Source organism: Salarias fasciatus, chromosome 14 (genome assembly GCF_902148845.1).
Source record: "Salarias fasciatus chromosome 14, fSalaFa1.1, whole genome shotgun sequence".
NCBI lineage: Eukaryota > Metazoa > Chordata > Actinopteri > Blenniiformes > Blenniidae > Salarias > Salarias fasciatus.
Window position 1 is genome coordinate 30,973,151 of NC_043758.1, and position 64,945 is coordinate 31,038,095.

At 43.8% G+C, this 64,945-nt stretch overlaps 2 protein-coding genes and 1 long non-coding RNA gene across 4 annotated transcripts; all 3 read left to right on the forward strand.

The window, feature by feature from the left end:
- Positions 1–1,103: 1,103 nt before the first annotated feature.
- On the forward strand, positions 1,104–18,134 carry LOC115400788 (A disintegrin and metalloproteinase with thrombospondin motifs 8). Its single transcript, XM_030108812.1, has 9 exons — positions 1,104–1,961; positions 4,763–5,002; positions 8,846–8,978; positions 9,065–9,232; positions 9,937–10,229; positions 12,266–12,452; positions 12,712–12,884; positions 14,048–14,223; positions 14,358–18,134. The coding sequence occupies exons 1-9, from the start codon at positions 1,251–1,253 to the stop codon at positions 15,100–15,102; spliced, it is 2,826 nt and encodes a 941-aa protein (XP_029964672.1). The 5' UTR covers positions 1,104–1,250; the 3' UTR covers positions 15,103–18,134.
- A 2,773-nt stretch (positions 18,135–20,907) lies between these two features.
- Positions 20,908–35,912, forward strand: zbtb44 (zinc finger and BTB domain containing 44). 2 transcript variants are annotated; one of them, XM_030108383.1, is made up of 6 exons: positions 20,908–21,183; positions 26,326–27,434; positions 28,190–28,274; positions 28,837–28,988; positions 30,641–30,941; positions 34,552–35,912. In XM_030108383.1, exons 2-6 carry the CDS (start codon positions 26,363–26,365, stop codon positions 34,961–34,963), a joined length of 2,022 nt encoding a protein of 673 aa, XP_029964243.1. In that variant the 5' UTR covers positions 20,908–21,183; positions 26,326–26,362; the 3' UTR covers positions 34,964–35,912. The 2 variants fall into 2 exon arrangements, with proteins under 2 accessions (XP_029964243.1, XP_029964244.1); XM_030108384.1 differs by having other exon boundaries at positions 30,641–30,724; positions 34,552–34,717.
- Positions 23,187–40,538, forward strand: LOC115400495 (uncharacterized). The gene is made up of 2 exons (XR_003932809.1): positions 23,187–23,239; positions 39,404–40,538. It is a non-coding gene; the product is annotated as an uncharacterized LOC115400495 (long non-coding RNA).
- Positions 40,539–64,945: the final 24,407 nt, after the last annotated feature.

The following is a 64,945-nucleotide window of genomic DNA, read 5'->3' on the forward strand; positions in this document are numbered from 1 at the left end:
TGTCACAAAAAGTATTTAAAATTGGAACATGTTTTGATTTTAAATTGGGTGATTACTTGCTCATTTAATTTTCCCATTTATCTCATCCTTGCTGTAAATGGATAAGACAGCAATTCATGTCAATAAAATCCGATTAAACGCTGGTCAATAGCGCCACCTGCCTTCAACTGGGAGAACCACCAGCACCAATGCGCTTTATTATCTTTTGGACTCTGGCGCCACCTGCAGGAAAATGTGGTGAAATGCGCCTCAAGGATTTTTTTTCTTGACTTAATTCCCTATAAAGTGAGTCACGGCGGAAGAGTAGAACAGAAAAGAACTGAATAAAATAGAAAGAATGTATTCATACCAGAGGGAAAAGCTTTTGCTCCAAACGGAATAGATGGAAAATAAAGTCGAATATCAAACAAAGACAGGATGGACATTAATTAAATAAAGTAAATTATTAATAATAAGGAGATCGCGAGCTCAGCTGTGTGGGACCGGAGACCATTTGAAAGACTAGGACCACCCACAGGACCCCGAACAAAAGGATTCTTTATCCTGTATGGAACGATTCCATGGAAGAATACATCAGATCTGCAAGTTCAAAAATGTTGAATACTTTATTTAAAATCATTATTCCCCCTAAATGTTTCCTATGCGTAAAGACGCACAGGTGCAGATTGTGTTTTAAGCTCCACTCATGTGTTTATGCGTCTCTCAGAGACAGTTTCAGTCCCTAAAGCGCGCACGCGGCCTCTCCTGTCCAGCGGTGGTCTTTTGTGCCGGAGGATAAAGCAGATCGGGGCCTCCTGCCACTCACACACTGCTCCCAAATAACTTCCAGCTATGCGTAGTGTAGATGTCCTGCCGCGGCCGTGCCGCGCGCTGTGGTTAATAATAGGCGCGCGGTTGTCAAGCTCGTTTGAGGAGAAGGGGGGAGTGTCAGCCCGCTCTCATTGGATCTGTTTTATCCGCGAGTTTCTCATGAAGTGCGAGTGGGAGGAGAATTTCCAGCAACGGAGGATATCAAAAATAAACCCCCCTCGTGTCCAGGGAAGAGCAGAAAGTATAAATACCCCCGATGTGTCCAGACTGCAGCCGTGCTGGTGAGTGGCACAACAAGACGGACGACAATCACCAACAGACACACTCTGACTCAACTTCACAGCACTGGGGGAGAATAAAAAAACTGTTAATCTGAGAAGAAATCCTTCCCTTACGAGAGATACCAGAGACACCGAGAGCTTTATTCCTGAGCGCAGAAGATGTGTGTCACTGTGCGCTTTGCCTTGTCGCTGCTGTGCGCCGTCAACGCGGCACTTGCGTCTCCGTTTGAATCAGAGGATGTGGTACCCGTGCGGATAAACGCCAGAGTCCGCGGACGCTTCTGGAAGAGAAGCGAGGAGCAGCCGCGCTTCGTCCTCAGTGCGTTTGGCAGGGACTTGACCCTCCACCTGGTTCCGGACACCAGCTTCATCGCGCCGTCCTTCACCGTGGAGCGCCTTTTACGCAGCCCCTCAGGTGCTCGACCTGCCCTCCAGAAACCACTCAACCGGACGCAGGAGAGCGCGGAGCAGCTGAGGAGCTGCTTCTACTCCGGCAGCGTGGATCAGGATCAGAACTCGGTTGTGGCTGTCAGTTTGTGCTCGGGCATCTTTGGCTCCTTCATCACGGAGGGGAAAGAGTATTTAATCGAGCCCAAACTCGGCGGCGGCGGTGATCCGGGGCCAGATTCCACCGAGCAGCTACATGTCATCAAGAGAAGGACGCACACCGACAGCCACACCGTCCCTCTCCGGTTTGACGGTGCGGAGGAGGAGACGGCGGAGGAGCACGACGGGGAAAGTTTTACGCACGGCCGCAGTGACGCACGGACGGAACCGCGCCGGAGACGCTTTGTTTCCGCGCCTCGGTTCATAGAGACCCTGGTGGTAGCAGACTCCTCCATGACCCACTTCTACGGAGATGAAATAAAGGTCAGACAGCATGAACTCACACTTTCCTGCACACGCACACACTTTGACAGAAACTTAAATAAACCGTCTCGGTTGAATTTCACAGTTTTTAGAGCGTCCAAAAACGTCCCATCGAGGCAGTCCAGGTTCACAGCTTTCCTCAGAGAATTGATAAGAATCCATAGCTTACAAAAGACAGTGACTGGATTTGTGCGTTCTTCCCTCTCTTCCTGCTTCATAAAACATGTTTTGGGAAAAGAGGGACGTTTGGAGGAAATCGGCTGTTTTCCACAAGCTGAGAAAGAGGTCAGGCAACAGAAATGCAAGCAATGCTGAGACACATTCCTCAGGACTTGGTCACGATCTGGCAGCAAAAGCTCCAACATCATTCGGGAAGATTCACTGCTCTTACATTATCCACCCCCTTCTGTTTTTACCCACTTTTACATTTTCTAATGTATGAAACGGAACCGGTCCCACTGCACGGAACATAGAACAAACATAAAGCATTGTCAATTGGAAATCATTTCAGGAGTCTGTCCTCATATCATCCACAACCTGCCCCGTGCCAGAGAGGAGATTTAGTGAAACTAAAAGTAGGACGATGTGTGAGTGAGTGTGTCCCAGTCTGCACCGTCCAGACTCCGTCCGGCCTGTTTGTGCTTAACGTGCTGCCCAGCTGCCAAGGCCCTGAGCAGTTCCCCCGCCAGAGTCCGGATCAGGTGGGCCCGCGCCAGACTGATAAACGGCTCCCATGGTGGATTGATTCCTATCAGAAATCACACATGACCTGGTTTGATTCTGCAGTTTGTGACGTGAGGGTCAGCATCCTGACATATATGTGTGTGTGTGTGTGAGTGTGTGTGTGTGTGTGTGTAAGGAAGCATGTGGAAAAACTTTCTATGTGGGAATAATTTCATCATCATCATCATCATCACTTCTGCCTCTCACTAGGATGCTCACTCTGCATAAGCTTATGTTTTCATTAGGGAGTGGAGAAAACTACTGTACAGTCAAACTGAGAACTTCCCACCATGAAAGTGGGAAGTGTTGTGGAGAATCTAATGTGATTTCCAGGATGATGAAGGGGAGGATGGGGGGTGTTTTCCACTGAGAGCTGGGATGGTGGGTGGCGGTTGGATGAAAATGAGATGATGAAGCAGAAAGTGACAGCAAAAGTAAAAAACAAAAAGAGAGAGAGAGAAAAGAAAACACACACAAAGACTCTGAACTAATGCATAAGTAAAATCGAAACCAGAGAAAACAAACACAATACCACTGGATCAAGGTTGAGTACAGATCTTCAGGGCCTATGGCAGAGTTTCAAGCAAAAATGATTCATTGTTGCATTTTTGTTTCAGAAAAGTTTCACGTTTACACAGTGATGTTTTGAAGACGATATCCGTTTACACAGAAACACTGAAAATGGCATTCTTAGCATACCAGGCCACTGTGGTGACTATTGTTATGGTATAACCTCTAAGTCATGCCAGTCTAGAGTTCATCATCATTGTTGGCTACTCATACATGTGCAGAAGAACTTTATACTCAACTTTATTTATAAAGCACTTGGCCATGGTGCTCATGCATGGAGCTGTGTTTCTGCCATCTGAAGCAAAAATGCATCATGGATGTGTTTTCACTTTAAGCGTTTTTGTATAAATGAGGCTGAAATTGGCTTAAAAATGTCAGTGTGTTGCCACAAGTCTTTTTTATGTGTGTTTGGTATCCGTAGGTCTGCAGTAAATACTTGCATATTTCACAACACTGAGGTCCAGCAGCCATTGTTTTGCTTTAATATGCGGACACTTTTTTATTCCTTCCTTCCAGCTGGGTGTTTTTAAAGAGTGTATTTGTTTTCCACATCTCCACACTCCTTGGTTCTGGCTTGTTGGTTTGCGGGTTGCAGAAATGAGTTTACGAACTTCATAAATTCCAACAAAAAAAATAAAAATAAATTCCACAAAAAATCATCTGTCATATTTCGAAACCGTCCACAGAAGTGGTTACCCGCCTACACGTTCAGACGTTTTCAGTTTTCCCTTTCATGCAAACTCCAGGGAAACTTGCACTTTAGGTTGCTTTATTGGAAACAAAAGGATGCTTTTGCTTGTCAAAGTTTATTCCTGCATGAAATAGCTGAAACCAAAAAATGTATGAATACAACGACAAAGAATGCATGAGCTAAGCATCTTCTTGAGTACTCAGACTTTTTTGGAAACACTTTATGCTTATTGATGAAAATGAGTAAAGAAGGGTAAAATCCCACATCCTTGTTTCATTGTGGGGTTTGCAAACTCAAGTGCCAACAGCGCTGAGTTGGTCCAACTAATACTTGTCATTTTAAAGCTCCTGAAGTGGAGTCAGCACCGACATGACTAATCAGGTCTGCTCCACTCTTCCCCTTTAAAGGCAGCTCAGTGTTTATGGGGCCTGGAGGAGACTTCCAGGCAACTTCACGGAGGTTCTTTTCCCACAGCAGCTTCAGACGCACTGAGCAAAAATACAAATGCCCCACACGTAACACCGGTATGAAACACCGACGTCATGAAGCCCCCCTGCTTTGAAAGCCCACTGCTGTTCCTTTTTTAGCTGAAGTTGTCATTCTTTTCCCTCTTAAGGGCCGATTTTATTTGTGGCCCCTTCAGGTTCAACTGAATCTTTTACTGTAAATTGTTTGCTGGACCAGGACAAGATGAGTTTGAGGGACCCTACTTCGCTGTGATTGTACAATGTCCCCAAAAACACCATATGGTTTTGTGTTTTCACTTGAAATCTATCTGTGAAAACAGCACCCTGAATGTTTTCTTTGTCACTTGCAGCACTACATCCTCACCCTCCTGTCCATGGCGGCCCAGCTTTACAAACACCCCAGCATTAAGAACTCAGTGAACATGGTGGTGGTGAAGATGCTGGTGGTGGAGGACGAGGACCTTGGTCCAGAAGTCTCCAGCAATGGGGGCATGACCCTGAGGAACTTCTGCTCCTGGCAGCAGCACCTTAACCCGCCAAGCCAGAGGCATCCAGAGCACTACGACACTGCCATGCTGTTCACCAGAGAGGTGAGACCTTCACAGAGCTTCCTGACCGCTGCAGTACAGCATGCTATCATCTGCATATAGGGAAAATATCTGCCACAAACTTCACCCAAAGCAGTTTAAGGAGACAAAAACAAATTGACATGAAGACTATTGATGCTAATCCCATTGAAATTGCATTTCCTGTTTTGATAAGAAACATGAACTTCTCTTTTAATTTGGCTAACCATGTTTCAGTACTGTTAAATGAAATGGAAAACCATCCAATATCAGCACAGTGTAAGATAAAGGATACCTAAAATGTTGGTAACAATTCTTGTTTTATATGTACTTAGCCATTAAATCACATTGATAACTACTCACTTTACCATAGCAGACCATCAGCACTCAATCTGATTAGGGTCTAAGACCCTGTTTTTACATGACTCTTTCAAGTGTAAAACAGTTTTACCTTTTCAATTAGGAAAAGTTCCAGTGTCTGTTTTCACGGAAATGACAGAAACGTGAAATCAATGTACTTTGCGTGCCAGACCATGAGTTGGCGCTGTCATCAACTCACACATATGCAGAAAATCTATTTACTTCAGCCGTGGTGCACATGCGCGATAGCAGCACTGCCTACAGGGAGACGGAATCCGAGCGTTTTCTGCAAGTTCCACCCGTTTACAAAAAATTGTGTTTTCAGTGACTCCGAGCACCACTGTCATGTAAATAGACAACCAAGACATAATGAAAATTTTGCATTTTCACTTAAGTCATTGTATAAATGGGCCCTAAAAATATGCAAAGGTTGCCTTCAAGAAAACTCACAGGACTAAATTATATGATGCCAGAAAAGAAAATTCTTTTTGCTCTTTGCGTAAATTGAGGATACTGAAAATCGACCACAGAAATTGAAGAGTTGGAGTCTTTCCAAGCTGGCAGAACAAACCTGCTGTACTTCATAGAAGGTTTAGCAGGAAATAAATCCTTAACATTTGAACGTTGATTGGCCCGTTCGACTTTATTTCTTCTATCTGGTATGCACACAACTGACAAGGTGATAGCAGACGATACACTGGGCATGGAGCTTCTCTGTTATTAAAGTTTTACAGCTGAGTGTGTCGAGTAGTGGGTTGATTTGATGAAACCTATCGGTTGACGTTAGCCTGTCAGTTTAAGCCGGGACAGAGCAGAAGTAGAGATGAGTAGAACATGTGGGTTTGGATTTGTTTAAGCGTCTTTCAATCAGGGGAAACAATCATTCACGCATGCCCGGTTTGTGTTTGTTTTCCATTTCCGCGGAGACGTGCTTTGAAACGTAGAGGACGGAAGGCTCCTCGTGGATGAGCTAACTTTAGTGCCGCCACAAATCAGCCCTGACATGACGAAGCCACTTCACATGGCCGGGGCAGGAGTGTGCAGCCGGAGGTCGGGGGTTGAAGAGGAGTGCAACGCAGCCGACGGTCACAGGAGAAGTCTGCCGCTGCCGCTGTTGTGAAACCCAAAACTCACACTCTGATGCCTGTAGTGGAAACATTTCTCCCGTGCGTTTGTGCGGTCGCACACTAAGCCTTTTGTAGGTCTGTAAATGTAATACCGCGGGCTGTGAATCAGCCCATACATCTCGCTTCGCATCCGCACTGTTGCTGTTGTGGAATAAGGTGCACACACACACACACACACACACACACACACACACACACACACACACACACACACACACATACACACACACACACACACACACACACTGGGCTTCCAGTCCAGATGTCTTTCCAATCATTTTGGACTTGATGTCTTTTTTTTTTTTTTGAGGCTTTGGATGTTCTCGTGTCCATCTTCCACATCTGAATGTCGGATACAGATTTTTATTTGGATTATGATCTGAGCAACTTAGTGGAACAGGGATTTCCAACCAGAGGGGGGCAGGTTAAAAGTGTTTCAGTATTGTGAGGATATGGGCGTATTGAATGTGAACATCATGTCTCCAATTTTCACAGTTAATCTAGCAAAGTAAAGAAGAAATCAAACAAAAATCGGTCAATTCAATTCAGCTTTCAATTCAAAAAGAAAAAAAGTGTGTATCAAGACATTTGCATTGAACATGGTTGTATTGAGCAATTGACAAAACAAAATTAAACATGAATGCATCATTAAGGATGAAAAACTAGTGAATGAATGTTGGAAACTGTAAGCTGAAGCTTCTCCAGTCCACCAAACACCCCGAGACGGAGGGTAAAAATACAAGGTTTAGAATAGTGGTTTCATCAAGAAAAGGTTCAGGAATCACTTCAGTGGAGGATGTTTGTTTTTGCCATTCTAGTTCTTTAAAACTGTTGTGTGCTGTCTGTAGCTGTTACTTGGACTACACAGGGCATCACAAACCATTAATTTTGCGATGTTGAATATCCTTTCAGGGCCAGTGTAGTTGAGATGCAGCTCAGAAGGCCACTGGAGCTGCACCATATATTTCAAATCCATCATGATCACGATATCCACGTACATGCACAATATGCTGACTGAACTGTGTTGTGTCCATGCTCTGTGCATTCATGCTCTGCTAATTCTAAATGGTACAATTGTATATAGCAAAGAAAACAAAAATTTAGATTAAAAATGTAATAGATTGAAAGAATGTGTAAAACTAAATTGAATTGGATTGAATTGCCTTTATTAGTCCCAGAAGGGGAAATTTCATTTCCCCCTTTTCTGCTAAAAAGCTGGAAAATTCCGGAAAAATGACCAAAAATCCACAAATTCAACAAACTGCTTCTCATATCTTCAGCTCTGCAGCCTGTTTTTGACATAATAACATCTTTATCTCTTTAAAAATTCCAGCCTTGGTCTATTTTAACGAGACATTCACCGTACTTTTTTATTATTGCTAGAAATTTCAGATTGAGGAAGGTATCACTTACAACTCCACAGAGTGTCCACAACAGTAACTTAATCTGATGTGAATGAAATAGTTTGGATCCAGTACAAATATGTGTTTTAGTTCACGTTCAGGGGGAAAATTTCCACAGCACAGTAGCAGCAGATAGTCGATGGTATGCGGCTCCTCTTCTCCGAGCATGTGCTCATTTTCAGTGGTATGTCACTGCTTTTGCTAATGTTGCCGACAGCACACGCGGATTCCCATTGGTTCAGTGTGTGCTGCTGCTACCTTGCTTCAAATACTACAAAAAATACATTTTGATTGATTGCTGTTACCTTGTTGGCAGTGTTAATGGACAACTAGTTGGGTAATCTCTGCATGTGTTTTCATGCAGCATCTCTCAGTGTGAGCTGACTGTTCAAGTTGTTCAGGAAAACATGGAAAGATTAGATAGCATGAAGCAAAGAACTATTTCTATACATCCGGTTGGTGAAACATGCAAAACTTGGTTTGATAGTTAAGTTATAAAGTAAACTATTTGGTGGAGAATTGTTATTGATCTACTCAGTGTAAAGTAAAGTAACACCACAATTGAACCATCCGTACTTCAGGTAAAATAACAAAAGTCTGATTAACTTGGGATTTGTTTCAACAGGTAGCACCAAAGCAGAGGCATAAAAATCTAGGAAAAATGACCCAAAGGACTACAATTAGCCAACTGCTTCTGCTCTGAAATGCTGCTGTTTGGATACTTATGCAAGTGAAAAAACAACAAAAAATAAACAAATCCAGAAACACTGTCTAGTCACAGCTGGTGTAAATTATTTGCAAGAGAAAGATTGCAGTTATTAGAAGGAGAAAGAGGTTAACATCATCTGCGTAATAGTTTGTTTTCATTACAAATCAATTTATTTTATGCTCAACCTTATTGTTGGATGCTTTCTTAATATCCTGGAGGAGCACAGTCCCAGGTTTCATAGCTTCCTGTTTGCTTGTTTGTGTGTCAGGACATCTGCGGACAGAAGAGCTGCGACACTCTGGGCGTGGCCGACGTCGGGACGATGTGTGATCCCAAGAGGAGCTGCTCGGTCATCGAGGACAACGGCCTGCAAGCTGCCTTCACAGCTGCACATGAGCTGGGTGAGGCCTCGCTCGCCGCCTCCGGTCGTTCCGGCGAGTTCCGCGATGGGCGGGCAGACGTCTGAACATTGCGTTCTCCGCACCAGGTCACGTGTTGAGCATGCCCCACGACGACTCCAAGACGTGCGAGAGGCTGTTCGGCGATCTGGGAGGAAACCACTTGATGGCTCCTCTGTTCGTCAACCTCAACAAGACGGCGCCGTGGTCCCCCTGCAGCGCGCTCTACATCACCGAGTTCTTTGACAACGGGCACGGTAGGGAGTGTTTCAGCTCAGAGACCTTCTGCCAACATGGACGGCTGCCATGACACTTCTCTTAGCTCTGTTTCTCCGGTTGATTTACCGATGAATAAAACACTGTGTTCCCCTCATCTTCCGGTAAATTAAGTCTTTCCTGCTTAAACATGTTGCTTCCCTGAAATTACCTGGTTGTTGGGTTACCGTATCTCGATCCAGATTCCCTCATCCTCTCTCCTCACCTTCGTTCCTCCTTCTCCCCACGTTGCATTGTTGCATCTTGTAGTATTTGTATCACTGTTGGACCTACCAGTGAACCTTCTTTTCCACTGAGTCATACGATGGACTTCTTCCTGTTCTCCGCCTCCTCAGCCAAAAGCAACAGCTGGCGTCAGCAAAATATGGTCTTTATCAGTTGGAAAATGTCTCCAACGAAAACTCATGTGGCTGAGAATGTTCATTCCCAAGTGCTGATGTAACTGACAACTGCAAACAAACGCTTATTGAATGCAACAAGGATCATCGGAGGGAGGGATGAACGTATTCGTATTTGGAAAGTTAACCAATTCATGTTCATAGTCAGGACACAACTTGCCTCGAATAGTTTCCTCCTGTTGTCACGCCGCACAAAGAGCAGCACAGTTGTGATTGTCACGCCACAAAAGTTCGCAAATCTCCATAACTGGCAGATAAATGGTTGACTTTGTGCCGTTCCGCCGCAGGGGACTGCCTACTGGACGTCCCGGACAGCTCCATGCCCCTCCCGAGAGAGCTGCCGGGCTCCAAGTACAGCCTGGACCAGCAGTGCCAGCAGATCTTTGGAGAGGAGTTCATACACTGCCCCAACACCTCCGAGAGCGACGTCTGCAGCCAGCTGTGGTGCCAGGAGGACGGCACGTTGCAGTGCTCCACCAAGAACGGCAGCTTGCCCTGGGCTGACGGCACCCCCTGCGGCCCCAACGGCACCTGCCTCCACGGAGCGTGCATGCCCACCCAGGAAGTGATGAAGCCACTGGTAAGACGGCTCTCTCAGGCAGTTTCCATATGCTGGCTTGTGAGGTGAAGCGTCCCCGTGCTCTCAGGGTCCTGTGCATTTGCACCTTGTTGCATCTTGCATGCAGCTAATTGTCTTGTATGCTCAGAAAGACTCAGATGAGTCACTTCCTCTGAGGTGCACAGAGACGCTGACGGTCGTAAAACGTTTGCAGCAGATTTACAGTGAAATTGCTAAAACGTGGAAGTGATTCAGGCACCACTGTTCTGCAGAAGCCATGACTGAATGAATGATCTGAGACAGATTCTTTCTCATCACAGATGTCACAGTTCAATGACTTTTGGACTGCATGTTAATATTCAACCAGAAGACTGTCACCAAAACAATTCTAAAAAGGATGTTTTAACTGTGACAACAAAGGCAACACCTTTGAAAATACACAGTCATATTGTATTATAAATAATGACACTTCAATGATTTGTCCTTATTTGCGAGATGTTTATTTCAGTGGCCTTTCTTCTCAGTCAACATTTTGATTTCATTCCCATAATTTTGTTCTAGTTTTGAACTACATTCTGAGCAATTTCACTTTTTTTTCCCCTCACTGTTTTCTTTCCTAGTCGCTAAAATTTGAACTTTTCCGTCAGTTCTTTTTAATTATTCTGGTGATCAATAACATAATACGTGGCAATCTCGATTTCTGAATATAATAAATCTATAAGCATCACAATGCAATAAAATATATAAAATTAGAACAATTAAATAAAACTAACATTCATAATTGAGAGAGTGCTGCATAGTGTGTGTCCATCATCTAAAATATCAGTTTTTAATGAGCAAACTGCATAAAATCAGTGGTGTTATTTGTGTTTATTAAAGAGACGCACTCATACCACGAGTAATAACCTTTAGTGACTTGTTGAGACTGAGTCAAAGTATTTATAAATGCCGGTAATCCCGATTTATACTCCATACGTAAACGATCCATCAAGACTGTGCAATGCCCTGAACGGCCTCCATCGATGCTATGTGCACCTCCAACAGCCTTACAGCCATGCTATTATCGGTGCTGATGTCTGCCGAATATTATCCGTTATCTGCTTCTTGCATCTTCAATGCATTTTTTTTTCCATCCATTGTTAAACAAGGACACAGAGTGAACATGCAAACTCTGCACAGAATGCTCCCTGAACGTGATTCTGTCTCAAACTAACCACGCCGCCGCCGTGTAGCCAAAATGAAAACATGCTTGACCTATTTTCTGGTGTTAGAGAAGTCTTCAGAAAACACGGCGTCGATTGAAACCACCTGACTCAAAGCTCTGCAGTGCATAAGATGTTACTTTAGCTTTTACGAGCAACTCAAAACAAAGCTCTGATGAAAAAAATCACTGGTTTCAGTTTTGACTGCTGGAATGTGGACATTTGTTTTCTACTGTTATTTTAAATGTTCAGTCCATAAGCAAAAATATATGAATGAAAGTGAAGAATTCTACGTAGCTTAGACAATTCTGTTATTTCCAGTGAGCTTCCTTTTTTTTCTTCTTTAAAAAAAAACATTCATACATGTCAGTGCTGGACTTCAGCTCGCTCGTCCTGATATCTTCTCCTTGTGTTCTGAACACACATCTGTTTATGAATCCAGACGTGCTGGCAGCAGAGAAGTTAGCTGGTCCAAACTCATAAAACCTCTGGAGAGGACGCCCACGCCGACAAACACACACACACACACACGCACACACACACACATGCACGCGCACACATACACACAGAGTTTTTGCCGTACCGACTTGCAGCATGGCAGGTTCCAGTAGTGGTGAGTGACACATGTGGCAGGAATGTGGGTAGAGGCAGACAGCAGGCGCGTGCCGAACTTCAACACAGATTTAGCCTTGAGCCGCGGCACGCCAGCACGCTGTGCGGCCGCGCAGCCAGAAGCCCAGACTGCGGTTTAGGCTGCGCAACTGAGATTGTCTTTGGCTCCCAGCGCCAACCAACTCCACTGATTGCCCCGTGTGTGTGTGTGTGTGTGTGTGTGTGTGTGTTTCCTGAGTGCAGACGGTTGTGGACGGCGGCTGGAGCTCGTGGGGACCGTGGCAGCAGTGCTCCCGGACCTGCGGGGGCGGGGTGGAGTTCTCGTACCGGGAGTGCTCCGACCCCGTGCCCCAGAATGGAGGGAAGTACTGCGAGGGCCAGAGGGTTCAGTACCAGTCCTGCAACATCCAGCCATGCGACAACAGCCAAGGTCAGGAAGAATTTACATGAAAACACTGCATCTCAGAACTGTGCTTTAGTAGGAATGGAGTTTGAACAGTAGATGTCATGAAATGTACGAAACTGTGTTAGACTATTGAACCCAATGATTTGTACTAATTTGGTTAATGGTTTACTTTGTGCTGCTTCAGGAGCACAAATCTATTCTTTATAATTAATTGTAGCAGTTGAATAAAGAATAAATTGTTTTGGGGGTTTCATCTTTTTATGATTCCATCTTTCACTTTCAGAAAAGAGCTTCAGAGAGGAACAGTGTGAGAAGTACAACAGCCTCAACTACCTGGACTATAATGGCAACATGAAGCAGTGGATACCAAAGTATGCTGGAGTTTCTCCCAGAGACAGATGCAAGCTGTTCTGCAGGGCCCGGGGAAGCAGTGAATTCAAGGTGTTTGAATCCAAGGTACAGTTCAATAGTGAAATGTATTTTGTGTCACTCACTGGCTAAATTTTAGTGACAAGCCCAAGTTCAAATTTGAGGTGGATAACAAAGATGATGACCACTGGGACTGCACAATATATCGAAAATGTATTGTTATCTAACATCAACAGGATGCGCACTACAAAAAATGACTGAACCTAGTCATGTTGGAGAAAAATGGCATTATTCATTTTTAGATCACACAAAGTTTGCAATTAATTAGTTTAATACTTTAATTGACTGATAAAACTAATTATCTGTCTAACCCTTCCCTCCCATGAAGACATTATTATCATCTCTTTGAATATCGATCTAGATTTCCCATTGAGATCATTTTCACACCTTCATTTAATGTGACTTGCTTTCACACTGAACTTCTGAAAACAGACCCAACACTTTGACAATCTCGTGCAATTACCAGAGCTGGTCGTTTGGGGGCGCTGTCACTCAAAACCAACACTGACTAAAGACACATTAAAGCCTGATGAAGAAGAAACCCAGTTAATTGATCGGTCAGGACCAAAAGTAGGAGTCCGACCCCATGAGCCGACTAGCAGATAGCCACAAGCAACCATGATGTATCGTCTTCTGACCTTCTATCAATGCGTGTCTGCGCTGTCTCATCACTCCATGTCTGCCCACAAGACATTTCCCAATTCTTTCTTCACACGTCTGCTTCTTCTGACTCACGCTGTTGGCTTTATTCTTGCTGATACCCATCACTGTGCTCAGTATCACGTCATCTCACTACAACCACTGAAAAGTCCATTTGCAAGGAAACGGAGAGCAGCGTTCACTTGTTTGGTCCAGATCGGAGTTCAGGGGAGCTTTCACACATGGCCAAAGGAAGCAAACCTTCCCAGAAACTCCCTGAAATGAACTCTGGTCCAGATCAATACTAGTGAACCACCAATACTCACAAAGATTGGATGAAAATCATATCCAACACCTTTTAGTGTCTATGTGTTTTCCTGACTTTTCAAGCCTGTTCTTGGCTGGAAGAGTTTGGATCGCAATCCTCGTCTTGCGTTGATCCTTGTGAAATTGAAGTTAATCTGAGGTTGGCTTTGTCATCAGACACTATTGTCACTGTATTGGACGCCTTTGATAGTTTGTGGACCAACATCTGTTTGATTTCCCTGCAGGTGACCGACGGGACGACCTGCGGTCCCGATACCACGTCGGTGTGTGTTCAAGGTCAGTGTGTGAAGGCGGGCTGTGACCAGGTGATCGGGTCCAACAAAAGGGTGGATAAGTGTGGAGTTTGCGGAGGAAGTGGACTCACCTGCAGAAAGATTACAGGGTCCTACAACAAAGCAACGTGAGTACGCTGAAGAAATGGCTTTGCACCTAAAAATGAAAGCATCCCTACTATTACATTATCACAGAAAAGCTCATTTATCATACTTTTTCTGAACTTCAGAGTCTGATTCTTGTCTCTGTTTTCTCCATCAGCTATGGATACAGTGACATCGTCACAGTTCCCATTGGTGCAACAAATATCGACATTAAACAGCGGAGCCACAAAGGAATCAAACACGATGGAAACTACCTGGCAGTAAAGAGGGAAGCTGGAGGGTACATCCTCAACGGGAACTTCTCCGTGTCCACGGTGGAGCAGGACATTCCTGTGCTGGGTGCAGTGCTCAAGTACAGCGGCTCCTCCACCACTCTGGAGAGGATTCAGAGCTTCCGGCAGCTGAAGGAGGCCGTCACAATCCAACTGCTCGCCACTGCCGGCGACGCTAACCCTCCGAAGGTGAAGTATTCCTTTTTCATCCCTAGAGACGTTACCTTTAACAAGTCGAAGGAAAGGAACAGCTTGTCGTCCTCCATGCACATGATCCATCCGTTCGGGATGCCTGAGTGGGTGCTGGGAGAGTGGTCCGAGTGCTCCAAGAGCTGCGGCTCCGGATGGTCCAGGAGGAACGTGGAGTGCAGGGACAGCGAGGGCTTCCTCTCCAGCCTGTGCGACCATGACTTGAAGCCCACGGACATCCGGCCATGTGGGGATCTGCCGTGCCCCATGTGGCAGATGGGTCCGTGGTCTTCCTGCTCACGAACTTGTGGCCAGGGGGAGCGCCGCCGCAGCGTCGTCTGCATAGACTACACTGGGAAGACTGTGGAGGCAGAGAAGTGCGATCCCAACAAAATCCCAGAGCCAGTTTCAGGAGAGTGCTTCAACCACGACTGCTTATGAAGAACCAGATTACCATGAACTTTGCGTGCACTCACCAACTGATGGATGACAGAACTTCATACACCAGGAACAGGTCCCGGTGCCCCATGGCTGAAGCGACAGAGCCACGGCAAACTGGTACAAACTAGAAAGAGACACACAGTGACTACAGAGACGCTCAAAACAGGAGACGCAGGAGGAATGCAAAGGTCCACGACAGGGTCAAGACCAAGAGACGACTTCAACAAGATACAAGATCAAGACTCCAACCAAGATGAACGAAAATCCTGCTTCAAGACATTAAGCAACTACTAAGACAGTTGAACCTCAGAGCAAAGTAAACCAATTTAAAGGGACATAAAACAAAAAAGTGTCTCAAATTAACTGCATAATAGCATAGAATTAATTAAATTAAAAACTTCAATAGCTGCAGGACACCAACTTGATTTTCTTTTGTTGAAAATTTGGAAGTTATGATTCTGAAAAATTCTGAGATTCTGCAGAAAATACTGTTTTCTGCAGTTGGTAGTCTTCTTGTGGGCCTTTGGGGATCTTCCCTCTGCAGGAGGAGTCATACATGTCAACACATGGGGCCCATTGTTTCAGTCCATCCATGTTTCCACCTTGTTACATTGAGGGCTATAACCTGAAAAATGTCTTGTCATCTTTTGTCAACATTAGACAACCACTAGAACAATTTGAAGCGATGGAAATCTACCTCAAGCTGTGCAGTGATTTGAAAGTGAATTCACCACTATGTTTTCCTCTTATTTTTTCTCTTCATGAGCTGAATTACAGTCACTTTAATCTGGCTTTCTCAATGGGAGTTTTTAAAAACCAACATCGAAGATTAAACACAGATTGTTATACACTAAAGGCAATTGGTATCTACCCCGTTTGAAATTAAATTAAATCTATACATTGAGTGCAAATCAGTAGATTGATCCTTGCACTCTCACTGAAATGGTGTCATAGTAGTAATAGTATAAAGATTAGTGAAGGTTTGGACTAGAGCTGATGGGAGACTCCAAGGTGACTGAGTAAATGTTAGTTCTTTGGCCAAATGGCCAAAAAGAAACTTAGACTTTGAATTTTCTCCCTTGGTTTAGTTTTTCTTTTTCGGAAGATTGCTTCAAAAATCAAAAGGTTACGCTCGTTGCTGACCATAAATTAACTATACATGTCTTGACCTTCTTCTGTGTCAGACCTATAATGGATTAACAATCCTGACAGGGAGCGAATGATCCTTCATCTATTTTATATCAAACTTCATCCAGTTCGGGGTCACACTGGAGCCAGTCAATTGCAAGGCAAAGAGAGTCACACACCTAGGGGCAAGTTTCGGTCACCGGTCAACCTCAAATGGATTATTTAGGACTGTGGCAGAAAACCGGAGCACACAGGTAAAATATCCAAGCTCCTTTCAGAAAACCCTGGTCAGTAGATGAACCCAGACCTCCTGCTTGTGAAGTGAGAGTGCAAACCACTGCTCCACCGTGTGGCCTGTTAGCATTTCCTTTAGTTTTTCATTTGTTTTTATTCGTTTTTTAAATTCTAATCAAAAAGCCAAACTATTTGACCATCATGCCGATTATGAAGGAAGTAAATGGGGGAAAACATCCAGTGTTGAAAACTTTTTGAGTACAGTCACTGTACGTGTGATGCTATGTACAGAAGCTAAATGAAGGTGTGGTGTGTGTTTTCTCCAGAATGAGAAGCTTTCCAGTCCCTCTTCAATAGATAATAACTTTATGGACAGTCCACGGTTTGATTCCCTGAGTTACCCGTCAGTCTTTGCAGAACTCGAACCTGCTGTCTGACTCCAGCACCTCCACAGAACTCCCTCCAAACCCATTAAATCCCCTGTTTCTGAGATAAATCCATGAGTATTACAGCGCTCACATTCAAATGTCTCTGGAAAATGTGCTTATATGATCTGAGATGAATGTTTTTATGATTAAAATGAACATTGTGGACCTGTGGTCAAACCACGCACTGACAGTTCATTAATAATAATAATAATGCATTGGTTTTATATAGACTTGAAGAGGAGACACTTGTAGCCATCATCAAGTCGGATCCTGATCTGGATGCAGAAAATTAATAACTAATCCCCCATATACGCGGCAACAATTTCAAGTGAAAGCGCAATACTTTTGTTGCATTTTGTGTGTCTGTTTACATGACAACGGTGCTCAGAGTCACTGAAAATGCAGCTTTTTGAAATCGACTCCCAAGATTCAACTTCTCGAGTGTCCAGATTCTCCTGGACTTGGTAGTTTTATAGTTGACAGTCATCCGGACATCATTTTCCTGGTGTTGCTGTGTAACCGTGAAACTTTTCAGAAACAAAAACACCAACAGGAAGTGTCTTCACTTGAAAAGTTGTTGTTTAAACGGTTAAAATTGTGAGTTTACACACTGTGTAAAGATAGTTAGTGGTCATTACTGACCAGAAAACCCCCTGACAGAGAATCTTCCTCTGCCCCGTAGTTAAATTTCAGCCTTTCCTTGCCTTTGGTGTATTGCAATGCAGTAGACACTATTAGCAATGCTCACAGTCTATGATGCAAAAAATGTTTATTTGGATGTGTTAATACTAAGTTAAGTGATGAGCATACTACTATCTATCTTATGTATGAAAAATAACTAAGTTTATCCAGACTTTTTGTTGTTGTCGTTGTTGTTCTGGCACCATATGGTCACAGTTGTTTTCAGACTCTTGTATGTATATTTGATTTCTTCATTCCTGTTGTTAATTTACAGTATGTTATAAAAGATGGCGTAGTAGGCCTATATCCCTTCAGTGAAGGTCCATACTTTTTTATTATTACAGCTTCCTTTTAAGCTATTTATTTTTGTAAAGTTTTTACTTTAAATGTGTAATTAACTTGGCAGATGCTGCTGTCGTTTGACATTTTCTTTTGTCTATAAAGTGGTCAAATAAACACGTCAATACCTGGTGCTCCATTACTGTGTATCCGCCGTGACAGCCCAAGAGAAACATGTCTAATCCTAATCCAAATAAGCTGGGACAATGTTTTTTTTTTAAATGTAAATAAAACAACATTACAAAAACATTCTCCTTTGACCTCTTCATTGAATTAGATGTTTTTTTAATATCACTAATATAAAAACAGTTTCTATCAATTCTGTTATGCATTGAATTCCAGAGAGATTTGTGCTTATTGAAAAATTGTTGTTCATTGAATTTTTGCAGTTTTCTACACTTTGTGATGGAATTCCAGACACTGAAACAGGTGAAGTAGAAGAAAATCGCCATTTCCATGAACCCGTCTTATTTCTGAAACTCAAGCCAATAGACAAGCCGCATGTCAGGTCCACTATTCATTCAATGGAATTGTTTGGGGTTCAGACTCTTGCTCAAGGACACTTCGGCATGTGGAATCGAATTTCACAATATTCCAAATGAGAGACAACCTCTCTGCCATCCAAGCCACAGTCACCCCAAATGTGTCTGTCAGAGAAAGAAATCGTGGTTTCTCATGTGAACTATTTTTACTGGAATGTGTTTACAAATTTGTGAACTCATGATTTTTGTTTATTTTTGAAATCGACTCTCAATCTAATGGACATTGACGTTCCTGGGGGGGGGGGGGGATTTACTTGATTTCACAATATTATTTACTTTGTCTCCATCCCGCTCTCCGATCCAAGACCATTTTTCTCTGGGGTTTAAACACCGACCTCAAAGACCTTTGTGTACAAGTTGGTTTGGTAAACAACGATGAGCGTGCCATGTTTAAAAAGGATCACAAAGACCAAATAATATGAGACCTGCAGAGGTTTCAGAGCACATACAGTATTTGGCCCATTGAATGACACTGAAACTGCGCTGAAGGTCAGACGGATGGAATTCCTTGAGGTTTGGCAGCTTATAAAAACAGGGTGAGGCACTTTTCATTGGTGGTTTTATAAAGTCAACCCTTTTCACCATGATCATTAAAACTCACACTGGAATGTTGTGGAATAAAGAAACATGAAAACATTCCCTGAATTGGTGGTTAGGAAACAAAATCAAATAAATATTTAATGTCTCTTTGAGCCTACATGCACAACTGGCTGAGTCAGACGAATGTAAGAAAATCACCAAAAATACCAACATGGCCGTCTCAGTGCTTGAGATTAACCATAACAAGATTAAAAATTACACAAAACAACACTAAATACCCCTAAAAACAGCTTCCAAGACGGAGAAATAACCCATACAGATGCTCTGAAACTCCTTCCATCCATCCATCTTCTTTACTGCTTCATCCTGTTCAGGGTCACGAGGTGCTGGAAACAATCCCAGCTCTCAACAGGTAAGGAAAGGATAACCCTGGACAGCTCACAAGTCCACCACAGGACAAGCACACAGAGACCGTTCAGTCCAGTTTTACTGCTATAGAACCAAATGCAACAGTCATTTCAAGACACTTACTGAGAAAAACAAACAATTCCACAACAGCAAACAGAATGAAAAAACAGTTTTAACAGGAAGAAACCTGCAGAAAGACACTCAGTAACTGAGTCTAATTACAGTAACTGTTCTTTTGTCCTGGGCATATCCACATTTCCTCTTTTTTTCTTAACGAAGACATGAAAATGTTCCATTTCCATTATTTTTCAGAAAGACTGTGGAGCATGTTTTAAATTGACTTGTTCCTTGTTGTCTGTGATGTACTCCTTAAAAGACAGCTTTGTGAATGAAGGGAGTAGATATCAGAGCTGCTTCTAATGTCCACAGAAAATTGCCAAAGCACCAGTGTTGCTTTCAGAGAAACTGGACAAAACAAAACTATAAATAGGGATATCTGTCCATAATGACACAAATATGACATGAAGTGCATCATTTCACAGGCTGGGAGCTGTGTGTCGGTGTCAGTCTCTGCGGGTTCTTAGCTTATTTTATGATGGAAATTTCAATGTAATTTTCATACCATTGTGAAAGACAGATTTAGGGATATCAGATCAGAAGCTAACAATTTGAGACATTAAAATCTATCAGATCAACAAAAGTGATCAGATATGCTCAACCAGTGTGTTTGTACACGTTCTCTAGGCTTTTCTGACACAATATGCAATCAGAGAGCGCAGCGGGCAAGTGAGATAGCAATACATTTCACCAAAAAACATGTTTTACACTCAAATAAACAGAGAATGATTGTTCAGATTCACTGTTTATGTCTCTTTCAGTATTGACAAAGTTTTTGACTGAGTTCTGACTTTCGTTTTGTTTATCTGGGGGTTGGTTTTCACACATTCACACGCTGCTTTTGATGTTTAACATTTTAATTCTGTTGTCCAAGCAAATAAAATTGCTTGAACACTAAAATATATTTACTTTGTCTTCTTTCAGTTATCTTCAGGCTGTGTTAGATTTTTCAACATAGCTTTTCAGTTGTTTTGCTCTCTTTATCAATCCTACTGCTGGAACACCATGGATTGCAGCGAAGCTAAATGAGTCTGGCCATGCTGAATGGAATGTGACATAGATTTTAGTTGACAGTCTTTTAAGAAAATGTATATAATGTGCAAATAAAAAAGACATTGTCTGAAAAAGTTTACTTCCATGTAGTGATAGCTTCATGTGTCTGCAGAGCAGCAGGTTGCAGACCTGACATGGAGATGGCTTTTAGACTGAGAGGAAGGAGGAATCAAGACTTCACATTTTTTTCTTTCCACATGAACTTTCACAGAGCAGTGAAACGCTGTGATAGACAGAGCAGTAAACCCCGGGATAAACAGCTGAGCCGAGGCTGGATGGAGAGGCTGCCGCCACACTTCCTGCTTCTTACAGTAAGGTACAGTGGGAGATGCGCGTTGCATTGTGGGGGTACCCGGAGCGCGGAGAGGACAGCGGGGAGCACAAAGGAATAAAAACAGATGAAAACAGCCCCTCTGCAGCTTCCCACGGCGGCCTGTCGGGATGCCGCTTCATGTGAGCGCTCATTAAAGCGACCGTCGAGCCGGCAGGCAGCCCGCACGGAGCGGGGGATGTGAGCGGAGAGGAGCGGCAGGACGCACCGCGGAGTCTACCGTCAGCTGAGCGGCTCTCATCCCGAGGCCCGGCCTGAAGTGCAGGCCTCACCCCGCAAGGTGAGCCACCCCCTCCTCGCAGCCTCCGGGCGCGGCACCCTCCTCCCGGCCGCCGCTCCGCCGGGGTTCACCGGGGCTGTGGGCTCGCCTGTCCCCCGCTGACCCGCCGGAGCGACGCGGCGGCCCGCTGTGGTGTTAGCATGGGGGGCTAGCAGCAGCGGCTAGCCGCCAGCAGCTGCGTCAAAGCGCGCCGCTCCTGCCGAAGATTCAGAACAAATTACGTGAGTTCGCTATTTTTGACATTCAAAAAGTTGAGCTGACGGATCAGAGGCTAAAGTTTTGACTGATATGCGAAGCGGAGCGTTTCACAACAAGACAATGAGGCTGGGGCTGCGCAGAGGGGGGGCTTGTTTTGACGTTTCAGGGACGGGGGGCAAAAATGTCCAATAAAAAAAAATCACAGATGGTCAGCATACTGAAACCCCAGTGAGTTTCTTTGTCTGGTAGCAGTCCCCAAGTGTGTTGTGATAACGTTCCGTGTTTTATTTTGATGCTTGAGGCAGACTGGAGGCGTCTGCTACACTTGACGCGCTTTCAGGTTGTTTTGATGGGGTCAGCTCGGGTTCCGCTTTGGTTTTAAACCGGTTTCATGAAGCGGGTGCTCCTCTGCACGCAGTTCCACGCACACCGCCTCAGTGCGGGGAACGTGCACCGCATCTGTCAGCTGTCCGCGGGGCTCAGTCCACAGACTCACCCCGCACACCATGTAAACAAAGCAGCGAGAGGCCACGCCCCTCCACAGACAGGCCACGCCCCCTCCGCTGCCTCCTGTTGTTTGTGGGACAATATGTAGAATTTACATGGCAACATTGATCAAAGCCTCTCAAAATGCAACTTTTTGTAATCAACTCCCAAGGTAGAATTTCTCAAACATTCTTGACACCAACATCATGTAAATGAGAGAAAATGACACTCTGGACATGCTGGGGTTCTGTCTCCTTGTGAGCAGCAGAAGTACTGCTACTTCACATAGAGTCCAGGTGTGGTGAATAGTTCTTCTGCAGAGGAGTAAGTAGATGGTCAACAACAAACATGGTGGCCTTGTGTTTTCATTTCGGAAAAGTGTTTTGTTTACATGGTAATGTTTCTGAAGTATGACTGATACACCGCTCTGTGCATTCAAGACTGTGGGAGATGTGGGCAGTGTTGATGCAGAGTCTGTATGGAGATGGTTCATGGTCATGCAATTTGCATATATTTTTTACCTTGTACAGTAAAAATTAGATGTAATGGCAGTTAATCGGTATTCATATTGATATTGTACCAGCATACGGCTAAAGGTCAGTATTCATACTTGCACTCGTCCTTTAGAAAAGTGAAATACACCTGCAGCTATCAATTATTTTAGTAATCAAGTATTCTATCGAATATTCTGGAGACTAATGGAGTAATCAAATTATATATTAATTGGTTTTTATTAAATTACTTCAGCTTAATTTAACAGTAATTCATGAGAGAGAGAAATACTGAAAGTCAGTTCAATGAACGACAGTCTTCAAATCTTTTCATAGACATTTTTATTGGTAGACTTATTTTTCTGATCTTTTCTTCTTTGACATCCTCAAAGCAGAAAAACCTTGGGCTCTAACTGAGTGCGGTCACATGGTGTTGATAATTCGGAATTGTGTTATTCCGAATTAAATAATTTGGAATTACATTTATGAGCTTTTTGTTCACGTGGGGAAAAATGAAGGATTAAATTCTCTTTATTGCCGGGCGGCTGCGAAGTGTTCTGATTGGACAGGGGGCGGACGCCGTGCTTACGTCTACCGAAAGTAAACAAAGTATGTTGCCGGTGATTTTTCTCTTCTTTCTTTCTCGATTAACTTTGATGCTATAGCTTTGAAAACGTCTGCTTTGTTATGCACCCATCCATCCGCTCTTTGGGGTCCCACAGGGTCCCACAGTCCGGGTTGGGAACCAGTGCTTCAGCTGGTTCATACTGTAGCTCCAGCTACAGTATGATCACTTCATATACAGAGCGACTGTAATGACAACAGTTGTGTGTGTGTGTGTGTGTGTGTGTGTGTGTGTGTGTGTGTGTGTGCGTGCGTGCGTGCGTGTGGGGCATAGTCGCAATGGTATTGTGAATGAAGCACAAATGCACAAATTACCTGCAGCATTTTATTTTTATCAACACTGAGTTGATGCACCTTTTTGGATGTGATTCCTCACCAGGTGGTCACTGCAATCGTTTGTAAGCAACTATTGAGTTACTTGTGCGTTCTTTGCATGTTGTCGTTACATAAGCGATCCCTGACCTAAATGGAATTGTTTTGTGAGCATGACTTTAACATACCTGTCGGGTTAGCCCGGCAGGCTCCATGTGGATGTTTTTTTCAGACCAGGTGCTGTCGCATGGCTGTGATGGAAAGCTGATTCTGTGTTTCAGTAAACTCATTGTACTTTGTTTTGGTTTCGGTTTAATATCATCTTCTGACACTTGTGACAGTTTTCTTTGCGGGTTAATTTGTTCTTCCTGCTGCTCACCGTTTCCCTCTGCATTTTCCATTCTGCACTTTGCATTTGTTTTACGGCATCAAAAGCAGAAGTGAACATGCTGTGGATGTATCGTTCACATTGTAGTAAATTAAAGGAAGCCATGAGGCAAAACTCTGCCTCAAGGCTTCATTTAATTGCGGTTTTAGTCTTGGAATTATTTGAATTACTGAAGGTATTGTTTCAGCCCTATATCATAGTTTCATCAAGACTGGGTCAGTACAAGGTCATTCTAACGTCTGATTTGGAAACAGCATTTTTTTATAACGAATTTGACGATAAAAATTGCTGTTAGTTGGTTAATCTGTTGACTGTCAAGCTGTGCAGGAGATCGAAGCAGAGTGAACCAGATCAGCACACAATCCTGCTGTCTACTGTTCTGACATATTGCTCTGAGTTTTTTGTGGCCTGCTGTGAAGTACTAATAACGATTTACCAGCAAATGCAGGGGTACATTGACTAGAATTGGGTAAATTCTGCTAATTCCAACCTTTAGCACTGGACAGAACTCTTCTCACTTCCACAACAACACTGTTTGCCTGGCTGAATGTGTCTGGAGAATCATTGAGGTGGTATTTTTACTGGCTTGGAGCTCACTTAGACCTAATAAAACACATTAACAAAATCAAAACAGCAACAGGAATTCCTTCGATGTACAAACGAATACTTAGTCGCTCTACAAAAATAACTAAAGAGGTTTATGTCTTTGATTCTTTCATTAGGTTTTCCATTTGTTTTCGAAATCTCTGTTTTGTAAAGCTCCAACCTTCTGATCTTCAGTGCTCCTAGAGGTGATGGTGTTGTAACTTTCTGCTGTGCGGTTCGACTGTACTCACACTTGCGCAATCCTGACCTGACTTCATGCACTGTGGCGATCGCGGTTTGTGGACAAGAGCTTAATAGAGACCATGGAGCTGAATAGCTTGTCTGACAGGAGATGTTACGGCCATGTGAACACCCCACGGTGAAATTAAAGCCCTTCGCTGTTTGCCCTTTCTGCTGGTTCAGACAAAGCCCTCTCCTGTTGCACCGCCGCAGCCGATGCCTATAATTCACCGAGCCTTTACTGGGCCAGCATCGCCCAAGAGTATTTTCCTTTGGTCTACGTGTGTGTGTGTGTGTGTGTGTGTTTGACGGGGAGTGCGCTCTCCCTGCGAGAGCCCCCTTCACTCCAGCTTTTGTTTGATGGAAAATCTCATGCCTCACAGAATCCACATGTCTCGCAGACAGCTGCTCAGCGTCCTGTAGTGCACTGGCCTCCGCTTGGGTCTGGCTCGCATCGCTGCGCATCTGCTTTGATTGTCGTTACATAACTCTGCGTTTTGTCCTCCTTGCTCCCTGCCCAGCCCTTAACCACCACCACCACCACAACCTCCACCACACATCAACTCACCTTGCCCAGCCCCTCTCCCACACACTCCTCCACACCTCACTTGTGGTTTTTCATCCTTTCTTTACGTTGGACTTTGATCCTCAGCACCGTCTCTGGTGTTTGCATGGTAAAGTACTCAGCAGACATTCCAAAGTTACCCTAAACAAGCAGTAATAATGGACTCTACTTAAGTGCAAGAACCACAAAGCGGGCATGAAATCCTGAGATGAATGATCTGATCTTTGACTTGATGCTTTTATACCAGGAGCTGATGGATTTTTCATGTCAGTTTGACCCCTGATTTTGAAATTCAGGGCTTTTCATCCTGCAGAATCTAGCGCCAAAGTGGAACCATCTGGTGTTATCATACCAGGATTATTGTTTGTACTCTAGTTGTGTTACACTTGTCAGGTTTTGGTCTGATCACAGCGAATTCAACTTTCTTGAACTGTTGAAGGCATGTCACTTTTTTCAGTTCTCAAACTGGCTGAAATCTTCAGATCAAAGGTTAAATTAGGGATATGATCTAAAGGTCTGGGAATCTTACCAGTGAGCACTTATCAAAAGTTGCTTTACAAACTCTGCACATCAAACAAACTTAGCAAACTTCCCATATCTCTTGTGTATGTATTTTTTTTTTTAAATAACCGATGGTAAGACCTCCCAGTGTGTGTTTTTTTAAAACCATTAGATTTTCTTGATGCCCGTTGGTTCCTGTCATTCGTGCCATGTGCCCTCAGGCAAAAAAATGAAACCCAAGTTTCCTAATAGCCTGTGTGCACTTTGATTGGGCGTATCGTAGGTGGAACATGTATAATTTACCGCAGTCACAGTGTTTGTGCTGTTAACAGCCTGATGACAAATTACCTCCGAGAAGAAAACAAAATAAAAGCTGCGTGTGACCCGAACGAGCAGCAGAGGTACCACGCTGTCGGTATGAGAACCCAGACACATCTCTGAAGCTGGACATTAATCACGTCTCTGTTGCAAGGAGCTTTTTCTCTGTGTGAGTCACTTGAAGCCAACAGAAAAGAAGAGGGAATCCCTTGAGTGCTCCGTTGTTATACTTAAACCAGCTCATTCGCAATCTGATAATTTCCAATTGCACTCCTTACATTTACTTAATTTATCAGATAGTCACTCATCACGACACAAAAGAAAGAAAGTACGCAGAGCTGAGAAGTGACTTCAGGTATAATTTAAGCAATGCAGGTGACAGAAGAACTGGAATTCATTCCCTTCCCCCCCCCCCCTCCTTCATCTTCCCATAGGGTCCTTTTCCTGTCGCAGTCAGAAAGGGACTCCAAGATGGGGGTGAAAACCTTCACCCACAGCTCCACCTCCCACAGCCAGGAGATGCTGGACAAGCTCAACGCGCTGCGCAACGAAGGTCACTTATGTGACGTGACCATCCGGGTCCAGGACAAGCTCTTCCTGGCCCACAAGGTGGTCCTCGCCTGCTGCAGCGAGTTTTTCCGCTCCAAACTAGTAGGACGGCCCGAGGAGGAGGACAAGTTTGTGTTGGACCTCCACCACGTGACCGTGAGCGGCTTCGCCCCGCTGTTGGAATACGCCTACACCTCCACCCTCTCCATCAGCACGGAAAACATCATCGACGTGCTGGCGGCCGCAAGCTACATGCAGATGTTCGCGGTGGCGAGCACGTGCTCGGAGTTCATGAAGTCCAGCATCCTGTGGAGCCCGAACAGCAACAGCAGCAACACTAACAGCGGCATGGCAGCGGACAAACCGCACGAAGCGGCGCCCGAGAGCGCCTCGTCTAACTGCGCCCTGACGCCGCTGGACGGCAGCGTGTCGCCCGTGTCCTCCGACTGCAGCGTGATGGAGAGAAACGTGCCCGTGTGCCGCGAGTCCCGGCGGAAACGCAAGAGCTTTGTGACGATGGCGTCGCCCGAGAGCCCGCTCAAGTGCACTACGCAGATGGTCACCACCTCCCCTCAGATCCCCAACCCGTCGCCGTCCTTCTCCGACAGCACGGCGCAGCCCGTGGAGTCCTCTCTGGCCTTTCCCTGGACTTTCCCCTTCGGCATCGACCGCCGCTTCCACTCGGACAAGTCGAAGCTCCCAGAGAGCCCGCGCTGCCTGGAGCAGGGCGCCCCGGGCACCTCGGAGGTGGTGGTCGGCCGGCGGCTCAGCGACTTCCTGACGTGCGAGAGCTCGAAGGCGGTGTCGTCGCCGGTGGCGGCGGAGGAGGAGGACGTCAGGGTGAAGGTGGAGCGTCTCAGCGACGAGGAGGTGCAGGAGGCGTCGTCGCAGCCAGTCAGTGCCTCTCAGAGCTCCATGAGCGACCAGCAGACGGTGCCGGGCAGCGAGCCGGTTCAGGAGGAGCTGCTGATCAGCCCGCAGTCCTCCTCCATAGGTGAGTTATCCTCCGGACTTTTTACAGTAACTTAACCAGACTCATTCGGATTACCGCTATTTTTTGCACTTTGAGGCCTAAAATCGTATCCTGACTGTTACCCCGGTTACCTTTTATCCCGAAAATAGAAATTCACCTGAATCAATTAACCTCTCTTGTTTCCATCACAATGGACGATATACTGTTGTCTGATCAAGATTACGAGTTTCATTGCTCACACACCAGCAATGCTACATGGTGAAAGTGTTACTGACACCGATTGACAGTGAGCTCGGTCCCTGGAGCCACAGTGTGCAGTATGCACAGGGCAGTGTGTAAATAAATGCCATGCGTAGCCCCGTTTACCGTTTAGTTTCTTCAGGAGACGTGGAGTCTGACCTGCGTCCCTCCGCTCCGAGCTTCCTCCCCACCCTCAGGACTTTTGTTTGTATTGGTCTCAGTGGAAAGTTTTATTGTCCGGTGGCCCAAACACTGTTTGAAAAGCTTTTTTTTTTTTTTTTTCGCTTCTGCCCAGCCGTAAATAAAATGGAAACATTCGTCATTTTTTCCTCCGATCTGCCGCAGTAACGCAGTGCATTGTTATCCAGCAGCATCAAACCGGGGATTAGCCTTCAAAGAACTAAAGTATATGAGTGTAACCGCATCCAGGATGTCTTGCTTCAGGCTGTGTTTTTTTTTTTTTTTTACGTTCCCGTTCATGGACAGCCACGAGGAGTCTTTTTTTTTTTTTTTTAATTTTCCTTTCCTCTTTCCAGGCTCGATGGATGAGGGAGTGTCAGAAGGCTTGCCGTCAATGCAGGGCACCTCTAATGCTGGAGGACACGCAGAAGACGATGAGAGGTATAACGATTTGTCTCAACACGCAGCGAACGAGTCAGAGGCAGTAAAGAATATATAGACACGACATCCGGACCACACCTGTTCACTTAAAAAGAAAAAAAAAAAGGAGAGAGAAAATGTAGACGTCATAGCTGAGTGATGCCTTGTTTATGTGTGTGTGGGGGCCTCGGGCCACCGCACCAGCCAGAGATTATATGGTAAACTGCTTGTGGCCTCTGACGGGAAATCTGCCCTAAAACAGCCTGACGCGGTGCCAGCCATCCCGAAACAACCCCACGTAACCCCGACAGGTTTATCAGGAGACGACTGAGCGGAGGTGTCCCGCCTTTTAAAGAGATCAATGTGGGTTACTGGAGTGTAAACATTTCAAACATGAATCTCAAAGCAGCGTCGCGATGATGCACAGTCGCTCGTAAATTCACCTGTCGTCTCCAGTGTGGAAAGATCTCTGATGTTTATATGGTTTTTGGAGGAATGGAAAGTCTTGGTTTTGACTTGTTAGGAGGTGTTTAATGTTTGCCGCCGTCACAGTGAACCTTGATTTGTGCTGTTTGTTCCTCAGGCTGGAAGGGATTCAGTATCCCTACCACCTCTACATCAGCCCGTCGGCCCGGCCCGGCACTAACGGCCCCGACCGGCCCTTTCAGTGTCCCACCTGCGGAGTCAGATTCACACGCATTCAAAACCTCAAGCAGCACATGCTGATACACTCCGGTAGGTGGAATACACACTTCACTCTGGGATGCAGCTTTTATTATTCACGGTAGGATGATTCAGCCTTATGGAGAAATTCAGCAACAAAAACAAAGAAGTAGACTAATAAAGGATACAGTTTCACTCCATTTGAATTACTGTAATGATGATAACCAGGTTAATTTGTGAAGGTGAAACGATGAAGTGCTTTGGTGTCCAGTTACACGACAATGGTGCTCGTAGACGCTGAAATCCTGAACCTGAAACATGGACTTAAGCTGGAAACTAAAACCATGAAACAAAATTAAACGTTAGGGAAGCAGGATGACGTAAAAAAAATAAATAAATAAGTTGTAATAACTTATTGAAACTTTTGTGTTTTTCTTTCGCCCCTGGCTTCTTGTGTACTAAGACCCCGTTTACACGACTTTTTCAAGTGAAAACAGAAAACTTATTTCAGGTTTTGGGTGTCCGTTTACATGACAACGATGCCCGAAACCGCTGAAATGCAGCTTGTTGAAAATCGCTTCCAAGGTGGAACATTGTGAAAAGGCTCTGTCTCTGGAAACAGAGGAAAACAGCACTTTCTGCACGTTTTGTCGTGCGTCCGTACGAATGCTTGTACTCTATTGTTAGTATTTGTAGAGTTTTGTTTTCTGCGAACGTAGAAGTTAACGCTCCAGTCGTCCTGATGGATGACATGCCGAGGTCCTAAATCTAAAGCCCTGAATCACAGTGGAGTCAAAAAAAAATGAGGAGTGGAGCAGTCTTCAAGCCAAGCAGGTGTTTACTGCAGAAACCACAAATCCTCAGCAGTGAGAATACTGCCAGGAGCAGACTGACCTTATCCCAAAACGTCTCTTTTTAATCCTCGACCCTCCGTTTTTGATGATTGTGAGTACAGTTTGGCACGTCGACGGCATATTTTTGATCGCATGATCTCATGCAGTGAACACAGACGGACTCGACAGATCTGATTGTGCGATCACAGTCAACATGTGAAAGCTCTGATTATTCTGGCTGGATTAGGTATACAGGGTAGCATCTGCGATCCATCGTCTCCCAGCTAATTGCAGATCAGTCGACACTTCAAAAGCTCACACTGAGCCTGATTCTTATCCCCCTGACCTGACCTCCAGTATCATAAATCTTCAGCCCAACCTAATTACTGTCACCATCAACAGAGCCAACTGGTAGCAACAACACATCTCCATCTTTTTCAGTGCTGCTGAAACGGACATCGTTTGAATGTGAACCTTCTCTGAAATGGAAATGCAAGTTTTCACTTGAAACGTTGTGCAAACCGGGCCTTAAATTGGAGTTTTTAAATGCGCAGGAATAATCCGATTTGTTGTGTTGCTGCCAGTAGAGTGTCAAACTCACTTTTTCCAGTCTGCACTGGAATATTGTGTTCAGTACGAACATTAAAACACATCACATGAAATGACTAAAGTGAAGATTAGATGACATTTTAAGGCTAAATTACGCAGAAGTACAGGTAATTCCAAAGAGTTCACGTCCTTTTTCTTGCAAATTTTGTATATTTTGAATAATATTTGTTTAAAAAAAAACAAACCTGCCTCTGCTGAAATCTTGCAGACGGGTGATTTTCTGTGTGGTGTTCAGTTCTCAGCGTGTAGATCAGCAGCATTGGTTCTGTGTTCTCCCTTCAGGCATTAAACCTTTCCAGTGTGACCGCTGTGGGAAAAAGTTCACACGGGCCTACTCGCTAAAGATGCATCGGCTGAAGCACGAAGGTAAACGCTGTTTCCGGTGCCAGATTTGTAGCGCCACATTCACGTCCTTCGGTGAATATAAGCACCACATGAGGGTCTCCCGACACATAATCCGCAAGCCGCGGATTTATGAGTGCAAAACGTGCGGCGCCATGTTCACCAACTCTGGCAATTTAATTGTACACCTGAGGAGTCTGAACCATGAGGCATCCGAACTAGCAAACTACTTCCAGAGCAGGTGAGGAGTCCGGGGGCGCCGACCCCCAATCATTTACTCAGATCTCGCCTGGATCAGAAAATCATAACCTCCGTATAGATTCTAATACTTCCAGCTTTTTCAGTTGTGTGGAATTGTTTTTGAGATGATTGTAAATGATTGAAATGCTCAGATTATGTGTACCTTAAGTATTTGACTGTATTCTCTGGCCAGTCCTTCTTTCTCTTTCTGTCTTTCTGTCCTTCGTCTTTCTTGATAATTAACATCAGCATGTGTTTCTGTTAAATGTGAAGGGAGGTAGCTTCTCTGAGAATGAAGATTGGAGGCACGGGGAAATATTGAGCATGGATGGGCCTAAAATGAACCAAATCCACCGATTGACCTCTCTAAAGTTCCATAAATGAAAATTGTTTTGGATGCTGGAGGTCGAGTTACCCGGTGTTTTCCAACAGGTGACATTTAAAGATGGATTATTCATGGACTGTCCTTAAGCTGATCCGAATTCACTTACCCTCTTTTAACAATAATTTAGTGACGTCTCAAGTGAAAACGCATCTTTTTTTTTTTTTTTTTTTTTTTTTTTAGATTCACATTTAGATGGCAACATTTTGAAAAGGATGTAGTTAACGTCCCATGAGGTGGCGCTGTTGTTTGTTTTTCTAATTAAGCCACACAAGCATGCATGCAGAAAACAATAAGCTACAGACATAAACAATGGGAGCACAGACCTGGCTGCATTACTGTTGGCGTGACTCCAGAGACGGCTCCAAGCGCTTCCAGAAAGTGTCGTATTCTCCCGTCTATATGAAGACAGTCGGAACCGTTTTCAAAAAGTGGCACTTTCGGTGGCTCAGAGCATCATTGTCGTGTAAATGGACACCCAAACCGCAACAAAGGTTTTGTGTTTTCACTTGAAAGATGTTGCCCTCGGACGTGTTGGGAGCCAGAACAGCTCCGACAGAGTGGAGGCTGAATACAAAACTGTCAAACCAAAAAAAACCCCCCAAAAATCAGTGAAATCTGGCAATTTAACACGCTGGCGTTCATGTTCCATTATCAGTATTTAACAGTCCTTTTTCGTTCCACGTATTTGGTTAAACCCAATTTCAGAAAATATGAGTCATGTGAAAAGACAGTGAAGTGTGTGCTCGTTAAACAAAAGGGATTCAACCCTGCAGCCACCGGGAAGACGTTAATCCATCCATCTTTTAGCGCCGTCTGTGTTTGACGTTGAGTAGAAACCTGGAAAATCACCAAGAACAAACCTCCAAATGACCATTAAGTAGCGAAAACAAAGAATGGTGTTTATTAGGATGGGGTTTTGTTTAGGATTGAGTCGGCCATGCTTGTTCCCTGTGCTTCCAGTCAGACTGGCTCTTTGCTCCAGCATCATAACAGTGTGTCCAACTCTTCTTTTCACACATTATAAATATCTGTTTTTGGCTGTTTACCGCCTACATTTCAGGAGATGTTAGGTAGAAGTTTAGCCTAATACTGGTGTTAGAATCCATGCTGACACCCACTTTGGTGATTGTGCGATGTGTGTTTTTCTGTGTGAAAGCCTGTTTTCAACCAGAGCGAGCGAGCTGTTTGTTTCCCTCAGCAGCCAGCACACAGTGTCTTCATAAAGTCAAAGTGTGCTTTTATTTCCCAGACTTTTCCACTTCTTAATCAACTCAAGTCCTCGCAGGTCAGCACAGCTCAAACGGGCCATTGACTTCTCAGGCATTTTATAGTAGAGGGTCCCCGCCTGAGATCATAACAGTGTGGAAAATTCTCTGGCAGCTCCGGCGCTCTCTTAACTCGCATCCCCAGTCTTCACATAAAAGGATATGTTAACTACACTGTGGGTCCTTTCACTTCGAAGTTGCTTACTTCAGATTGAAGTACGCAGGGGAGTTAAACTCCAGGTCTAGTGCTGACTTCTGATTCCTGCTGTTTAATAGTCTATTCAGGTAAAGTTACAGGACAGCAGACTGAGAAATGGAGTCCATGACCCGAGTCTCGCTGCCTTCTTGGACTCCACTTCGAGTCCACATCGAAGAATTGCAGCATACATGTGCTGTCTATTACTCCTGATGAAAACTGGCACTAGTTACTGTATATTCATTCATATTTTTTGGTCACTATCCTCAGAATTTCTGTGAGACTTCATCAAAAATAGAATCCACTATCCAAGGCCCCCGTAGAAAAAGTGCCAGAGATTTTTGAATAGAGTCCTTTTTTCATTTGTTGAATAAACACACTTGATTATACTGATGAAGCTATAGGCCACAAGTCTGTCTGGAGAGGATGTGAGTCACTCAGATTATAATGAGATAAAAACACAAAATGCATTTTAAGGTCACAGAGAGAGTGGAAAATGATCTTATAGGAACTAAGCTTCTAAAACATAACAATGGAGTGTGACATTTCCACTGCAACTGCAGAGAACTTTTATTTCAGACACAAAATCAGTAACGTTAGCATTAACAGTTAAATTAGCGTTCATCAAGTATTACCTTGTTATGAAAATCAGCATTTGTGAAATTGAGAGATTTATCAACTTCAGTAGTTCTCTCTCGCTCCTCTCTCTCGCTGACCTTCACAGCCTTCTTACATAACTGTTAACATTTATAATAGAATAGAGCAGAATTTGGTGGGTGAAGTTTCATGTTGGTGCACAAAAGCAACCCACAGTCCAGAACCCAGAGCCAGCTGACTTATAACAGCAACACACGATGATGTGCCCTGAGTTTGCGCAAAAGTCTGGTTTGTGTTCATGTTGTTTTCGGGTCATTTGAAGTGACATGAAGGCTCCGTCCAGTCATCTGTCCCTTTGTCTTGTATACAAGCTCCATTAAAGTTCGGGACCTGGAGTCTGTCCCAGGTTAAAGCCTGGATAGTTCCCAAGTTCATCACATCACCAGCACACAGAGTCACACACTATGCTAAGTCTTTAGTTTGTAGAACAGCACGCCCACACAAGAACCGAAAAATGTTGCCTGAATGTCTATTTGAGTGCCCTGAATTCAACATGAACTTAAAGTTGATTTGATTTCTACAGCAGCCTGACCTCTTCTCTTCTGTAGGATCATTTTTCACACCTTAAAAGCTCATTTATGCTCAATATAAGATATGTGTTTGGATAACCTCCAAGCTTTCCTTCTGCACTCTGTGTGCATGTTGACCAATTTCTGTTCTGGTAACTTAGAGATATGGACCAATGTTACAGTTCCACCAGTAGCCATTCTTAGGGGGGAGACCACTGACTCTTCTCTATTAAAAGAACTCACTTCTTTGTATTTGCCTAGTTTGTTGAGAGCAGCGCCATCTGGTGGATTTTATTCCGTTGCTCATTTCAGTGTGACCGAAAGTCTAAAAACAGTGATATTTACACTGTTCATGATGCACATATCTGTCTTCACGAAGCTTAAATGAGCCTTCAAGGTAAAAGCCTTTCCCAGGACTGATCCAGCAGGCTGTTCTCACAGGCTGCTGGCTGATGTGTGTTTGTGTTAGAGGAGGGAAATGTTCAGGGAATTAAGATTTACTGATTAGAGTCCAGGTGACTTTGTACCGTTTGTTTGATGTCTGCAATGTGAAGGTCATCGTCTTCTGTGCACTCAACTCGTTGTCTTGGTCCTTGCAGTGATTTCCTCGTGCCCGACTACCTGAGCCAGGTACAGGAGGAGGAGGAGGCGCTGGGAGTCCAGTATGAACTGGAGGAGTCCCAACACCACCCGGTCTACCCGGGCAGCGCCTCTTCCACCACCAATGCCGCCTCGTCCTCCTCCTCAGTCCAGATGCCCGTCATCTCCCAGGTCTCCTCCTCCACCCAGAACTGTGAGAGCTCCTCCGGCTTCCTTTCGCCCGAGCCCTTGGATCCCCTGGAAGTCCCGGCCTCCCACAAGATGGACGCCGACGAGGCAGCGGTCATGACCGAGGAGACCAAGATGGACAACAGCGTGGGAGGGAGTTCCCCCGAGGAGTTCGAAGAAGAGCAGCAGCAGCAGCAGCAGCATGCTCAGACCAAGGAGGTGGCTTCCATTACCATAGAGTGATTCAAGTCTTCTACTTGCCCGTCATGTCTTATTTTGCTGTCACGTCATATGGGAATATCCGCTGGAAGGATTCGAAGCAAGTCGGCACCTCCATATGTGAAGCAGCGGAAACGCCGCCATTGATGTTCTCTGAGGACTTCGGTTGGCTCGATGAGGGATTTTTACGCATTTCTTTGGATATCTGTTCCACATCAAACCAAATCCAGCTCAAGTCCAAGATAACTGCTTTTGTTTTGGTAGCAGCTATCAGGTTCCTGACTGACGATAAGGGATTTCAGCGGGTCAGAGGACCTCGCTTTCACTGTATTTCCATCTCCTATAAATGCAAGTGGACAGTTATTTGAGTCGGAAAGTTGTGTGTTTTCCCATATGACTTGAACGCAGCACTAATGAAAATCATATTTGTCTTAGCCAATTTGAGGTCTGTCAAATCCAAGCCTTGCTCTACTTTTGGAAAGTGCCTGAGAGTTCCAATCTGAACAAAGAAAACACGTAGAAGAAGAAAAACGTCTTGACTTTAACAACAGCGACAAATCAAGTCTTTGCAAACTGAGCTAAAGGAAAAAAAAAAAAGAAGAAGAAAACCTCCTTGTGTTTCATTTGTAGTGGTAATGCTAGTTCGTATGGGCAGAGACTGTGTTATTTCCTTCAGTGCCGTCGCTATAAGCAAACTGTTCAATGTCAATATTAATCTCTACTGCAATAGCTTGTACTGTACTTTTACTATTTGAATGCTGTGTATGTTGGGTGTTGTGAAATATGATACGTCAGGTGTGCGTTTGTGCATTTCTTTGATATGAACACAGTACATTTCATTTTTAAATGTTAAAACTTGAACTATTTTGAAATAGTATTCCCTGAAGACACTTGTGCAGTATATAGTTTTATACAAATAGTTTTGACCTCTTCCTGATTTGACACTGTTGTGAAAACAAACCTTGTGTCTCCACCCAGAAAAAAAGAAAAAGAAAAACAACTGATGAAATTTTCTATCTTGGAATTCGTAAACCAGTGCAGCACAAGTGCATACTTTGTTTCTTTTTTTAATCTGGTAAAGTGCACCAAATACCCTTGCAGCTGGGATTCTGTGGGTTGAAGCCACATCTTGTGTTTTAAGTGCAGTGTGTGAGAATTAGGTAATGCCACGTGGTGGGGCGTCGCCGTAGGGAGCAGTCAGGATCCTCCGAGCAGATGTCGGGACTCAGCGAGAGACTCACCACACCATCTTGTGGTTTAAAGTGGAACTGCAGGATCGGACCACTCGGTTATGGAGTTGGTGATGACTTTGCAACATCTGGCTCTTTAAATTGTATCATTTTTGAATGTAGTAAGATGAAAGTCTTGCACATTGCACCTTACCGATGCCTCGCTCGGGTCTAAGCTCGTCCAGACTGGTGCTTGTAAAGGCGAAACTCTGCCTGTAACTGGAAATACAAGCAATATCGTTCACATTCTTTACGTAGTCGTCTGCATCATGGGTTGAAAAGAGGCCAACCATCACAATCGCAAAGCGATGAAGATGTTGACTTTATCAAAAACAAACATTGGTTTCCTTTTTTGTTTTTCTTCTTTTTAATTCTAGAATACGACTGAACATTAAGGAAAGCCTTTACCACTTGGAGCCACAAGGTTTGCTCTCAACCACAGTTTTCTCAAATGGTCTTTATGGCAATGTAGCATTTCATCCCAGCTGGAGCTCGTCAAACGGCACCTGATTGAGGTCTGGGTTTTGTTTGAGGCCCCGTTTACACCACAACGTTTCCAGTGAAAACACATCTTTTTCCATTGGGAAAAGTTTCACCTTTATATGGCAACTCTCTGAAAAAGACTTCCCTTCACACTGTTCTAGGCTGTGGTACGCACGACCGGCAGCAGCGTTTCCACCAAGCTTTTCCAGAGAGTTCATTTTTAAAAAAGTTCCACATTTGGAACCTTTCTCAAAAAGTTGCACTTTCAGCGGCCCAGAGCAAAACGTGACTGAACCTTTCCGTTTTCACTGGAGATGTCGTGTGCGTGTGCGTAAGCGGGCCTCAGATGTTAAGACGCCACAGGACTTTCAGATGGTCGGAGCATCGAGTGCACTGTGGATGTTCCAGGATCTCGTGTGGCGTTTTTCTTTGGTACAGCGAAGAACTAGACTCTCACATTTTAGCCTCGTCTGATTTTTGTTGTAGTTTTTTTTTTTTTTTTCTCCCGGGGTGGGCGGACGGTTATTTCCAAGTTGTCATGAGGGGAATATGAGTTTGTTTCCCTGACTTATCATTTATACCTTCCGAGCACTTTGTTGGGAACACCAATGCCATCCAGGGCATTTACTACCACTGGTCCCAGCTGGTGGGGGGGAAAGACAAGAGACTGACTCCAGATCCACCATGCAGATACGTAGCAAATATACCAAATCGGATCCAACCTGAATGTTAAATGTGCCAAAAACACTTCACACAAACCTTCAATCTGTACAGAATTTCTCAATGTCATGGGAAAAATGATGAAATATATCAAACAGAACAGACAGTCTCCCCTCCAGGCCAGCAGGAGTTGTGTTTGGATTGCCGCGGCGCGCCTGACAAAGTGCTCGGCGGGCTTCCTGTGTGTGTCGGGGTGGGCGGCAGGACGCCGTTGTGTTAATGTGATACTGAATGCAAATACTGTGAGCTGAAATGTCGCAGATGGTAAAACTCGGTGAAAAAAAAATGAGCTAATTTTTTCAGAAGAGTCAAACTGGTTTGTTTGCATTAGCATTAACGTTCCTCCAGTTCGTGTTGACTCCAGGTCTTGGTGAGGATTGGGGATGTACCGGTACCGGTATCGGGCCTGATAGGCGAGGTTGATTAGAGGTATGTTTGGAGGTCTCCATGGCAACACACAGCCTCTGCATATCATGTACGGAATATGAATCGGGCTTTAAAGCCATTAGCAGCAGTTAGCTAACAGTCAGGACCCGTGGTATCTCTGCATCCCGTTAGAAAGCGCCGAACAGTCTGACCTCAAGAAGTTTTCACCTGAATGTCAGGTGTCTCCAGGACGGCTCTTCAGAGACACACAATCACACACAGTGTCTCGAAAGTCCCAGGGGGAAAAAAAAAAAAAAAAAACCCACAGGAACAATGTGGAACCATAAAATACAGATTCATGTATTTATGAAAGCATCTTTCGAGTTTCTGGAGTCGGACTGTTTGACTTTTTTAACCGGTTTTCTCGACACCAGCCTGAACACAAACTGGAGATTTTAACCAGCTAAATGCAAAACAAAAAAACGTGATTTTAAAAAGAGTCACGGACTCTTCCATGTGGGTGAAAGCAGAGCTGGTCACCGCGGTTAAACAGCAGGCTGGTTTTACTGTTTTTGTGTGAACTGGTCGTGGAACTGTCCTCCGTTGGCGACCGAGCTGTCGTCGTGCCTGTCTGGAGAAGATAATGACGCTCGTGGTGATGGTGATCCACGAGTTGAATGCTACTGACTGTGACTGTTGGCTATTTTTTTTTTTTTTTTCTGTTTGTATTTTCTGCCCTTTTCTCCCTGAAAGTGAAGCAGCAGAGGTTGTGGGTTCGATCCCAGCAGGAAGTGACGGGGCGGATGGTGAATGTGGAGATGCGTATCGACGTACCATCCTCCCAGTCACTTTGATTTTTTTTTTTTGATTTTTTTCCCCAGAGTTGTGCCATTTTTGCCCCTTTTACGTGGGTTCAAATCAAGCTTTCCTCCTCCAGGACCAAATGCTCTCTATCTTATTGGGGATTTGCCAAGGCAATCAGTAATTGCACATATTCGAAGAAAGAGATAATCATCCTAAGTGGTCCATGCTATTTAGCAAAGGGGTCCTTCTTCTTGCCCCTTAAAACACTGTATGATGTTGTGCATTTAAGAGGCTCGCCTTAGTAAACGGACCTATTAACTCTAGTTGCACAATGTCAGAGTTGGAAGAAAGAGGAAAAAAAAGAAGTTTTATATTCTCCATTTGTACGTCCTGCTTTTCATCTGTTGTGTTCGGTGTGTGTATTCCGACGACTTTTTTACAATGAAATGCTGCTGTTTGTCGAAACGCAAAAGTGCCCAAAATATTTTTGTGAACCGATGGTGTGCAATAAATGGACCGGTGTCGTTTTCAAAGTTTTACTTTTGTCTTTGGAATGGTGAAAATATATATAGATCTATATAAGTATATATAGGAGAAGAAGAAGAAAAAAAAGATAAAACGAATGTATGATTCATTTGTAAACAAATGTGACTGAAGGTGAATCAAAGAGGCCAGAGCCCCGTTTGATCTGTGAAACGACGGGAAGAACAGCGTGGATATCGGGCTGCTTGTGTTCAGCTCCTCCTGTGTTCGGTTGAACCTGCATGTTCATGTTGTTGTGTGAAGTGAAGAGAGCTCGGCTGCAGCCGGCCCGCCTCGCCCCGGCGGGCGCCAGACGGCGCTCCACAGGACGCTTCGGAAGGCACACGTGTGTGTGTGTGTGTGTGTGTGTGCGCGTGCGTGTGTGTGTGTCACACTCTGCATATTTAAAGTGTAAACTAACATACATAAATATAGAAACTATTTAGATATGTTTATAGACACACTGTGTGTGCAAAGTATCTTTCTCTGTGTGTATAGATGTACACGAGTGTTTCATGTGTGTGTGTATACAAGGGCTGTCAAAAGATTTCTTTTTTGTAATCGTGATTAATCATACTTTGAATTTCATTGTGAAAATTGTGTTGTTTTGCAGTTTTCAGGACGTAACGTAAAGCATTCATCAGCCTGAACAATCAGTTCAAAAGTTGAATTTTAAGCCATTTTTGAAGTTTTGAAGCACTGCGACTTCCTGCAGCGACTGATTTCTTCTTACCAGAGCATCTTGATTGGGAGTCGAACTCAGAGAAAGAATTTTCTTTTTTGGACCTTGTTGGATTTTCTTTCAAAATAAAAGTGTCATGTAGACCAACTTAATGCAATGTCTGTTAAAAATACAGTTTTCAAACTGGAAAAAAAAAACAAAAAACAAAGTCTAATTATGAGATTAGTCACGATTAAAAAAATGAATCTTTAGTCATCCTTACATTAATTGTGATTAATGCGATTAACTCTGACGGCTCTCGTGTATACAAATATATAAATCACATTGATATACCAGTATATCTGTATATTTGTTTATCCATTTATATACTGTATGTGTATGCATATTTTGTCTGTGCATACACATGAATATATATACACCATATATATGTGTTTATGGACTGTGTGTGTGTGTGTGTGAGAGAGAGAATCTGCCGTGTGCTTTGTAAAGCTGCTGTGGAGTTTCGTACCTGCTCGCCGCGGCGCGGCGGACCAGCCGGCGCGGCTCTGGCCTGTTGTTCGGCATGCCCTCTTCTTCTTTCTGTACGTTCTCCCTTTTCCTTTCATGTGCAATGTTTTTCTGAGATCTGGATTATATACAGGACATGCCTTTTTTTCAATGTACACTCGATGTTGTATACGTTTTCCAGTCCACACGGTTTATTTAACTGTAGGAAATTTTAAGGAGAAAAAAAAAAGGAAAAAAAAAAAACCAACAACAAACTGGTAGCTCTTCATAATGGCATAAATATATTAAATATCTATATTTTTGGTGATTTTTGTACTATGGTTGCTGTTTCATGGCCTCTTTGGATATTCTTGTTAAATGTGAATAGCACAGCATCGTGGGGGATTTTGGGGGTGGGGGTCGGTAGTCTTCACTTTGTGACCGTCTGCAGTGTGTGTACATATATATAAATATATAAAATATACAGTATATACACTCATGCTCTGTTGCGTATTCTTTCTGCTGTTGTATTCGAGTCTTTGATACCGTCCACAGAGGACGACTCTCACAACTTTCCACTTGTTCTCGATCTCTGCTGGTGTTCCGGCTCCGCCGTCCTGTTCTCTACGGAAAAAAAAACAATCAATGAAAAAAAAATTGTTTTTGTAGAAGGTTAAAATGTCAATACAACATTAAAAAAACAGCTAAATTGCTATCAGTCCACTTTATCTGAGAGTTTTTCTTTATTCTCCACGGTATTATACATTTTATACAATGTTTACAGGTTGTTTCATGGAATCTACACACAAAATAAGTTTTGAGCAAATGAACCAAATTCAATTAAAATCAAATTAATCGTAACTAGAAACACTTTTCTTAACTGAAATAAAAATAAAGACTAAACAAGCAAACGTATAAAAACAATAATCTGAATTTAAATTGGACACATGACACGTTTCTTCTTCTCTCAGATTATCACTGAGCTGCTGGTTCTATTTCAACCTGTGAAGATGAGCCGAAGGTCCTTTTAGGAACTTCTGCTCAAAGGCGGCGTCGGCCTGCCCTCCAGTCGGACTGGACACTTTGATCTGCTCTGAACACACAGATGAAGGAGTCCTGTTTTTACTCCTGCAATTGAAGATCTCTTTTAGAAGAATGGTAGCCGAGTGACGGGAGGTCCATTTGTAGGGTTGTCTCTTCCCACTGATGGACAGACGAGGACACCAAATCCACTTCCTGCCACTTCGATTGCCTAAATCCCTCTAAACTGTGCAGCAGGAAAAGGAAAAACTTGAGCCATTTTTAGCCGCTTCAAATGCTTAAAGCTCCACCAGCAGATCTGTTTGCAGCACCTGAGGCCCACGGCGCCGTGGCAGGAGGACGAGGGCCGGAGGAGTCGCTCCCCCGTCGCGGTGGACATCCTGACAGCCATTCATCTGTTTCTTCTTGCTTTTGATTTGTGTTGATGAAATCTGAGGTCTCTGCCGGTCTGCCTCGATGACGGTTGCCGCCACAGCTAACTGCTGTTTGTCTTCCGTGTAGAACTGCCCCAAACCGCCGCTGTTGTCTGTGAAAACACAGGAAGCGTCGCCCACTGTGTGCTTTTGGCAACCCAGACGTTACATAATATGTTTATGAAAGCGGTTTCCATAGATTGTGGGGTCAAATTGAAATAGCAGGTTGTGAGCTCCTACACCTGATGAGGCAGCGTGAGGATAGAGGCTGCTGCCAGCACCGTATGTGTGGAACTTTGGAGGATTTCCAGGGCTGCAGAAAAGCTGGAATTAGTAGCTGCATTTTGGGGGTCTGTGTTCACAACAGCGGTGTTTGGAGTCACTGAAAATGAAACATGTTGAGAGCAGCTCCAGGGAGGTGCTATCGGTCCGCCAGATAGAAAACTCCATGTTGCAAAAGGAAAATGAGATGCTGAAGAAACAGCAGGAGAGACAGACACCAGTCTTCTCCTTCCAGCGAATTGAGACGTGTCCTGAGAAGGTGCAGCGCTGCACAGCTCTTCCAGATGTTGCAACTGTGAAGCTGTTGGAGCAGCTGCTGAACAAGTTTGACTTCCAGTATCGCAGCTCATGGACTGTGCAGATGTTTCCGCTTATGGATCAGCTGCTGCTCACCCTGAAGAAGCTGCGTCTGAACGCAGGTCACCTGGACCAGACCACACGCTTCAGCTGCAGCACTGCTACTAATGCTGATGTGTTTGTTACTACGATAAGAACATTGGACCATAAACTGTATGATTCTAAAAAAACATGAGGCCCTCCACATGCTTGCTGGATCCTATTCCTACAACCCTAATAAAATCAAACATCTCAGCCGTCAGTCCAATGATCATCACTATTATTAACCTTTCACTACAAACTGGCCAAGTCCCACCCGCCCTCAAAACTGCAGTTATCCGCCCTCTTCTAAAAAAGCCCTCACTGGACCCTGAGATCCTCACCAACTACAGACCAATTTCAAACGAACCGTTCCTTGCAAAGGTACTGGAAAAAGTCGTTGCATTTCAACTTCACAATCACCTCCAGACCCACAACCTGCACGAAAAGTTCCAGTCTGGTTTCAGAACAGCCCACAGCTCGGAGACAGCCCTGGTCAGAGTCATTAATGACCTTGCGACTGCTGACCAGGGCTCACCATCTCTCCTCTTTCTCCTGGACCTGTCTGCAGCGTTCGACACTGTCGATCATAACATGCTGCTGCATCGGCTCCAGTATGAGACTGGTCTTTCTGGCACCATTCTAAACTGGTTCCAGTCGCATCTCAAAGGGAGAACAGAATTTGTGGCTCTTGGGCAATCTAAGTCACTTACCCATACAGTTACTTGTGGTGTTCCACAAGGGTCGGTCCTCCGTCCAATACTTTTCGTTACCTATATGCTCCCCCTTGGACAAATTATCACAAAACATGGAGTGTCGTACCACTGTTACGCTGATGATACACAACTGTACATAAAAATGGACCCCTCCACATCCAACTCAACTCTTCCGCCTGCTCTTAAGCTTTGCCTGGAGGAGGTAAAGGCATGGATGGCTGAGAACTTCCTTCAGTTAAATAGCAGCAAAACTGAAGTCATTCAAATTGGCACACCTCACAAATTCAGTCCTCCTCCCTCAGCAGTGCTCATGTATTTGGCTAAAACATTCCTCTTTCTTCCACTGTCACAAACCTTGGAGTCAAACTTGACCCACACTTGTCATTTGATACCCACGTCCACCACCTCTGTAAGGTCTCCTTCCTTCACCTCAAAAACATCGCCAAACTCCGCCACTCCCTCTCCCAACCAGACGCCGAAAAAGTGATCCATGCCTTTATCTCCTCCAGGCTGGATGACTGTAATGCCCTCCTCGTTGGGATCCCTGGCAAGAATCTCCAGAAGCTCCAGGACATACAGAACTGTGCTGCCCGGGTCCTGACGAGGAGGCGTCACTCCTGTCCTCCAATCTCTTCACTGGTTGCCAATTCAATACAGAATACATTTCAAACTCTGCCTCCTCACCTACCAGTGTGTGCACGGAACTGCCCCTGCCTGCCTCAGAGAACTCCTCACCCCACACACCGCCCCTCGAAGCCTCCGCTCCACCACTTCACCTACCGCCTGCACCAGCCCAAAACCAAACTGCACCATGGGTGACAGAGCATTTCAGGCGGTCGCCCCTTGGCTCTGGAATGAGCTCCCAGAGACCTTGAGGGCCCACAGAGTGGAATTGTTCAAGAAAGGCCTGAAGACTTTTCTTTTTAAAAAAGTCCACACTCTTAAAGGCTCTATCCGCGATTTTAATTTAACCAGGATGAGAAAAATTAATTTATTATATATATACAATTATTATTATTATTATTATTATTATTATTATTATTATTATGATGATGATGTGAGGCTAAATTCCCCACACAGACAGACTGTGCTGTTTTCTGCTTTTAGAGTAATTTTCTGAAATTCAATGTTCATATCTTATCTTTTGGAAAACATTTTTTGCAGTGTACCACTGAAATTTTCCAAATGTTTTTCCATATGTGATGTTTTCCCCAGAAATTCAAGGAGTTTGTGGTTCTCATCTGTGAGAGATTAACGAAACTAGTAACTGAGGTCCCAGTTTAGCCATAAAAAAAGAAAAATTACTCAGACAGGACAAATACAGAAAGAATCCAGAATATATAATGATGGAATGACAAAGTGAGTGTGTTCGGTGGGTGGAGTAGTGGAGTCGTTCATGATGCAGTATGATGGCAAAGTCAACCAGAGTCCTCAGCGACTGGCACCAGTGAGGTGGCAGTTTCCCTGGATCTGGTCCAGTACTGATGTTTAGGACCTGAAACCTCCTCCAGGTCCAGGTAGAAGTCTCTCTTCTCAGCTTCTTTGTTACAGGGTCTTGTCACGGCTGGAGCACGGACACTTGATCTCCATGATGTGGTTCAGTGAAGCAGGTGATGATGAGCCATCTAACAGGCCACTCTCAGAAAAGACCTGTTTCCTGGATCTCCAGTCCAGTCTGCTCCCTGGAGAGCTGCTTTGTGCGTGGAGGATTCCCCAAACACAGGACTGAGGAAGATGAAGCGGAGCAGCCAGTAGGTTACCAGGTTAACACAAAAGAATGTCTTGTATGTGGCAACATAAACCTTGATTCTTCCTCTCCATGCAGGCCGTACAGAGTTTTGAAAAGAGAAGGTGGGTAGGAAGTTTTTATCTCAGGAACTGGAGGGAGACATCTGAGAAACTCTTTCGGCCACAACTAAGACCAAAGAACCACTGGAGGCTGAACTGAGAGCCTGTCCCCCATTCCACCCAGACTGGACCTGATCATGTCTGAAAGACAGGCCCAAGGTCTCATTAGGAGCAAGAAAAGAAAAAAAAATGGACTGCTGATAGTGTACATTTGTCAGGGATTTGTAGAGTTTGTAGAGAGAGTTTCTTTGAAGAGCAAGAATGAAGACTGCTAAATTAACAAACTCATCAGCATGTTATGAAGACATATTTGCACTTTAACATTTTATTTACAGATTTTTTTTTTTTTTTTAATTTAGAAGTGTTACTGTTTTTACTGTTTTTATTAGAACATATTTTTATTTCACAGATTTGCTCTTCAGTTATCTGCATATCCAAATCAAAATATTTGAGGATTTCAGCTTTTTTTTTCTTAATTATAACTTGAACCTTTACATTTGTTCTTGTAGAAACTTTATTTGTCATAATTGCTCGCCTGTTCAGTGCTGTATATGGATGTTTACGTCCATGATAAAGAGATACAGATGAGATGATCGCACTTCATTTATGGTTTTAGCCAGTGGGCCTGAATTAGTTAATGAATACAAATCAAACCACAAAACGATCAGTTTAAATGAATAAATTCATGTTCAAAAACTTAAACTTAACTTTTTTTCCACATAGAAATAATGCACCTCTATTTTTCGGAAAGTTTCGCATTTCAAATGAAAACACAAAACTCTAGTTTTTGTTGGCTTGCTTGTTTGTTTGGAGCCTCTTAAGATACTACTTATTTTTAGATTTTACCCTTTAAGTCCTTTTAGTGGATTCATTTATTTTTGCCATTTTAGGAAATTTTACTCTTTCTGCTGTTTTAGTCTTGTTCAAGGTGTTTTAACTTGTTCATCATTTTTGCAGGTTTAGTTATTTAGGCAAAAATACCAAAAATAAATAAATAAATAAATAAATAAATAAATGAAGAAGAAGCTATTTTAACCACTTTACATTTTACCAAGACTTTCCTGTGATTTGAATAATTTCAGAGATTTGTATTCATGGCATCCCTTTCTGCTGGTGAAATAGTGTGCAAATGAAATGAAAATGAGATTTCTGTCAGAGTTTTAGTTTATCTTGTGTGTTTTATGCGGTACTCTGATTCTGTCTCTGGTTTCAGGCTCCTTCCTCCTCCTCATGTCTGACTGCTGCTTCCTGCCCAGATGTCTTTCACCTGTCCCTGAGTGTGTGATTGTCTTCACCTGGTGCCTTGGGTTTATGAAAGACTGTCTTTGTGTGTTGTGTTTTTATGTCTGTGTCTCTGTCCTGCTGTGCTGCAGCTTCTCGGTGCTCACTGTAGATTTTTGGGTTTCTTATGGATAATAAACTGAGTTTTGCTCTCAGCTGCAGTGGTGCCTGGCAAAACGATCCTCCTTCAACCAACAAACAACAATTCCTGTGTGACTATGTGGGAAAGACATGTTTGAAGATAAATGGTGGCTCTAAGTCCACAATTACACAACATTTCATGTGAAAACTCATCGTTTTAAATTTTTATTTCTCACTTTTCTGAGATTTTTTTTCTTTTTTAATTTCTCATGTTTCTCATGGGGCCAGATGGTGGAACAGTGATTAGTGCTCTTGCAAGAAAGTCCTGGGTTCAAATGCCAGGGTCTGGGGCCTTTCTGTGTGGAGTTTGCATGTTCTCCCCATATGTGTGGATTCTCAGCTTTCCTCCCATGGTCCAAAACATGCATGTCAGATCAATTGGTGACAATGTGAGTGTGCATGGTTGTCAGCCCTGCGGCAGATTGGTGAACTGTCCGGGGTGAACCTCACCCTCAGTAACTGGAATTGGCTCCAGCCTCCTGCATCCCTGAAAAGGACAAAGTGGCTTGGACTGAGAGTCGGTATATGTTTCACAAAATGGTTGTCTTGTAAACGGCTCCTGAACATCCTGAAGATGTGAAGGTGAGTTTGTGTCCCTTTGTCCACAGTCAGCTGTGATCCAAACTGTTTGGCGTCGGCAGGGTATTACATTTCATTTAATTCCTCGATGAGACCAGGTGGAATTTTTATTTGACAGGTCGTGATTAGGATAACAATTTACAGAAAAGTCTGTCAGAAAATGTCTTCTGTTCCTGGAAGATCGCCGCAGAGAAGACACACAGCCTGGTGGGTGACGGTGTGTGTTTGGGGTTGAAGAAGGGTGAGCTGGGGCCAGGATCTTCCATCTGACCGAGCCAGGACATTGTTGATGTTGGATTTTGGTAGATTGTCCGACCATCAGAGAAAAGCCTTCCCACTGTCCTAGTTCTTCAAGATTAATCACAAATGCTCAAAATGAAACTGAGCAGAATCAGATTCATTTTTAAGTGTATGAAAATTTTCTTTGCAGTTTTGTACCATCCTCCATCTTTCCTGCATCTCTGTTCATTTAAGAGCTCGTCATTTACGATAAGAGAAAAGTGCAGCTTATCTGTATTTGCCGGCAGCGTGGCGGCCGTGTTGCGTCATCCTGCGCTTCCACTTTGTTCCTTGTAAACTTCGACAGCGGAGCCAAAGATGTGTTTGCAGATGCATTTACGGCTTGTTTACAATCTGGGCTTACCTTTTGGATACGCCGGGCCCAGAGGCGGCTTTCACACAGAACTGGATCCTGCAGTTTTTGTGAGGAGAGTGATAATGCTGCGGTGAGCTCAGCTGCCAGGAAAAATAAAACACACTGCATGACTAATACACATGTCATACATTCCCAATCAATGGAGGGGTTGGATTCAATGGAATATTCCACAAATGGCACCCTAGCCAGATTCATTAGCCTCTTGGATCTGCAGAAAATAATAGTTAGGACGCTGGAACGCGGCTCTCGGAGAGAGTGACCCGAGGACCAGAGTCGTGTTACCGGCCCACGACGCTGCAGCCGCCGCACTGCAGTTATGCAAAGGGGTGAAAGTGTTTTTCATTGTTTTCCAGAATTCGGGGACGGCGATGACAGCTGCCTGCGCGAGCCGCGCTCTGGTAGCCCGGAGAGTCACTTCAGCCGCCTACTGTATTCTGTCAGTTTCCAGTCGTTTACGACCAGCTCCTGAGAGCTTCACTCACGCTTTAATTCTTTCCACTACAGCTCAGAATCTATTCTGCTGCGTAGTGTCGGAAAAAAAAAGAAAAAAAGAGCCTCCTTTTAGCCAGACGTCGAACATCCAGCCTTCATTCCAGTGTAAATTCCTCCGCGTCACGTGACGTCCTGCAGAGCAGCGTGGAGGGAGAGGGGGGGTAAACATGTGAGACGTTTGTCCGCCGGGCTTTGAGCCATCAGCTCCGTGGATCTGTCACTGATGGTCACCACATTTCCATTTTTCTACAGAACCGTGTAGTAATCGCCTCCAGACACCAGCGCCACCCTGATGGCGTTTCATCATCACGGCGTCCAAACTGTCCCGGGGCCTGCGTCAACATTTCAGGGGCCAGATCAAACTTTGTCCGTCAGATGGGATCTCACATCAGAGCACGTCTTCTGGATTCCCAGAAAGTCGGAGAGATGTTGACTGAAACAGCGATCCTATCTGAAAGGATCATGTGGCGAATTAAAGCGAGGTTCTCTGCCTCATTATCATAACGTTCCAGACGCTTCCCTCAGCCACGTTACGTAACGTCTCTGTTCCTCGTCCAGGATGTCAGCCGGTGGGCCGTCACCGCAAGGTGTTTGCGGTGAATCGCCCATCAATCGAGCGAGTGAGGTTTGTGAAATCACGGTTTGTGCTCGAACACCTCATGTATCACAGACACTCCCGTGGAAATGAAAACCAGCAGGTGAATCAGAAAGTCTCAGAAAGTCTCGGATCCAATCCAAGTTAAAACCAGGTGGCCTCAGGGCCAAACCCGTCAGCACCAATGGCCCCCAGGGCCGTCTGGACTCCAAGCCGAGATAACTCCTCCACCTCTCTCAGTCACAGTTTCAAATGTGAATTTCCCAGGATTCAGTTTGGTGTTGGTAAATGTGTTTTGAAAATTTACCATTTAAGAGTCATTACTTTAGGGACATCTTTGGCTCCTGATGTTTAGAAGTTTGTTCAACAAATTCCAGTCAACTCTGAAATACTTCTTTAATCTAGTCAAACATTCCCACAGGTAAGGCATTACTTCCTCAGTTAAATATTAACAAAGCAAATATTTGCACTTACCTCGTTTATGTTGTATTTAGATCCCGGACGAGCCCCCATACTGTTGTGGAATTTTTGGTGATCCAGAGCCAAAGATGACGAGTGAAGGTGTTGACGCTGCACAAGGAGGATTTACTGAGGGCACTTTAGGGTTTATTTGCGCACTGTGTTCCTGAGAGCTTGAAGACAAAGCATTATTCCATATCAGTCTCTGCTTCTGAGTTTCCAAATTTACAACAATGTTGAGATACTGTATGGTGTTATGGGAATCGCTGTCAATCGGTTGGTCATCCTACAGTGGGAAGGTCAGTGGTTCAATTCCCATTGACAACATATTATTAAAGTAATCCCTAAACAACCACGTTCAAGGAAAAAGTATAAAATAACCTTAATCAAACTTCAGTAGCATTTAAAATCTTTATACAGCTGGTGAATGGCTCTTAATTCTAGGACGAAGATTTAAAATTATGCCAATGAATTGTAGTAAATTTTATCTTTGTGTTATTTTAGTTGCAAGCTTTGTTTATTATTTGTTTTTTCTTCCTTTTTTTAGAGGGATGCAATCAAACATTTAAAAAAAAAAAGGCAGTGATTGTCCAGGATGAAGAAAACAATGGAGAGCATGAGTCACAGATTACCCAAAAAAACAACAGAAAAACAGAAAACCACACTAACAATGAATTGACCCAATAATAAGGGCTTAAAACATTGTTTAAAAAAACAGAGGGAAAAGCTGTGAATACACTATATTGATAAAAGTATTTGCTCATCTGTCCAGAGCATTGAATTCAGGTGTTCAGTCTCTTCCATGGTCTTAGGTATTGAAATTCAAGCACCTGGTATGCAGACTAAATCTACATACAGTGAAAGAGCAGGTCGCTCTCAGGAGCTCAGTGATGCAAACATTATTAAACATGTGCCTGGAGCTCATGCAACAGTGATACGAGATATCCCAAAAGAATATAAAGGAGATCAGTCAAGCTGGTATGTGTGTAAAGCAGGAGAGCCAACACTTCTGGCAATACCATGTAAGTTAAAAATAAATCAGCCCACAGCTAGATAACGTCATTTTGTCTATTTGTATATCTGCATCCACATCAAGGGTTAAACAGGATAGATTCTCCAAACAAATGAGCAGAGATTCATCCTTATAACTAATTCGAAGAATGGACCCCAGATTTTCCAGAATTCGCCGTGGTGCCACGAAAAGACTCCCTCATTCTTTCCAACTTCAGCAAATACAAAACATCTTGCAACCAGCGACTTTGTGAAGAAAGTTATTTTAGTCCCCAGAAATATCCTCTGAACTCCGTCAATGCAATCCATTTATATTTATTGACAGAACATTTACAAATGAACTGAGTTTCTTAGGTTTTGATGATACTACTGAGATTTTTTCCCCATAATTATGCAATAATAGCAACAACAAAAAAAACTGTCAATGCCTTTGATCTGTGTTTCTGTTTTTGTCATTTTGTCTTATCCTTTTCCTTAATCTGCGTGTTTAAATGAATCCAGATTTATAATCTATTTGCACGGTGAAGTTTTGCCTGCATTTCAGGCTGAAGTCGTTTGATCAACATTAAGTATTCTGCATGAAAAGTGTGACCGGTTGTTTAAAGGGGGGGTCCTTGATCTCTGCTATTGGCCGGAATACAACCCTGCTGAGCGACACGTCCCGGTGTGTGCACTGGGGCTCCACGCCGCCTCCCGATGTTTTGAATTAACTGGTTTCCCTGTTAACTTGTGACCAACAGAGGTTGAAAACTTGACTGAAACTTGTAGTTGTTCTAGTGATCAGTTATCTACAGTTAAGAATAAATTACAGCCTTTTGTGAGTCTTAATGTAACATCTGCTGTTATCAGCACGTGTTTAAAGAAATCCGTCACTTGTTAACATGGGAACCAGTTAATCCAAAACACCGGCCGGGCGGTCCGCTGGTAGTTTACCACCGAGCCCTTTCAACAACTCACTGGTAATGAAGCTGATTTAAGCTAAACTTTATGCTGATCAGTCATAGCTTCATTACCACTTGGCTAACTGTGGAAGACCTTCTTTCACTACTGACTCCGCGGGGCGCGGACTTCACTCAGGCCCTCTTTACTCAGTGTTCTGACATGATGTCCACTTATATGGAAAGGGCAGGTTTTCTCCTGGAGCCTGCTCGTTTTGAACTTGAGAGTCACCCAGAGAAACGGTCCAACTTCACCAACTTCACCGTCTGTCCGTTCCAATGTCCGTCTGCTCCCGCTGTCTTTCAGCCCGCTGCTCTCCTCCAATATATAAAGTTACAAATACATGACTTCTGTTTTTCCAGAAGTGTGGAATATCAGTGTTTGGTGTGGTGTCAGAGTTTATCTGTGGACGAACCTCTCCCTGCTGTTTCTGAAGGCAGTTTTCCGTCCCTGCGAGCCGTCGCCACAGCTCACGCAAAGTCCCCATTTTCTCCACTGTTTATTCCAAACAGAAGCTCAGACGCAGACAAAACAGGTTATATATACAAGAGAGAGGACGGCTGGATCGCATTTAGACCAGTCGGTGTAAAAGCCTTCAGTTGCTGCTGAGTGATTGTAAGGAGTCAAACACACTTATTCAGAGGAAACAATTCCAACTTTTGACGTGAAGAATCGACTTCAGCGACTGTTTCCAAACTCCAGCCGCCCACCTGTCTCTCCTCAGGCCAGGACCACATTTTCCTACAGCGAGCCATCCAGTCTGTTACATAATACAATCAACCTCCGATGCACCTCCTGGTCACTGTACAGCCTTGGTTGTGCAGAAGGTGGGATGCTGCCCCGGGACTCATAGGACTTCTCTGAAAATGGATGCAGACGCTCTGAGACACGGATGGAGCGACAGCGGACATATCGATGCTCTAACTTGAGTGACACACATTAGTTGTTTTAGAAGAGCCGCTCTGAAGCTGCCCCCTCCGCTGTAATTGACTCGGACTGGAAGTCTTCGCCTGCCTCTCCGAATCTGACTCTTGTTTTTTTTTTCAGGAAAATAGTTCCATGTGTTCCGAGTTCCAACAGTTTCTACAGACAGGAGCAATTAGTCTTCAATTGTAATCCTGCACTCTGTCGTGGCTCGAAAATTTACAGGAGTATAACAATATGCACTTCCTAAGTACCTTTGTCAGAAACCAGAAGGATTACAGCGACAGATATGTTCAAAATAAGCAAACGTGAAAGAAAAGCAGTTTCCAGTTTGTGGAGAACAAACCACTGTGATTAGCAGGTTATGATCTGATGTCTGATGTTACTGCTGTTAAAATCCACCGTCTACCAACACGACAGCTTCTGGCATCGTAACCAGTAACACATACGCATCGATTTTAACAAATTACATTAACATTACAGTGACAAATCTGAGTTTGTAGTGTCCATTGTATGAGCTTATTTCTTCTGTTTTACAGGTTTAATTTGTAGTGAACCACACAAAACCATAGTTTGTAACTTTTAAAACCACATCATAGACCAGTCAGACATAATAGAACAGAATGGAAATATTCATCCCAGAGGAAAATTCTCTCATAATTGTTACCATTCAATTACCATTTAATTCATAAGTAGCTCATTGCTGAGGTGATGGCAGCAACATGTCTTAGCAAAGTTGGGTGAAGGCAGCGGTGGACAGAGGGCCTGTTCATACGCAAATGATTTCAAGTGAAAAAGCAAATATTTCATTGCATTTGTGCCGTGGCTGTAGGCGGCCCAAACCTTTCCCAGAAACAAGCCCACTGGCGATGGGAAGCCTGTCTGACGGTGCTCCTTAAATCATCCCCCTCAGTCTTTATAAAAAAGACATCACCGTCTTTACAGGGTGAAGTCAGAGTGAATTTATTAGATGCCAGATTGGTCTGAAACTATGGTAAAAAGGATTTCAGTAACAGTCTCTTTCAGTCAGTCACATTCACCCACTCACACTCTCAATCTGTCCGTTAGGAACAAATTTGAGTTCAGGTGGACTTTGGACGTGTCGACGGGGGTAGATGGGAGATCGAACCTGCAACATTAACACTGAAAGGCCACCCACTCCGCCACCTGAGCCACGGTCGGCAGACCAAGAAGCACCACTGCGAACGCCTCTGTGATATAACAGGAAGAATAATCAGCGTATGGAAAAACTCCACTCATCCACAGTGTGAATGATGACCCAGCAGCTTCCCCTACCTGCCTTTCTCAAACGTAGGAAAAAGTGTGGCGTATCAGGATGACTGGAGTGTTCTTTCTGCTGTTCTTTTCCATTCGAGCTCCGTTCTGTCGTCTGGCCGAGCCCGGGGACGCCTAACGTCCAGTGACAGCGCGGCGGCGGGGATTTCACCTCCGCATGATGCACTGCACGTAAATGGAGCTGTACTTTCTCTTGCTTTGTTCTGCAGCTGTTTGGCGCCGGACCGTTAAAATGCAGACTTCTTGGGAACATGACAAGGATGTTCTAGCATCGCAGAGTAAAGCGTGCTGTATAAGGCTCGCTAACAGCTCTGCTTACGTAAGGCTGATTTATGATAAAGGCGTTCAGGAGCTCCGGCGGCCTCCTTTTATTGGGTCACTTCGTACGCTGCGTACAGAGACTGGGGTTGAATCAAAGGCGAGTGTTCTGAGTGGGTCCGTCAGCCGTGCTTCAGACGTATGGACGGTATTTGCGGGGCCTCTCCTCGCTGGCGGCCGAGTTTCACCGCAGCGTCCTCCCACAGCCCGCTGCCTTATAAGGTCTCTCATCTCATCAGCGGGTCAGCGGCCCATTGCCCGGCAGCCTGATTCTCCTCCGTGTGCTCTGCACACGTCAAAACAAAACCCGGGGCGTCTGCTACACCGCGGCGCGACGTCACCCACCTGTCAGGTGCGGTTCCAGAGGCCTGCACACAGTCAGCCCGCTAACGGCGGCCCGGAGGAGGCCGCCACGAGCCGCTCACTTGCACAAGTGTCACTTTGCGTTTGCCAAATCTCCCCCTCATAAGGAGAGCTGAAGCGATTCTGCAGGCTCCAGCAGACGCTGGCAGAGGAGGTATTGGGGCTCGTGTGTGTATTTACTCGCGCCAAAAGTCTCAGAGGCGAAGATCACCTGACTCCGAGCTTATGTTGGAAACACGTCCGTCACGTCTAATTCCTGTATTTCTTTGAAGGTGTACAATAAGCTCAGAAGGAAAGAGACGTAGGTTCATTCATCCATTCAGCAGATGTATAATAACCAGCCAAAAGAAAGTAGTCTCTGGGCAGCAGTGAGGACATTTCATACCCTATAAAAAGCAGGTTGTCTTCACAGAGACACTGATCAGCCAGAACATTATGAGCACTTTGCCTGTTTTTGTGTCGGTCTCTCTTTTTCCTCCCAAAACAGGAACAACGGTCGAGGCACGTACAGTACTGGACCTCTAAAGGTTTGCTGTAGTATTTGGTACCAACACCCAGTTGGTGAAGCTACAGTAAGAAAACAACATTTCTATTTAACCTTGGTCGGCGGACTTCTACATGGATTCTTTTTACGTGTTAAGTTTTATAAAGTCAATGTGAAGGCAAACTGCTGCTGAACCCTCAACCCACAGAATGGAGACTTCTTTAGTCGCCTATTTTGACGAACTGCAGTTGAGTTGACGGCCTGGTTTGAACCCAGGATTCTTCATTACCCCCAACAGACTCCGTCTTTAATGTACCGTTTATCATCTATATCTATCATCATTGGCCAACCTCATATCAAATTTCTATAATCATCGTCTAATTTTTGCATTCACAGCATTTTTATTTTTATTTTTCAAACCATTTTTGTTATAATCCTGATTCATCTATCAATTCGTTCCTTGGCTTTATCTCATGAGTGCCTTCTGTCATTTTTACTTTAAATTAGCAATTTTCTGCTGTTATAAAGTGACATCTAGAGGTCACAGGGAGAATGCATGAGGATGTTTGGATATATTAGTCATTTCTGAAAAAGGAATGTGACTCAGCGCAAAACTTTCAATTGAGATTTTGGTGTCCATTGAATGAAAATGCAACTTTTTGAAAGTGGTTCTCATAGTGGAACTTTTTGAAAACGCTTGACTCTGTTACCATGGAGACGGACTTTAAATGACCCTGATAAAGTCTCAGTCCTGAGGACGTGGTGGAAACTGCCTGAATTGTGCCCAGATCTCCATTTTTACTCATGTTCTCAGTTTTTCAGTGGCGTATCTGAAGCCAGGCCTCATTTTTACAGACAGCATACCGACTCGAGGAGGATTCCGACCCGTCCGCTGTACATTTTGTACACCATATGCAGGCAGTGGTCGTCAACGTGCCGTCGTTCTCCCGTACCTGGTTATCAGCGCTGGCTGATGACTCCCTGATGTTCAGAAATGGAGACATCATAAACATGAGAGCACTCCTCTGTCAGGACCGGGATCGGAGAAGCATCCCGCCATAATTCTTCCAACTTCTGAAGAAAAGTGTGGCTTGTCACGTTGGCCGAACGTTTGCTTTTATCGGCGTGTGAGATAAAGAAGTCCGTTCCCGTCACAGCTGATCAAATTCAGGTCCAGGTCGTGGGATACATATTGCATTAATACATTCCCTGGATAAAGAGCGAGCACGTGAAAGCAAGGAGGCTCACACGCGCAGCACTTTTTATTTAACATCCACTAGTGGACAACGCTGAAACATAACAGTGCATTTTGGAGAGAATGAATCAGATGTTTTCACTACAAGGCCTATCTGGCATGTGTCTCCACATGTGAGCGCCGAGCTCATGGATCCAGTCACATGTTTGCAATGCAGACAATATTAAAAAGAAAAAAAAAAAAAAAAAGAGGAATAAAAAGGCAATGAATTTCATTTTCTCCTGGCTCCCTGCACCTCGAACATCATCACTTAGGGGATGTGTGAGAAGCTAATTCGGTAACTGAAAGACAGCGTTGATAATTTTCACCGTTCTGCCAGCAGCCGAGTCTCCTGACGCAAAATTAAGTTAGGAGTCGAAAATCAAAGGAAACAAAAGCCCTCATCCAGAGCGGCTTCTTGTTTTAACTGGTGAGAGGAGCAACTTTCCGAGAGGGCGTCAGTAGGCGGCAAATAACATCAGGTTATATAAGCTGAGGAGGAGAGGAGTTTAAAGGTTTATCAGAACAATGGACGGTCTCACACACAGCTGGGTTCATCGTCCCATCTTCCTCTGCAGGGATGCTTCTGCAGACGACCTCTAGCGGTGCCAGCAATTCACTGTCTCTGTGGCCAAGTGTTGAGATTTCCACATATTTCAGTTTTTCTGGGAAAATCATAGACCTTACAATGGAAAATGTCACTTCTCTTCATTTCCAGAACAGATATGGATTTTTTTTCTTTTACTTTTTTTTTTTTTTAGCATTTGTCTGAAAAAATAATGCAAAGACCTCTAGAGCTGATCATCTTTGATGGAAATAACTGTACATGTCATTTAAACATAAAGACCTTTAATGAATCTCTTTTTTTTCCACATTTACACCCACATGATTGTTGTAGAATTTGATGTTTTTCTTCCTTCATCAGTGACATTGCAGATGTACCACTTTTTCTCCCTGAAGAACAAACATGTTTTTGCTTTTCATCTTTCATTAAATTGACGTCCCTCTGCAGAAACTTCTATGTTTTAAGACATGTGAGGATTTTTTTTTTTTTTTTTTTTTTTTGCTGCATGAAGCATCACGAATACCCGTATCACTATCAGGGATCTGTATTTTTTGCATTTTGCATATTGATAACAAGTTCTAAAAAGCACCATTTCATGAGAATTAAAATAATTGCATGTTAATTTGGGCGCTCAGGGAACTTTACAGTGACAGAACTCTTCTGACCGTCCTTGTCGATGCTCTTGTTGTGAGTCGTCGGAGGAAACAGCAGCTGGTAAAAGGTTGGTGCAGGCAGTGATAATTCTCCGTCTGGACAGTGTCCTGCTGCTAAACCTTGACTCGCAGTGTTCATGTGGATACACTTGCAAGCAGCACAAATTCATTTAACAGAAACTTTTATTAAAAGCAGCATATATTTCCCAGAGTTTGGCTCTTGAGAAACAAATGTAGTAAAGAATCAAGGCCACAACTCTGAGAGCCCTGCAGCCACAGCAGGCCTCAAACCTGCACAGGGCCTGAATTCCCCCACCAGCCTCCCCCCACCTGCCTGAATGGCGCCGCAGACCATCAGCAGCACAGCAGGTTGCAAAAGATTTCAGCAGCTCCAGATTATTTTTACAATTTAGAATTTAAACACTTTCTTCATTTGATTTAATGTGATGAACCAACACGAAATCTTTCTTTTCTACCCGTTTATTCCTCCAAAGTCGATATTTGTAGGAGAAGGTTTTCAAAAAGTTGCATTTTCAGTGACTCTGAGCACCATTCTCATGTAAACAAACACCTAAAATACAACAGAGGAAATGTTGTTTAGTAAACAGAGTATCAGTTTGTATCTTGGCAAAGCTCAGACATGCAAACTTTATTTTCCCTGACAACAGTCCTCCACAAAGCTGCGGTAGAGGGTAGCTAAGGGTAGAGTCCCACAGGGGTGCAGTGTGGAGTTTGCATGTTCTGCATATGTGAGTTCCATCCGGGTCCTCTGGTTTCCTTGCATAATACTTCACTATTTGGACGTATTTTTGGAGATTTATTACGTCCTGTATATTAAAAGGAGACTTGAGCTCAGTGTGTTCTGTATTGGCGATGGTCGTTCTCAGCTGGATTTTTCTTTAAACTGCAGTTCAATAATGAACTTTCATCCGGGGTCTATTTCAAACTTTACTCATGATTAAACATCTCGGTTATCCCTCGCTGTGATATTATAAGTCTCCTTGTGGTCAATTGAATCTTTTTATGGCCGTGTGTCTTTCTTTTTTTTTTTGGATTTTATTGGCATCTGCTCCGTCAGTGGCTCCTCCAGCTCAGGCTGTCTTTTTGTTAAAATATTGTTTGATTTTGTTTGTTAGGTTTGTGTCTGATTGTGGTCAGTACAAGATGATGATATGTTGTGGCTTGTGTTTTTGTGTGCCTGTTTACAGGCCTTGTTTATGTAATTTAGCACACCCTGGTGTTTGTCTGTTTGTCTGGAGTTACTGTGCATCTTATTGTCATATTGTTGTTTCATTGTGGTCGTTATAGTAACTGAAGTCACTCCTCTGGACTGTCTGGCTTCCCCTGATTGCCTTTGATTGTTGTCACCTGTGCCTCATTCTCTGTTTGCTCCTCCCTAATGTGTTTCACCTGTATTTACCTCCTGTGTGTATAAAACCCTGTGTTGTGAGCCAAGTGTTTAGCCTGCGTCTGGCTCTCTTCTTTCATTTCCAAGCCAAGTTTTCCTTCATGCCGTGCACCTTTTTGTACTTTGGTTGTGTTTTCCATTCGGCCTGTGTTGGCTTGATTGATCTGACCTGATTCTTTTTAGATTCCAGAGTAAATATTGTGTCTTTGTCTTCAAGTTGTGCGTTTGAGACCCCAGTACTGGTGCTGTGTGTGATTCCATGACAGATCCGATCTTGAGTTCACATAAAAACCCAAAGCGTGATCGATGATTATGGATCTTTAACATTGTTATTGGGTGTCTGCAGGGATGTGGGGCTGTCTGCGAGCGTGTTCCTCTAATCGATCAATTAGATCTGAATCTCTTTTAATTCAAAACTGTTTTCAGCCATTAATAAGCAACTCCACTCATTTTGAAGGATTAACTTGAAAATATAATGAAGCTCTGATGTTCAGGGAAAACTGCATTTATATATTCTTGTATCTTATGTGTGTGATGAGTGTAGCAGAAGATGTAGATTTAAAAGTAAAATCCCATGTGGGGAACTTCAGTCTTTACCTGAAACCTAAAAACAAAAGTGTTGATGCTGAACACTTGTAAGTTGAGATGCACTGATCCCACTTTTTGAAAGGACGAGTACGAGCACCAACCTGCAGGTAGTTACTGACTCTTAGAACCGAAACAAGCTCTTATGAACATCTCTGGGATGATTTTTGCTTCGAGCCGTGAGAGTAAAGTATGACTGATGCTCCGATTAAGACTGTGTCCAGGTGGTTTGTGGCAGAGTAAGGTAGCATCTCTCACTGTGAGTTTTTGATAAACTTACTGTAACTAACTTCCAGGAAGGAAAGGAAAACCTACAGTGGTCTTGTTTCTTTGAGTGGAAATCGGGGAGTTTGTGGGAGTTTTAGTTGATGACTCGTATAGCTCGTATAATCCGAGTCCTTTCCAGGAATAAGTTACTCCTGTGATAACGCCGAGCGCAGGTCCTCATCGGGGATCTGACGTCAAGCAGACGGCGATCCTCCCAGAGATCTGACAGGTGCTGCTGGAGCGAGGGGCTTGGTTCTACCCGCCGTGGCATCGCTGGGACTCGCACCGACTCCAGCCTGCTGGTGCTGAAAGGACTCTCTTCAGATGACAGATGTGGAACGCCAGGCACGTGCCGCTCCTGAAAGCATGCTTTCACTTTTTCCCTCATTAGCCACCGCCGCCCGCCTCGGCTGAAGGCTGAAAGTGATATCGCACGAACAGGAGCAGCCCTGGGAGCACGGAGGCTTTCTGAATGTGATGCTGTGATTTCCACACGGCGAGACGCAGCTGAGGGGAAGAGGGGTTGGGGGTGGGATTCTGGAGGGCTTTTTCCATTCTTTCACTGGCAAAAGTCTTTCCATTGCATTTCGGGGAAGTCATGGAAAAGCCGCCCTGACAGCAATGACAGTAAAACGCCTGTGACACCTGTGACATTTTCCAGCGGCGCCGCTGTCAGCCAGCACATGTGGCCAATTTTCTGGAAGCCAGAATCTCCGTTTGAGTCTGAGGAAACACGCGGAAGCAGTTTCACTTGTTGATATCCCACCAGAAACGTGTGAGGAGCCGCCTCAGATCACTGACAGCCAGGCGGTGACCGAGGATTTCTTCACAGGATTCATCCAGATTAACTTCATTCATTCTTTTCTGCTCTAACAGAAACCTTCACAAACACCTCTGATCCAATGATACAAACCCTAAAGTACAGACTTGGGCTCGTCACGATTTGTTTTTCAACACCAAAAAGTCTGTGAGCAGAAGGGAAAGTCAGATCACGACAGCACAAGCAGGTGCTTAAACAACACACACATATACACACAACGCTACAGCTGGAAAACCTGATCCACATCCCCCTAGGATGAATTACAATAAGGGGTAAAGAGGTGTCAAAGTGTCAAACATAAGGCAGATGAGAAAAAAAGTGAAAAAAAATAGAATATATATATATATATATATATATATATATATATATATATATATATATATATATATATATATATATATTTCCTTTTTTTTTAGCTGATTGAATGATGCAAATTGCACCTTTATAAAGGTGATGAATGCAAATGTGTATGTGGTTTTAATAACAAGGGCAACCAGCAGCGCCCACTGCTGGCCCAGCATGCTAACTGCACAGTTCTCATATTTCTACCATTGATGTATAAATGGACATAGTTTCCAAAACATCGATGTGAAACTTTTGACATAATGTTGTTTTTTATTCAGAAATGGAGAGAATACTGAACATTGTTAGACTGCGTCAGTTGTATTCAACTATAATGAAAAATACTGGTGTTGAAAATACATCAGTGTTTTATTGCGTCGTCAATAAAATATCTACGTTCAAAGCAGGTTTCTTAGATAACCAATATGTAGAAAAATTTCACCCAAACAGTTAATTTTGTAACCAAATTTAGCTATAAAGTATTTTGTTAAAGGAATGACAAAAATGTTTTTGAGTCTGCATAGAAGAGTTTCAGCTTTTAGCTTAGTGTGAGAAGTGGGTCTGTTTGTAAAGGCTTAATGCTTATTGCTGATTATTAATGTGCAGTCCACATTAGTAGGACCACATTAAGTGGTGCACAGATAAACGTAGAGAGAGGAAAAAAGCTCCAAAAAGTCTGTAAAAAGAACAAAAACAAACGGCTCACCTCCTTTACAATGTGATGCAGCCAGTGAGGTGTGTATATTTCCGTTTTGCTCGGTGTTGTATTGATTATTACAGCGATGGCAGTATGGTGGCTTTGCAGCTGGTGCTGGTGTGGCTGTGGTCTCATGTTCAGGCTTGGGTGAATGTTTCGGTGGTAATGTCAGTTTCATGTGTATGTTTGAAGGTTTAAAGATATTTGTGTTTTGTGCAGGAACAGTTGTGCTGTCCTCGTTTTCATCACGCCGAGGGAGGTACAAGTCTGGACGTGGACGACGTAGCAACGTCTGGCGACGGCGGTCCTGGGTATTCGGGATGATGGAGATCAAGGGTTTCAAGGGTCTGCAGAAAACACATGAGGATGTGAATTCACAAGACTGGAGCAGTGCACCTATTAATGTTGATTTATAGTGATTGTTTTATCACTGTTATTTGTATTTTATTTTTTGCACAAGAAATCTGTTCTGATTCTTAAAAAAAAAAAAAAAAGGTGCCTGATTGCTAAAAATGTGCACTGTTTTGTAAATTGTTTTATAAGAAGTTGAACTCCTTTTGATTAAAATGTTTATCTTTGGCAGCTCTCTTGTGTTTGCATGTCTGTCACAGTGAGGTGTTTGGTGATGGTGGTTTTTGATGGAAACTCTGATCTCCTGACAGATACAGTGTGCTGTTCAGACACTGTATCACAGACACTGATGGGGTTTGCTGCGTTTTTGGTGCAAGTGTGTGGGGTATGTGAAAGTTTCCTAGTAAATGGGCTAAATACTGAGTAATTACCAGACAATAACATGGAAACAGACCTCACTTCCTTTTGTAGTACAAACCCACTTTAATAACTATGTAATTTCCAGGTAGATATTTTTCTATTTATGGGTAACAAATGAGTAATTACCATGCAATAACATGGAAACAGACCTCACTTCCTTTTACAGTACAAATCCACTTTAATAACTATGTAATTTCGAGGTAGGTATATTTGCAGTTCCTGAGTAATGAATAAGTAGTTACCAGGTAATAGTGTGGAAACAGGCCTCACTTCCTTTTGCAGTACAGTTCAACCGTAAATACCAGGTAAATGTTGTAGTTACTGGGAAATACTAAGAAGTTACCGGGTAAGTAGTAAAAACCACTTGACTACTAGGGAAATACATAGCGTACACACCGAGCAGTACCTAGTAATACCTAGTGAAAAATATTCCTTTCCCAGTGATCACATGGTAATTGCTTAGCAATTACTTAGTAAGTACTTGGCAATTAACAAGATAGTTGCTATATACATTATAATTACCCAGTAATTAATACTTACTACCAGGTAGTTACTTGGTATTGGCCTGGAATTGGCTTGGTAATTACTCTAAAAGTACTAGGTAATTAGCAACATAGTTACCCTGTAATTACATGGTAACTTTACAGTAACTTCTCCTTATTACATGGTACTTACCTTGCAATTACCATGTTAATACATGGTAATTACAGTACCGTAAAAGGAAGCGTTACCCAGATTTTTGTTTTACAATTCTTATGGGTGTTTTCGGTTTTCTCACTTTCATTGAAGCTTCCAACTGCAGCTTTATGAACTTGACTTTTTAGGCTTTATTCAGTTTGGTTCAAGGTTTTTTGTCCCAGAATTTAATTTTGTGCGAGTTTCACAATTTGTTGTGTTTCTTTAAATCTTTCATGATAAGTATTTTGAGATGTTTTGATGACGTTGCCCTACTTAGTTACATTTTCCATTTGCGCTCATAAATCTAGTATCAGACTCTGTATTTGATTAAGTTAACCAGTGTCTATTCGTGATTTATAGAAATTTCATTCAGTATTGAGTGAAATGTTGAGTATTTATTTCCTCTGTTTGTATTTTATTGCCATTTTATCTTCAGTATGTTTTCAGAGTTTCCTCTGATTTCTTTTTTTTTTTTCTTAGCTTGTTGATGTTTTTGTTGCATTTTCTCAGTATTTTCAGTATCGTTTTATCAATTTGTTCATTATTTCTTCTGTCTCTAGACCTGTAACCCTGATGGATGACTGGATGCGTTAGCATTGGGGACCCTGCAGCTGCGGCGCATCGACATGTGTTCCCTCGCTCTCGGAGGCAGCAGAGGTATGTTCAAGGTGCTCACCCAAAGTATTTACTACCAGGTTTACAGGTCCTGTAATGAGCACAATTAAAGTTTATGTCCCTAAAAGCAGTTTGGAAAGAGTTCGGCGGCGATGCGGCCGCCTGTCACTCCGAGCTGTTTTCTGCCTTCAACGAAACGGTTTTCCTCGCCGCAAATGATTTGTGGCAGAAAGATGGAGGGCGCAATGAAATTCAGTTTCAGCCACGGTATATCAAGGCTGAAAACTGCTCAAAAAGAATGAAAAGAGAGATTTTCTTCTTTTATTCGGCTGCTTGCTGTTGCCAGTACAGCTGTCTGGAAGAGGCTGAAGTGCTTTACATAATGCGAGTCACTCTGAAAGCTTTCCATATTCCAGCGAGCCGACTGCCCACAGCAGTCTAAACCTTCGCCTGTTTGTACCTGGGTTTCTGTGTCAGCACATGTACCTCATAAAAAAACACTTTTTCTTTTCCCACGTATAAACTTGCGGCCGGTGTTGCTTTTTGAATGGTGAGATTAGCTCAAGCTGCGGCGCTGCGTCAGCTTCGGTCAGTCTGGAGAGTAAAAAAAAAAAAAAAAAAAAAAATGAAAGAGAAGAGGCGTCTGTTCAGATTGACCGGTCAGTCAGCCAGACTGCAGCTGGCTGATTCTGAGGAGTTTGTGGTCCTGGCTGATAAGCGTGGGGTGGGCGATGGAGCGAGGGGATGAGGAGGGGGAGCGGGGTCGGGGTCTGGATCCCTCCTCGTCTCAGGAATGCTGGTGTGTTCCTCTCCAGGAGTGCTGACGTCAGGATCGGCCTTGGATTGAAAACAGCCAGTTTAGAACAAAAGCGCAGCAGGTTGTCGGGTGTTGTACAGCGCTGAATAATGACAGACTTCTCGCTCAGGTAAACGCCGCCACGCCGCCGTGCCAGGCGATCATTCATTCAGCCCCTCAAACTCCTCATGGCAGCGGTCAGCACCTGATCGTTCACAGTTTTCAGTTTTGCTTGATCAAAACTTCCACCCTCTTGAGATTCTTTTTGACCTGTTCTTTCTGAGATGGAGATTCGCCTTTCTCAGAATTCCTTCGAACCCCAGAGATCAACCTGAGCAGAATAAATGCTTTCCACTGAGAGCACATTCCTCTGGAAAGACTCTCCGATATGTTTACTCCTCTCTGCCATGAATAAAAAAACAGTCACTGTAATCAACACACTGTGTTTGGAGGACAGTTTGCTGCTTTCTGCAGCTGCAATAAAACCCTCAGCCAATGCCTGTGGCACCCTCTAGTGGCTGGATGGCTTATGACTGAAGCAATGCAGACACAAGGAAGAGAATACTCACCGGGTTGTAACAGAGATCTGTTACAAACCGTATATGGCTGAGTGAGAGCTTTGTATAGACCAATCATAACACAGATGTCATACATTTCAGGGAAAAAAAGCAAATGATATTTTGAAATAACTCAGCAGCATGAAACACTTGAAAAGTGTGAGAAATTTTGACAAAGGTCATAAATAAAAATCTCTGCACTAAATCATCATTCTATGACAGGTAAAGGCCGGATTTTCGCAATGTTTATGCATCAGAAGCATAAAAATGGGGACAACTGGGTCAGAGCGTCTTCAAAACCGCGTCTCCTGTGGGAAGTTTGCAGTTCTCAGTGGTCCGCATCTATCGAGAGAGGTCAGAGAAAGAGCAAGTCCAGTCACGGATGGTTAATTCTTACTGGTGTACGTTACGGCTGTCCTGCTCCGCAGCTGCAGACGTTAAAGCCGGTTCTGGTGGAAACAAAGGGGAGCAGCTCCAGATCAGACCATGATGACTTCTGTTCACCTGAGCATCA

Excerpts from the sequence above, each read along its gene's own strand:
- zbtb44 (XM_030108383.1), top strand. The coding sequence starts at position 26,363 with ATGGGGGTGAAAACCTTCACCCACAGCTCCACCTCCCACAGCCAGGAG. Across the intron at positions 28,275-28,836 it reads CACGCAGAAGACGATGAGAG|GCTGGAAGGGATTCAGTATC; the intron begins GTATAACGATTT and ends TTTGTTCCTCAG. Across the intron at positions 30,942-34,551 it reads GCAAACTACTTCCAGAGCAG|TGATTTCCTCGTGCCCGACT; the intron begins GTGAGGAGTCCG and ends TGGTCCTTGCAG.
- LOC115400788 (XM_030108812.1), top strand. The coding sequence starts at position 1,251 with ATGTGTGTCACTGTGCGCTTTGCCTTGTCGCTGCTGTGCGCCGTCAAC. Across the intron at positions 8,979-9,064 it reads CACAGCTGCACATGAGCTGG|GTCACGTGTTGAGCATGCCC; the intron begins GTGAGGCCTCGC and ends TCTCCGCACCAG. Across the intron at positions 14,224-14,357 it reads GGGTCCTACAACAAAGCAAC|CTATGGATACAGTGACATCG; the intron begins GTGAGTACGCTG and ends TTTCTCCATCAG.